The sequence below is a fragment of the Conger conger genome, chromosome 14, assembly GCF_963514075.1.
Source record: "Conger conger chromosome 14, fConCon1.1, whole genome shotgun sequence".
NCBI lineage: Eukaryota > Metazoa > Chordata > Actinopteri > Anguilliformes > Congridae > Conger > Conger conger.
Window position 1 is genome coordinate 15,576,867 of NC_083773.1, and position 57,719 is coordinate 15,634,585.

At 41.5% G+C, this 57,719-nt stretch overlaps 4 protein-coding genes across 5 annotated transcripts; 2 read left to right on the forward strand and 2 right to left on the reverse strand.

Moving 5' to 3' along the window:
* Nucleotides 1-17,928: 17,928 nt before the first annotated feature.
* Nucleotides 17,929-34,417, forward strand: LOC133110013 (protein cereblon-like). The gene is made up of 11 exons (XM_061219827.1): nucleotides 17,929-18,051; nucleotides 18,608-18,711; nucleotides 19,153-19,355; nucleotides 20,145-20,294; nucleotides 26,091-26,253; nucleotides 28,678-28,740; nucleotides 29,549-29,633; nucleotides 29,857-29,972; nucleotides 30,233-30,297; nucleotides 30,959-31,090; nucleotides 31,799-34,417. The coding sequence occupies exons 1-11, from the start codon at nucleotides 17,979-17,981 to the stop codon at nucleotides 31,983-31,985; spliced, it is 1,341 nt and encodes a 446-aa protein (XP_061075811.1). The 5' UTR covers nucleotides 17,929-17,978; the 3' UTR covers nucleotides 31,986-34,417.
* Nucleotides 34,418-46,361: 11,944 nt separating this feature from the next.
* On the reverse strand, nucleotides 46,362-48,073 carry LOC133110032 (vasopressin V2 receptor-like). The gene is made up of 2 exons (XM_061219881.1): nucleotides 47,209-48,073; nucleotides 46,362-46,882 (listed from the first exon to the last, which is right to left on the reverse strand). Exons 1-2 carry the CDS (start codon nucleotides 48,071-48,073, stop codon nucleotides 46,674-46,676), a joined length of 1,074 nt encoding a protein of 357 aa, XP_061075865.1. The 3' UTR covers nucleotides 46,362-46,673.
* Nucleotides 48,074-49,661: 1,588 nt separating this feature from the next.
* Nucleotides 49,662-54,501, reverse strand: trnt1 (tRNA nucleotidyl transferase, CCA-adding, 1). Of its 2 annotated transcripts, none has more exons than XM_061220494.1 (8): nucleotides 54,347-54,501; nucleotides 53,730-53,868; nucleotides 52,852-53,045; nucleotides 52,467-52,605; nucleotides 52,062-52,188; nucleotides 51,475-51,668; nucleotides 50,734-50,987; nucleotides 49,662-50,390 (listed from the first exon to the last, which is right to left on the reverse strand). In XM_061220494.1, exons 2-8 carry the CDS (start codon nucleotides 53,866-53,868, stop codon nucleotides 50,142-50,144), a joined length of 1,296 nt encoding a protein of 431 aa, XP_061076478.1. In that variant the 5' UTR covers nucleotides 54,347-54,501; the 3' UTR covers nucleotides 49,662-50,141. The 2 variants fall into 2 exon arrangements, with proteins under 2 accessions (XP_061076478.1, XP_061076477.1); XM_061220493.1 differs by having other exon boundaries at nucleotides 53,730-53,889; nucleotides 54,347-54,453.
* Nucleotides 54,502-54,592: 91 nt separating this feature from the next.
* On the forward strand, nucleotides 54,593-57,510 carry LOC133110414 (von Hippel-Lindau disease tumor suppressor-like). Its single transcript, XM_061220495.1, has 3 exons — nucleotides 54,593-55,011; nucleotides 55,147-55,269; nucleotides 56,362-57,510. Exons 1-3 carry the CDS (start codon nucleotides 54,813-54,815, stop codon nucleotides 56,553-56,555), a joined length of 516 nt encoding a protein of 171 aa, XP_061076479.1. The 5' UTR covers nucleotides 54,593-54,812; the 3' UTR covers nucleotides 56,556-57,510.
* Nucleotides 57,511-57,719: the final 209 nt, after the last annotated feature.

The window sequence follows — 57,719 nt, forward strand, 5'->3', positions numbered from 1 at the left end:
CAGGGAGGAGAGAGTCAGTGAAATACAGTATGTCACACAGATTTTCCCTCACACAAGCACTGCCACACCCTGCCCCCTTAGAAAAAATCTGATGACACGTGCCAGGACTTGAAGACAGCACTCCTTCTCAATTATTCAGCACACAGAAGAAAAAGCAATTATATAAAGCGCATGATCAATTATTAATAAAGTCATGCATTATTTACGCTGCAAGCAGAACATCATTGGCACTTTGTTGTCGCGGCTTTGTTACAAGATGAGGCTGCAGAGGCGCGGGCCTGGAGATATTGCTCCTATATTTCTCAGCAAGGACAGCAGCTGAGGGGCCATTAGACTGGAAGGGTTTTCGGGTTCAGCGGCACTCAAATGCTGTGCATCAAATCTTGAGTTTGCCCTGAAGGACCACTGAAAGGTTTCTGGTGCAGCCCAGAGGCCAAATCCGACAAACAGCGATGGAGTTTCCCCTGCAGGCCGCCACCTGCTGCGTCCATCTTACTGCGAGCCTCCAGAGAACTGCCTCCTCCTGACGTCTTTAATGCCATTTATTTACATTCAGAACAGGGCTGTACCCACAGACCTCATTCTGACCTCATATCTATATATACGGCGGTCTGCAGCGTAGTGGTGAAGGTAAATGACTGGGACACGCAAGGTTGGTGGTTCTAATCCCAGTGTAGCCACAATAAGATCCGCACAGCTGTTGGGCCCTTGAGCAAGGCCCTTAACCCTGCTCTGCTCCAGGAGAGGATTGTCTCCTGCTTAGTCTAATCAACTGTACGTCGCTCTGGATAAGAGCATCTGCCAAATGCAAATAATGTAATATATCTTCGGTCATGTTGGTGTTCTTCTTAATGCTTCTCCTTACTGGAAACTGAGAGGCCTTTGGGTCCTTGCAGATACACACCTGGGACTTATCATTAACTCAGGAGTTACTCATAGCCTTTGTTAGGTCTATATAGAGACAGCCTGAACAAGCCATTATACTTGTTTTATTACACCATATAACTATATTTTCATTTATGTATATTTATTTAATACTTTTTCAATGCATGCTTTTACTGACTGGCTTTTTTGTTCTTTTGGTTTCTTTCTACATGAACAAAACAAAAATGGTGTAATATATATATATATATATATATATATATATATATATATATATATATATATATAATAACTATTACTATTTGAACCAGTGAGAACAGTGGACAGTCTGCATTGTTCACTGTGATAGACCCATTTTTACTGTGTTTCACATGCTTACCTTCTCTCCCAATACTATTTTGCGAATACCCCCAAAATTGTTCTGGCATCTGATTATAGAAAATGATGGATGACTTTTGCCATTCTCATGCCAGGAGCATTGGGATATGTCATCCATTTACTGCACTCAAGGGTATCCTCAGAACGGCCATCCATCACGGGGACGCTGTAAAACATGCAGCAGCCATATCAAATGTCCAAACGTCAATACACTGCTGCAGGAGGTTCTGCAACCTACACAAGCAGGCCATATTCATAACAGGATGATTAAATTAGCTGGGATGTAGGGGACTAGGGGGGAGGGATAATTTTGCACCTTGTAAATACAAAAGAGATGAATGATAGTTCTAATATAGACCTCAGGGATCCTTCCCCAATGCAATATGATGCAGCTATTATGCAAGGCTTAATGACCCATAGGCAAGTCACTCTGGGTTACAAACCGCAAACCGCATGTGAATTTATTTTTTCCCACAGATACTTTTCTTTTTATACTTCCAGTCATGACCACTCATAATCTCTCTTCCCTCCATTGTCCAACAGCAGGGACAGTCTCTCAAAAGGCCAAAGCAACAGCGATGTATGCACCACCCTGCCAGCCTGCCAGCCTCCCAGCACTGACATGTTCAGGATTTGTGCACAGGACCCTTAATGGTTTTCAATCCACCAGGATCCCATTCCTGACAGCCATGGTGACGTTAAGAAAAAAAAACGACATTCCTTGTCCGTGGAAAGATTCTGAAATGTGCATAGTTTCAATTCTCAGTTTAGAAAAACAATAAACCGGGGGAAAAGTTTATTCAATATTCAATGTATTGTATTGCCAGCAGAATCGTATAATTCCATTTTCCAGGGGCACCGCTTTGTAATAATGCCAGTTGGGTCTCCTTTAATGCAAACTCTAAAACAACTGTTCTGCCCCTTGGGCAGGAGATAAATGAGACATCTATCCCACTGATCCTTATGATACTCTCTGGCCCTGTATTTTCTGTTTGTATTTGTCTTAAACAAATGTAACAATAGGCTTCTTACAATATATTGCACTTGGAAATCACTATCTTATTTTCAGAAAGGACAAATAGAAGAATTGGTCCATTCATCAAAAAACAGAAGACAACCTGGCCTCATACTATGTTTTCACTTGAATATACATAGTACCTACTGTATACACTCAGTGATCAATTTATTAAATTGACCTGTACACCAGCTTGTTAATGCAAATATTTAATCCAGCCAATCATGTGGCAGCAACTAAATGGATAAATGTGATGCGGATGTGGCCAAGAGGTTCAGCTGTTGTTAGACCAAATGTCAGAATGGGGAAGCAATACGATCTAAGTGACTTTGACCATGGAATGATTGTTGTTGTGCGAGACAGGGTGGTTTGAGAAACTGCTGATCTCCTGGGATTTTCACATACAACAGTCTCTAGAGTTTGCAGAGAAAGGTATGAAAAACAAAAAACATCCAGTGAGCAGCAGTTCTGCTGGCAGAAACACGTTGTTAATGAGAGAGGTCTGAGGAGAACCACACATTACAACAATGGTATGCGGAAGAGCATCTCTGAACACACAATGTGTCAAAACTCTAAGTTTTGCTAGATAGGCTAAAGCAGCAGAAGACCAACAAGTCTACAAAATATGTCTAATAAATACCAAATAAAGTGCTCACTGAGTGTTTATCCAAACTCAAGTTATTTCCTTTTCAAGTCTAGAAACTAAACTAACTTCAAGCTCCTGTAGTAAATGTGTGCTTGTACTCATGAAGCTTGAGGAGATACTCACCACCTGCTTGACACATCTATTGCTTATCTCCACTGATAGGCCCATGCATTAGGGCAACTCAGCCTCTGTTAAATAGACACATGTAGCCTACAACATCCAGGCAGTCAGAAAGCCTTCAACATGACTTCACTATCCAGCAGCGGAATTGCTTTGAACGGATTATGGCTGTCATTCTCCCCACAGCTTAAGGAATGAACAGTTTTGTAAGGTTTTCCTGGCTGGGAAAGCTGACTGAAAACACACAGTCATTTCCCCAGCTGCTGTGAGCAATACCCTTTCATGCAAGGCTGTTTCACACAGGCTGATCGTAGAACAGTGACTGTTTGCTTCAGGAAACGGGAGAAATGTGTGTGCATGAGTATACGCATACATGTGTGTGTATGTGTGTGTATGTGTGTGTGTGTGTGTAAGAGATGGTATCTGGTACTATAGTTCCAGTGAAAATAGTTCAAACAGACTACAGACTACCATCTCTTTGAAACAAATTCCTTCCTTGGAGTAAATAATGCCAAGGGGAGTGAGGGTGAAGGAGCTGAAAAAGAGGCATTTATTAGAAATTTCCAGCTTCTTCTAGTTTTAGTTGCCTTAATAAGGGTGGCTTCATTTTCAGCTAGCTTTTCATGACTCTGAAACTGGCTCAGAAAAGCAATGTCTGTATCAGCAATTTAACTGCTGTGAGAGATCAGTTAAATCACAAGAGGTATCAGTTGACGTGCTCTGCACAGACTAACAGTGGAATATGAAAGTGGCAGTAGCAACATATGACTGTACTTCCTGGCATGCAACTGAAAAAATATCTGTGGAGCATGACGGTCAATTACTCATTCATTCATTCATTCATTAATTCATTCATTCATTGATTCATTATCCTAACCTGCTTATCCTGAACAGGGTCACAGGGGGGCTGGAGCCTATCCCAGCATACATTGGGCAAAAGGCAGGAATACACCCTAGACAGGTTGCCAGGCAATCGCAGGGCTCAATTACTCATAGTAACGCCATTTGAAAATTCTGTTATTCATATAATTTAAGTGTTGCTACAAATATTTGAATATTCCTACAAAAAAAGTGTATTTGAAAAAATGTGTTTTGTGTCTAATGTAAGATGACAATAGAATCAGTTTGATCTGAATTTCATCATGTGACCTAAGAGAGACTCTCTCCCTCTTTCCACTGAAACATAAAATGAACTTAATATAGCTGCATCCTTCATGGGCCGTTAAAGTTCTATTGTCATTAATGTTTTTGTTTGCATTTTGTTCTTTCTTCTGTTGTTGTCTGTCTGTGTGCCAGAGGCTCTGACCCTGGCACTAGCCCAATAAAAGTGTGAATAATTGGCTATAACACGATTAGCATGTTGGTGTGTCTGCTGCTGCTGCTGCCACGGTGTCATTAGGAGGGAGCCAGCAATCATTCAGGGGCTTATCTCCCACGTAAAACCTTTCCTGCAGGGGATGCGAAGCCAGTACACAGACACACTGCCGCTGGCTGCAGCTTCTCCAGCATAACAATCTCATAACCATTTCCAGCCTGTCAAGACTATTTTATACCAAGGAGAATGACTGAATTTAATCATTCAGACAATGTCATTACACTGACGCTAAACCAGATCACAGGTAGTTTACGGGATACTTGGTTGGTGTGAGGATGCCAACTAGGTTAGGACCTAGTTGTTTTTTTGGTTTGTTTGTTTTTCTTTGAAGACAACTGATATTCCCGATGGGGATGAGGTCCTCTTTTTCAGACTATTTTAAAGATATTTCAGATATTTTTTTTTTTACAAGAGGCTCAGCATGTGGATAATATTGAACCAACAGCACATTAGAATATAAAACCATGACAACATGCAAAATGTGAATTTTCTGCATGCTAAGAACATTTCCATGGAATAAGATTCAACCTTTCCCATGAAGCCCTAAGGGGCACCTTTCAGCCTACCAGGGGGCCATGGACCACAGCTTGGGAATCTCTGCTCCACACAGGCAGAATTAACATCAATTGGCTGAGCAGCTTGTTCACTTGTATCACACATTATGTAATGATGCTCTCACTGTACTGTATATTATTTCTCATATGAAAGTATGACGTTTATAGATTAATTTTATAGTTTAATTTGTAAATGACATTTATTGTTTCATGTTTTATAGTTATTTTACTCATTTTGGCTGGTGGCCTAACTGAAGCAGCTAGCCTGGAAGTAACATGCAAATTAAGACAGAGTGGGTGTAGGAGGGTGACAGGGGCAGACAGAAGACAGAGGTGATACACTGTTTTCCTTCCTCTTCTTGTTTCTTTTTTCTCACCTAATTTCTTGAAAGCTCTCTCTAGATATTCTCCCCTTTCTGCCGCAGTCCATTGAAATGAGTGAGATGAGAAAGGAGAGTTTTGTCAGCCTTTGAAACCCTTCCCAGTGTCAGAGTTTACAGATCCCATGTTTCTGTAGTAACAGTAAGCCGGTAAATAAGCAGTTCTCTGTTGGTGTAACTCATAAAGCCTGTCTCCACAGATAGATAGCACCTGAGGAAGATTATCAAATCAGCCTCTCCACGATGCCTTCCTGTGTTTCCTTACTTTCCGTAGGCCCCGGAGTCGCTTCCGACAGCACCACAAGATTGGTAATCACCTCAGCTGCGGATCTGGGAAGACAAACATTTTTAACTTCTCAGACATGTAAGTAATATCTGAATCTGGCACACACTGCTGGTGGATTTGTCTTGATTTTAGCTGTGAAGGAGTTAGTAGCACAGGAGGACTCTGTAATTGCTCTTTCCTGAACCCTGCCTGAGCCAAACCCGTAATGGGAGCCAGCGATTCCATTATTTCTCCACAGCATTCTGTCACCGTCAACACCGGGACTGATAATGGCATGCAAATCACAGAGCTCAATGACGTTTTTTTAGTAAGAATGCCCAAAAATGAGCCTCTTTTCTCTCTTTTAAGGAGAGGCAGCCGCACCTTTAGGACATGAAGTAAAGCTGTCCTGCATGATGCATGTCCAGCTGTGCAAATCCAGATGTGTGCCATCATTATTAGCTGCTTATTTGATTTCATACATATTTGCCTATTTATATAGACTTCACTGAGGGGTATTCCTTTCAAACAGTCTAACATAACAACCGCAAAATTAGAATTCCAAAATGTCACTTAAAGTGTAGAAAAACAATAAAAAAAAATTTAAAATTTATTATACCGTATAATAAATTTATACCGCAACTATACCATTTATAATGGATCCTCAGATAGGGAGCATCCCCAAATCCCCACGCAATTACAATAGAAAGGCAGATGCAGATGGATGAGTTACCAAGTGTGACCCAACATGAGCAAACCTGCCACATCATGGCCATTGTAGGGCATTCGCCTATTTTGGATACCAAATGTAATTTTCAACATCACCAACTCATGTAAACCACCTGGGACAAGATGAGCCCAGATGTGTGTGCACTGTGGGGTCTCGGTGAAATATAAAATGAGTAGTCCAAACCGTGCTCTGTGGAAGCCTATCTCACTGTCTGTGCAGCACTGAGAGAAGGAAGCCCCGCCAATCCGAGGTCTTCTTGGTCTGAGCAACAGACAGGGATGAGCCTGGTAAATAATTCAGCCTTTTCCTTCAGTAAGCATATCTGCAGAAGTGTAGCATCTGAAGGAAGTCTGCTGGTTGCCCCCTGCAGCTGTGTATGAGTCATACGGTCATTTCTCTGTTGGTTCAGAACCAGTGAGCTCTGGTGACCTGCTGATGTGCCACTGATTACACTCTAAAAAGGTGAGGTACTTTAATGGTTACTATGGAAACATAATTGGACATTCCCAGCTTTGATTAATCCTAATTCCAGGTGCTTCTGTGGACATAAGAGACTCAGACCAGTTGGAGCAATGGGTCAGAGGTGAGGTTGGCTTTGTGTATATGTCATTTTTCTCCAACAAGCGATTGAATCTTAGAACTACTTCCTATGGTGCATGCATCCTGTATCCATCGTATACCAACATTACTGCTTGTGTCTCAAAGGGACTGAAGAGCTTGTGCTGCTTAAGAAATTACAATAAATACCAGTTTTAAAAGAAATATTAAAACTTTATACATGGTACACATTTTTGTTTATATGTTCACATAAATAAACACACACACACACACACACACACACACACACACACACACACACATTTTACAGAATACAGGTTAAAGATAAGACATTTTTTTCTTATTTGGCTGCATTAAGCAAGTCATATTTTCCAGCTTGCTTGCTTTAGCTGAGAATGGGTCCTGGTTACAGAATTTTGGCTTTGTCTATTATGAATTCTGACGATGATGTCACCACTTTAGTTCCTCCAGTGAGCAGCTGTGCTATGGTGCCTTTGATGATTAAGAGGGATATGCTACTTTGAAAATGTCAAACAATTTGTGGTTAGCAAAAAGCAAATTGAAATATAAATATTTATGCCACCACTTTTACAGTTGGCTAAACACTACCTGTAGAGAAATTTGAATTTGGCCACTACTCTTAACTTTCAGCACATAACTTGGAGTAAATGGTCTGTTCTGCATGGTAAACCAGCAGGAGCAGAAGGCAGCATGTCTAATAACACACTTCAGGCCTACTGTATTTGACTAGTGTTTATGCTCAACCCCCTTAGTGAATTCAGGGCTTTTCCAGAAATGTAATGGAATGTGTCAAAAGTTGCCACAGACATGTCAATGTTTTGCAGTGATTGGCAAGAGACTGGGGCTTAGAATCTTACTGCTGTCACAATCACTATACAAAATGACACATCCTCCTCATCAAAAAATATGCACACACACCACCCATGCACAGACACACACACACACACACACACACACATGTTTGATTTCAGATATAAAGAACTTTTAACAGCAATTTGGTACCTGTTTTTGTTCAAATTTTCTTCTGAAAATAAAACAACAGTTTAAGAATTTACTACGAGCTTAAATTACAGCCACACAAATGTCTCAGGTTTTTGGCTTGTTTTAGCCTTTCAACTATAATTTGTATACAGTGGTCAGCAGACTGAATTATGATGTGAAATTATTTAATAACCTAGTGCATACACACAATATTTTATTCTCATATAAAATTGTTTACTCAGACGCAAACTCTAGAGACTGATTCCAGGAGAGCAGCACTTTCTGAGATACTGGCGTTAGTACATAAATATCCTCATTCATGTATTCAGAGAACTGGTTCCCTTCAGCACAGAGCCCTTCAACATTACTCAGCCTGTTCGTTTGAATACTTTCAGTACCTGGCCACTGGGCTGTGTGGTTAGTTCCCGCAGGTAGCTAAACAAAGGAAACACAGATGCTGAAAGAGATCACATGATTATTCTTCTACTCAGCTACATCATTTTGGATACTCTGTGTTCTAGGTGATTGCTGCTGTAGTCAAATTACTCACTGCTAAGTCATTTTGGCTGCTTTGAAACCATGCATAATTAGGATCTGTATCTATAGCTCACAATGACTTCCATTTCAAATGTGTTTTGATCCGTTCCTTTGAGGAAACTAGAAATTCCATCTTTGGGTAATTGGCTCCATGCAGAAATGTATCTTCATCAGCAGTGCAGTATGAGTGTCTGTTTCTGCACACAGAGAGACAGTATACCCGTTTGATAATGTTTTATGCCTTCTGTCCTGGTTTGGAACATTACGTTTCTGGAGTAAAGCATGTAATGAGAGCATAGAGGTTGGAAAACCATTCAGATTTCCCACAAGCACAGGCTAGACCCCATAACTGTAGTTCAAGTCTGGGCTATGTCACAAGCTGATTAAAGCCAGTCAATTTGTCCTTGTCTTATCTATAGTACAGTGCATCTTCTGCTTACTGCTGCATTAGTACCTCCCAACATTTCACCTGATATCCACAAGCCATTGCTCTTCTTTCTGAGGGAAATGCACTTCTCCTTCAAGAGCGCCACCTACAGTCCTGGGTGGCCTGTGATGCGTGCATTTGTGTTACAATAGAAGCTAATGCAATAGAGTGATTTGTCTGAAGTATGGAGTGAAGGGGTGATTTGCACAGTCGAATGACTTCTGAGGCATAGCTGCTGGTTCAAAATTGGGGAGCGAAGAGGAAATTAGTTTCCAAACAAAATATTAATTATCACTGCATATTTAAGACGATGAGAATGTGTTTTCTGAGCATTTTGGCACTTTTTCAAGTGTTTTTAATGCAGTTAGCATGTGGGTGTGTGTTACTGATGCACTTAGGGATATGGGTTTGTGAATTGTGTGTGTGTGTGTGAGTGTGTGTGTGTGTGTGTGTTTCCCTGTGTGTTCAAATTTAATATTCTTGTCATTCCAGGGGAGTGACAATTTTTGGCAGCTCAGTGTTGAAGACAGGAGAGGTTTGTCATGTAATCCATGGCGTTCACAGGCTCCCCTGATGCCCAAAGGCAGGCCATGGGGCGCAGTGTTCACACGTAGAGGGACACGGGAACCACCACATACGGATGAGGTTAACACCTCCCTGGGGCTCCCCGTGTATAACAAAGACATGCGTACACACATGCATATGCACACACATATATGCACACATGTGCAGGCAGTCAGATACATGTACACTCATACTCAGGCAAATAGCTCAGGACTTCATTTGGAGTGGGCTACTGCTAAGCTAAGTGAATATAATTAACCTATTTCTTTATTGTTTACTGAAAAGACTGACAGCCTTGACAGTCAAATCTATTCTGTAATATGAATAAAGTAGATGCAGTGAGAGTCGGAAAAGGGGCTTTAGCTTTCAGCATTTAGCCAGCAAATGTTCTCAGTCATTGAGAACATTGGAGAATTCACTAATAAATGCATAAATATGTCAGTTATGAAAAACCTTGCCAATGCACAAACAACTGGATAATTTATTTTCAGGACTATTTGTGTTAGTTTGTAAGTGCACGGGGGGGGGGGGAGGCAAGACGTGAACTATTGTTTTCATGGAAACTGACCCACAGATATATTCAATGCATTCAGTGTGAACCTTTCCTTTACTTTATGTACAGCATGTTTCAAGAAAAGGAGGAAATCACATTCAAATATGACCATAATGCTTCTAAAATACATTCCCAAGAAACATGCCATCAAAGGTTTGAACATGTATACTGCCTTTATACAGGAAGCTTGAGCATTTTATTGCCTACATACAAACAAAAGCTGTGTGTGTGCTTTCTCTGGGGAGGACTGAAATCCCTTACAGTTGATTCCACACACTAAGCATTTGCCTTGCCATATTTTGAATAGTTGAAATGGGGAAGTTGTCAAACACTAAGGACAACATTCACTTTTATTTTACATGTGTTCATTCGTGCTCTCAGGTGTGTGTATGACAGGAATGCTCTTTGAATGTCAGCTCCTGTGGTAATGACTCTGGTGGAATGTGTCCTTTATTGGCAGGTGTATGTTTACCATGCAACATCCCCAGTGGTTTATCATACATTTCCCTCCTCTCCTCCGATCATATACAGCTAGAGCAGTGCAACATGAAGAACCATGTCTTCAACCCCCATAGAGACATCCAAAATTATTTCACCACTGACTAATCCATAACAGCCTAAGCCAGTTTATTATAGAGATACAGTGATGGAAGCACTACCGACCAATTTGTAATGGAGCAATTACAAAATAATGTGTTATGGAGCAATGTATATTGTTCCTTTTCCCTCTGTGTGCAGTTGTGGAACAGATCTGAAATTATTAATATTATTAATATTTAAATGTAAATTTTCTTTCTTTTTTTTTTGCATCTGGCACTTCTTCTGTTTTCCATTTTTTGTTTGATGGCACAAGCACAGAATTCAAGAATTCAACTTTCACAACAGAATGCAACCACTTAGCCATCACTGGAGATCCCAGGCCTGGATAAGGGTGACATGAGTCACAGTGGGTCTTCCTGCTGTTATTTATATATACATTGACAAAATGGCTGCTGCAAAGGTGGATGATTTAATGGAATGCCATTTAAAGAGCACTTTCTTGTCAGCAAACGTGCAACGAGGCCAGAGTTGGCTAGCGCAGCTCTTATCCAGAGTCTCCAAATCCCAGGAAAGGGTTTCTGACAGGAAAGCCTCAAGAGCAATTATAGTGTTATTGTTGCAGGTCGTACTCACACATTGCTGCCAAAAGAATTTACCTCTGTAGAATCTGCATGGCAGGCTTTAGACTGCCTTAGTCAGTCAAAGTGAAAGCACCGGGGTACAAAATGTGTCCCATGTACATACCATGGATTTGCTTGTCAATGATATACACTCAGTGACCACTTTATTACGTTGACCTGTACACCAGCTTGTTAATGCAAATATTTAATCAGCCAATAATGTCGCAGCAACTAAATGCATAAAAACGTGAAGACATGGTCAAGAGGTTCAGCTGCTTTTCAGACCAAATGTCAGAAGAAATGGAGAAGAAATGTGATCTAAGAGCCTTTGACAGTGGAATGATTGTTGGTGCCAGACAGGGTGGTTGGAGTATCTCAGAAAGTGCTGGTCTCCTGGAATCAGTCTCTAGAGTTTGCACAGAATGGTAATACACATCTCAATACACATCTCAGTAAAACTCTGTGACCTAGTATCTAACCTTTTTCAGTGATTTATTAATATTGATAGCTGACTGCCTCTGTACTTTAGTACATTTTTATTGTTCAGTGATTCAGGGGAGGGTTAAATAAAACATTTTGCCTTGCCTTCAACCGTGTCCAAATTTCAGCAGCTCTGTTTTTTAATGGTTATATTTAACTGTGATATATAACAGCAACAACAACAACAATAAAAATAATAATAATAATAATAATAATAATAAACATTATTATTATTAATGTTGTTGTTGTTGTTGTTGATTTCGCAAAACCAGCTTTACTATTAGTGATAATGAAAGCTGCATGCTATTCTGTAGTAAAAAAGAGACCGTTATAGACTTTCATCAGCTTTACCCCTAACCCACTACCTCTCCATCTGCACCCAGCCCAGTCCAGTTCTCTCCCATGGGAGGTGCTCCCACGTCCTCATCAGTATTCTGACACCATTAAGCACTATATGGCAAGGCAGAGACTTCATCACACTGGGCTCCACCTCTGTTGTATGGAGACAGAGTGGTTGTGAGCGCCATGCTAATTAGGCCAGGCCCAGAGACCCAAAAACACGCAGCTGCATCGCAGCCCGACTGAGACTCTGCATAATAAAATCTTCAGAGTTTCAGTTTTTTTTTTTTCTCGGTGTGCCACCTCAAATACTGTCGTTTTTGTATTCTGTTTTTGCAGACACGGTTCATGCCACACATGTGGTATGGAGCCAATGCATAAAAGTTAAAACTGAAAATTTCCCAGTAAATGTAATTTTTATTCATTTTTGATGTTAGACACTTACCTTCCAGTCAGGAATTTTAATACCACACAGAACTATTGAAAACAGCCATCAGTAAAGCTTTCAGCCGTGAGTGTTTCTTAGAAATTAAAACAGCTGTCAGTCTCAAAGGTACATCCACAGCTCATCTACAGCAGTTATAAAGATGATAATATCCAGGTACATGCATGGAGACCTGCAGATGTATGGGAGTGAAGCAGCAGAGACTTCAGAGCACTGTGGAGATGAGGGAAGAGGGAAGCAGCTCTCATGGTTATTAATGAGTGTGCACTTCCTGGAGAATTACCTTTATACATGATGCTCCATGTAGGGTTCATTACCATTGGATTGAAGCGAATAATGCCATATGACTGTTCTGCAGGATTAGTAACATTCAGTATTCAGCATAAAAATTCAGCATCCTTCACATTGAAGTTTGTAGTGTAGATTTTACTACTACTATTACTACTACTACTACTACTACTACTACTACTACTACTACTACTAATAATAATAATAATAATAATAATGATGATAATAATAATAATAATAATAATAATAATAATAATAATAATAATAATTGTGTGTGGCCATTTCTCAGTTTTGCCTGTAAACAGGTGTTGGACTACTGAGCATCTCTCATCTGTCAGGGCAGGTATGACACACTGCCAGATAAAAAAGGCAGGGAAGTGAGGGAATCAACAGGAAGGAATCACACCAGCTTGACATAGGATCTCCGGAAGAAAGGGAAACGCATCAGTCCATCAATTTACAAGCAGTGTACATTTGTTTTATTTGCTTTCATGTTTGGAGGATTTTAGATTTTAAATGACATCCCCTCGGACTGTTGACTGTTGCTTCTGTTCTCACTAAATAAGGCTGATTAGAATGTAATGGTAGGTGGGTGAGTTTTTTTTAGCTATACTTTGACCAGGCTATTAAGACTGTAATTTTTGCTTTTGCTAAATTAGCACTTGTAAAATTGCTTGAATGTTAAACTGCCACAGTCCATTACATCTAGTGCTTTCATTCTCAGGGGCTCAGCTGATATGGCCTCTCTTACAGGGATGATGAGAGTGCCAAAAACCACTAACAATGTGCTGTCGTTCTAAATGGGTTTCTGTTCCACCACTGAGACCCAGCCACTGACAGGAGAAATTATGAAACCAGAAGTGTGTGTGTGTGTGTGTATGTGTGTGTGTGTGTGTGTGCGCATGTGAGTGTGTGTGTGTATACGTGTGGGTGGTCAATTGTATGAGACATTGTGAGGAAGCAAGAATGCACTGGTGAGCTCATCAATAGCAAATGACCTCCAGGTAGACCACAGAAAACCACTGTAGTGGATGACAGAAGAATACTTTGAATTGTGAAGGAAAACCTCTTTTCAACTGTTGAACAGGTGAAGAAGTCTCACCAGAATTGAGGCATACATGTGTCAAGGACTACCACACAGACAAGATACCCCAGCATAACCTCAAAGGTTTCACCATAAGATGCAAACCAGTAAGCCTCAAGAACAGAATGGCCAGTTTAGAGCAAGCTAAACATATTTTTGGCCTTTCTTGACTTCCATTGGCATAAGTCTGGTCCTCATGTTGAGAAACGGCTATAACAGTCAAGATGCCTAAAGCATCTTCATTAATTGGATAAGGGTGGTAAATAGAACAAAGACTTGCCAATCAAATAAGCCCATCTTGGCCTGATCCCCTGATGGATCCTGCGGCACTCAGTCCGTCCGTGTTCAGGAAGCCGTTCAGAATAAATCAGTCACAACAAGGTCAAAAATACTTCAAATTCCAACATTACAGGAATCCTTACACAACCAGCTTCAATCACAACTGTCAGAACTAATGTGAGTGTTGAATGTAAAATCAGCATAATCCCATTGTAGAACAAAGACACAATCACTCCGAAAGAACGCACACAAGAAACATACAACCCCACCGGGAAAAGAGTGCTTCAGTCAGATGTTTTTATTCTGTTTTTAAATTTATGATGAAAATCCTCAATTTTTTTCTTGTCCTGTCCCTGAACTCTCTTCCTCTCAAATGTATTTTGCATTCTATGAAACATTTTCTACATTTGCATTTTTACTAAGCAGTGGATAGGACACTACTGACATCTACTGGACAGATTACAACCTGCAATATATCATATCACAGGTGATGTTACAGTAAACCAATTTTATGTAATCCAGTTGTCTGGTATCTAAACATGTAGTTGTCAAGATAGAAGTCTAGGCAATATATGCTAAACATAATTTGCTATGCTATGATTCTGTGTGCTGATATCATAAACTATTTTCCCAAATGTTTACGAAATGTCCAGTGTGTGACATAAAGCCCCCAGATGAGATTTCTCCATAAATGGTTGGCATTTATATAGCGCCTTTATCCAAAGCGCTGTACAATTGATGCTTCTCATTCACCCATTCATACACACACTCACACACCGACGGCGATTGGCTGCCATGCAAGGCACCAACCGGGGGTTAGGTGTCTTGCTTAGAGACTTTCCCAGGGACACTTCGACACAGCCCGGGCGGGGGATTGAACCGGCAACCCTCCGACTGCCAGACGACTGCTCTTACTACCTGAGCCATGTCGCCCCATAAATAAACAATGATGGAAATGAATTAATTTGGTATTTTATGGACTAGACATGGCATTTTTTATGAAATTTGCTAAGAAGGATATTATCAATCCAATTTTATCAGACAATATATACAGTGTATATTAGGTTTTAAATAAAAGCCTAGTGACCTCATGACTTTTTACATTTCCAGACACCGAGAGGCAAAAAACTACTAAGACCGCAAACAACACTTCATAAAAACATAAAGAAATCCCCAATCAAATTCTAATTAACTGAATTCCTTTGTCTCCATTTTACAAATGCAAAAAAAGATGTTCTGTATCACATACAGATGCAATCATTAAATATTGCAATGGAAATGTCAGGTCCCCAAGTGCTGCCGGGAATACTTATGCGCAGAGATCCACTATAAAGAAATATAAACATAATATTCACTAATTAGCCTCTCTCCAACATAATTTAGTATTATTACCATAGCTCATGAATACACCATTCATAATCACTTCATTAAAACAACCCCTCCGGCTCAGGACCAGGCCATAATCAGGGAATTTAATGTGTGCTATCCCACCATGACATTATCCTGGATCATGTTAGAATTGATACAACAGATTTAGCTCCCCATTCACTCTGACAGAGCTGATTACTCCTTTTTACAGATTGAGGGCTGTAATTGTGGTCTCAGAGCAACTAGATTGACTATACTAAGAGGCAATAATGGACACATTACATTGGAGTAGCACATTCTTCTGTAAGAATGCACAATCCTTCCCATTCATTCATTCGCTTGATGTTCATGATGCACGGTGAGCATCGGGGTGCAATTATACAGTAGGTTTCTTCACAATCTCTTGTTGGCACTTGAGTGTGAGGTCTCAGTGTTGTTGCGCTGATGATATCCTTTTCCTAACTTCCACAAGGGGAAGGGGCTCCTTTCAAGCAGTAGCAGCCGAGCAGTGCGTCGCAGATTACGCACCCCTGCTGACAGCACAGACGTCTTTTAGCTGTGTGTCATTACATTACGTGGCATTTAGCAGATGCTCTTATCCAGAGCGACGTACAACAAAGTGCAAATCAATCACAAGAACAAGTGCAAAAGTAGACCTAAGAGGACAGTACAGTTCCGAGTCCTAGTGTAAACATACAGAAATTCAGAGCCATTGAAGAGTACAATCAGCTTTCAAACTAGCATACCACTGTTGGCAGCTAGAATACAACAACAGCCAATAAAAACAACAATACCTATACAAGTAACGATATCTATACATAAGTGCCCTTACGGTCTAAGGCTAATCACAGTGATTGTGAGTTGGGGAGGGAAAGGTGTAGCCTGAAGAGATGGGTCTTCAGTCGGCGCTTGAAGGAGGTCAGAGACTCTGCCGTTCTGACATTCACCGGGAGGTCATTCCACCACCGTGGGAACAGGACAGACAGCAGTCGTGAGCGTGAAGTGCAGGTGTGGCGAGGGGGAGGCGCCAGACGGCACGAAGTGGCAGAACGGAGGGGTCTTGTTGGTGTATAGGTGTCGGTCTGAGCTGGGACAACCAGCAGCGATTGCTGCCACACTGTACATGGAAACATCAGCCTCTGTTGCAGCCTCAACTAAACTAACGCAAATCACTTTGAAAGGCAGCCAACTGAGCTGCAGAAACATGTGGAAGGAGATTTCCCACATTAAGGCAAGACCGATGGAGGTTACCCATCGACTGAGTGATGGTTGATGAGAGTTAATACAACATACCAAAGCATACAGTAAAATTGAAGAACCAGGAAGGGTGGTTGTGTATCATAAAGTGCACTTACTTGCAATCAAAGCATAATGAGACTGCCTCAGCATCAGTCCCTTCCTGTCATCAAAACTTCTGTCACACTCAGGAGCAACACTTGCTTAATGAGCGGACAAGACCGTTACAGTAAATGTAATTACAGCAGTCATTATACTATGATTGCCTTCAAATGAGGCCTCTGAGATATAATTTGTGACAGTCTCTTCATAACAAGAGACAATCTGTTACCTGAAATACTCAATTAGGCTAACTGTTATTATTTTGATTTTTGTCTGTCTTATTTGTCATTTGATTAATTATTTTACCTGACAAGATTTACACTGATTAACAGTATTTTCCTATTAGATCTACACTGTTTGAGACATCCACTGGCTCAGTTTTTCGTTAGACTCTCCTCCCATTTGTTAAACTGATCTTTTGAGGTAAAACATACTGGATGTCATTATAGAGTCTATAGACTAACCAGGTAATTCCTTTAAAAAATGGGATTTCTGTGGTTACATGCTGTAGTCAGATTAATGTTTCCACAGGCTTCAATATTCTACAGCCTAGGTGTTCAATAGGGGGTCAATGGACCCCTTGGGGTCCCTCACCTGATATGCAATAACTACATAGAGATTTGGGAAAATAATTTGAAATATATATTTTTATGATGGGGGTCCCCTGGATGCCTTTGAGCATCGGCGAGCAACGAGCAACGAGAATAAACAATATGCAACTTGCTTTTTGAAATATGAAATATGAAATTAACTCACAGACATAACTATAAAAACTTGTTATGTGTGAACTATTCACATTCAAAGCTGTGCTATTGCACTGTTGGAAGACTTTGTGAAAGGAGCAATAGGTCTACGCCCTCTACACCAATCTTAAAAAAAAAAACATTATATAAAAAACACTTTTACGCATGATAAAAAGGTGTATGCATGTTTTACGCGTTTTTTATTTTATGGATCATGTGTATGCACGATTTCGTAACTGGTCGCACGATATAAAGTAGAAGAAAATCCACGCCAATTCTATGCATGATCTTCTATCGACCTACGGAAATTCTAAAGACAGTCCAATTAAACGCGTTGTCTGCACATTACCACTAGATGACGGTGTTGCGTGGTCTATCATGTACTTTGTAGCGTCCATTTCGCCTTGCTTTCGTCTTGCTCGAGTTGACCCTGGTTGTTGGTTACTGAAAACTAGAACAGAAACAACAATGGCTGACGAGGGGGGCGGAGAAGATAACAATATCAACAATAATATGGGGAATCTGGTGCCGTTTTTACCAGGTATTAAAATCGCTTGTAGTTGTTGTACTAACTTTAGCACTTGAAGCAAATGGAGTGTTATTGTTCCTCTACAGCTAAAATAGTTTTACTTTCCTTTTGCAGCAGGCGATTCTTTTAGCTTGCTAGCTTGTCGGATTTGACAGCCAGCTTGGTTTAGCTATACCCTAGCTAGCTGTCCAGTTAGCTACATGGAATATATATATATATATTTTTATATACCTCCTTTGGTATATGCACTGCAATTTAGTCTTTAGTCGACTGTTTTTTGTATGCATCTGCAAGTAACGACCTCTGCTTACTACCCAGGTTTGTTCTGGGAGAAAAATGCCACTCCTTTGGCATGAAGTTGCTTCTCTTGAGATACATTCAAGTAAACTTAGTGAACTATCGATAAATCTGATGAGCAGCAAATGCAACTAGCTAACATTCCATACGCCCTATGAAATATGGTTATCTAGATTGCAGATCAATGGAATCTGGACGCACAAGCGAGCCAGCTATTCAACGTAGCAAAAAATCCGCAGTGCAGTTGAAGTAACCTCTGTTCTCATTTTAGAAAATGAAGAGGATGAAGACGATATGGAATCGGAAGATCATGACAGCGACACTGCAGAAAAGCCAAACATCAACTTTGATCCTAGTCTCCCAACGTCACATGCTGTAGGCATCAGTAATTATCTTAACATTCTAAATGTAGTCACATTGTTCATAGACACGCTTAGCTGTATTGATATAATTGCAGGGGTTTAGACTCTGAGGATATAGCCCAGTCCTCACTGCTCTGATGTGTTGGTTAGTTTCTATCTCTGGTGTGGTCCTGGAGTTTTTTTTAACATGTCACATCCTGAGAGTTTCCCATTGTGAACCCTGTCATGGGCTGAGTTTACCCTCTCCTGCTTATTTTGAATAGGCAGCTTGTGCATTGTAGGTTAAGGTTGGCGCCATGTCAGCAGTTTTCAGTTTTCCACTATCATAGTAGACATAGTAGAGCAGACATACTGTAGATGCTGTAATGAGCGTTTAGATTCGAGTTTGAGTGTGAAGGCACCAGAGAAGAACCGGGATAGCCTTGATAGAGGCTGTGTTGCCGTCGTCTTGCAGTACCTTGGTGCGGACATGGAGGAGTTTCACGGGCGCACAGTGCACGATGAGGACAGCTGTCAGATGATCCCTGTCCTTCCGCACGTGACGGTGATGCTGATCCCTGGGCAGACTCTGCCCCTGCAGCTCTTTAGACCACAGGAGGTCAGCATGATGCGCAACCTCATCCAGCGAGACCGCACCTTCGCTGTGTTGGCCTACAGGTGAGAACCGCACCTTGGCTGTGCTGGCCTACATGTGAGAACTGCCCCTTCGCTGTTCTGGCCTACAGGTGAGAACTGCACCTTTGCGGTGCTGGCCTACAGGTGGGAACCACACCTGTTCTATCCAGGCCTGTTGGTAGTATCAGCTTGTGCTCTTTATCAGTCCATTCTTTACTGGCCAGCAGGTAAAAACCATACCAGTCCTGGCCTGTCCTACAGGTGAGAATAACACCTGCTCTGTATGCTCTGTATTGGCCTACAGGTGAGGGCTAAACAATCACTGGGCTGGTTTAGACTTCAGACCAGTTTCTTAATGATAGAGATCATTAAGGGCTGTGGTCGGGCAGCACAGTTGACCTTCCTCTGTACTGCAGTTGCTGCTGAAAACCTTGAAGATAACAAACTCTTTTACTGTCAGTGGTCTGCTGTGCTATCTTTGCCTCAGCCAATCAATACATTTAAAATTGTAACCTTTTTATAGGAGATGTATTATTAAAAAGGGGACTTTCTATAGGAGAGTCATTCTGCTATGTAAAAAATAGCCAAAAATACCGTGAAAAGAGGCCACAGTGTTTCCAGGGAAAACCCATTTAATGGAGGGAAAGAACTGTATAAATCCTGTTATTTTATCAGATCGGCATTAACTAATGTGTTATTGCTGTTTTTCGTCATGTCTTTGACAATAATTTATTCTTTTAAATTATTTATTTTTTCTATAAAATTATACCCATATACACATGATTTTACAGTGTGTGAAAGACCTGTAAGGCCGTCTCCCTGGTGTCTCAGTGACTCTCAGGAGCAGCAGGCTGAGTTCGGGACCACGGCTGAGATCTACGCGTACCGCGAGGAGCAGGAGTACGGCATCGAGACGGTCAAGGTGAAGGCCGTGGGCAGGCAGAGGTTCAGGGTTCACGAGCTGCGGACCCAGACAGACGGGTGAGTGTGAACACAACGCAACACAAAGCTGTCTATCTGATGCCAGGTCTATTTCACCCAGGCTTCATCTGCAAAACACACCACCTGCTGTACATTCTGTATTCTGATCTTCATGTACAGTATTTGTTTATGCAGCATGGCAGATCTCCTTGATGCTGAAAAAAGGTTGTATTGAAATTCAATGAATTTGAAGTTGTTATGTTGTATTAATGCAAATTGTACCACAGTTAGAGCAATACCACAGTATTTCAGTAGGTGGCAGACTTTCTCCAGTGTTGCGGTTAGGAGTATGGAGGGACAACAGGAAGAAGCTTTCCGTGGCAGAAGTGGATACTGCATGCTATTTACCCTGTCCTTCCAAAGGCGATAAGATTTCATTTGCATGCATTTATTTTCCAACAGTATTTTTGTTGTCATGGCTTCACTTGAACTAGTAATCAAGTATTTTTACTGTTCATTTCCTTTCAAAAAAGTTGTCCATTTGTGTTTTTTAATGGGGCATTCAAGTGTTTAGAAACATCAGGAAATACAAACATTATTCCATTCAAATTATTATTATTTCCATTCAAAAGGGAAAACAGTAGTGACGTGTGTTTAATGCTTAGAGAAGGACATTGTAATTGCAGATACCACTTTGCAGATACCAATTTGCATTTAAATGCTGGAATGCCTGAGAATGTCTCTGTAGGGCTGTGATAAATTAGATGTTTTCCCTGCTATAGCAGAATATTGACTCCCCCTTGACTCATGGAGGTGGAGACCTGAGGGTTCAAACCTGCTGACTTTCACTGTTTACTGTCAGAAAGATGGAAATGTGTACTGTATGTATTAAGGATGCTGGTATGGTAAATGTGCCCTGATTGCAAATAGCAGTTACATATATACACATGCAAGCTCACACATACACACATACTATGCATACCATTCAGTGCCTTCTGAAATGATTGGTACCCTTGAAAAAGAAGAGCTTTTTGATGAAGGTTTTTTAAACTATTTTATTTCCCAGAGAGATCATTGACACTTTCAGTACTTTGTGTACTGCCTTTCAAGGCACAACAATGATAATATAACTTAATGGTCTGAATTGTCTTATGTTGTGTTTTATTAGATGGGTGAACATATAAGGTAAGGGTCTTGGACCATTATTCTGTACAGAATCTTTCTGGGTCTTTATTTCTCCGTCAGGTTCAAAACTGAGATGGCCATTGAAAAATAGTCATTTCGTGGTCAGGTAATCATGATTGGTTTATTTTGAGTTATGCTTGCTGATTGTCTTGCAGACAGATACAGGTCTGGGAACTTTCTGGTATTGGTGCTCCTGGTGCTCTTGTAAGGGACTTCTGAGCGTAATTTGAGTAATTATGCTAACACTCTTTGGTGTTATTCTCAGTGGAAAGTTGCTCTCTGAGGGGAACCCTTGATGCAGTACATCGTTCCTGCATTCGTTTTTTTATTTGATCTAATAAGAATGCCATTTAACTTTCCAGCTGCATCAAAACAACCACTGCCTTGGTTAAATTGAGCGGCTTGTAGCGTAGTGGTTGAGGTACATGACCGGGACACGCAAGGTCGGTGGTTCGATCCCCGGTGTAGCCACATTAAGATCCACACAGCCGTTGAGCCCTTGAGCAAGGCCCTTAACCCTGCATTGCTCCAGGGGAGGATTGTCTCCTGCTTAGTCTAATCAACTGTACGTTGTTCTGGATAAGAGCATCTGCCAAATGCCATTAATGTATTATAATGTACATACGGTCCTGGTGTCCTGCGTATTCTGAGTTTTATTGCCGTGCTGCTTCTAGGTTCTCTGTTTCTTGTATGATTTCATTCAGCACACCTCTCAGTCATTTCTGCACATTTGCTAATGCTGACTGATGCCTGGAACATTGCTTTAGTTACCTTTACCAGGGACGTGTGTCTGAGCATTAGACAAAAACAGTGCTATCTGCACAGTGACAGCCTTAATGCCACATTAGCATAGCATTGCCTTTGATCAGCAGAGAACCCCCTGCCTTACTGTAATAATAGTGCCTGTAGGCTGAGCGCAGTGATAGAGAGGTTTGCTAAGCACCTCTGAGCTCTTTGTTCAGTAAACAACTCAGTTGTTGCTTGGAGTTTTAAAGTTTTGCTAAGACCACAGTCTTAGCAAAGTACAGTGGCCTTTTTTTTACTTCTTAGTTAGAAGGGGTCTTCTAAAGAACACATTTTGTCCTCCATTCCTTGAAATGGCTGCCTGGAGCTGTTTTTTTATTTTATTTTTTCATTTTAGCCCACTATTATGGGAAAAACCTGTGATGTCCCTGTTTTTGGGTTGATATGAATTGTTGTTTCTTCAAGGGGTATGTTGCATAGGGCTGGGAAAGGGTTTTACTGACCTGTGTTCAAGAAAGTTCTGCTTGTAGTCACAATGTTCCATTTCATGCTGATCCCAATGTATTATTTTCTTTCGTAAGCATTTGTACTAAAATGAGGTTTTAATAACTGAGGTTTATTAAATATTCTGCCTAGTCAAAATAATCAGGATGAAACACTTGAACATTTGAATTGAAGTTGAACATTTAGTTCAAGCAATATTTACAGGTTTGGTCTTCTCTAATCCTTTCGGTTGACTGCATACCATAGTTAAAGGGGGGAACATGTATTATATTTAAATAATAGTAAGAAAACTATACAGTATGAGCAGAAATATATATTTCTCAGTTTATACTGTGTGAAAAACTCTACTGAGTGCAGAGCAAACACAAACTGCCTCAGGCATGTCTGCCTGAGTTTAGTTTGGTTCACTTTCGCCAGACAGTGCAATCCTCTGTCCTTTTTCCCCATTAGAGCAAATCCAATTTTTCATTTGATGCATAGCCCTAGTTGGTAGTTCCAGGAGCTACTTCTGTTTCTACTTCGAACAACAGAGGTGATACCTGTGGACAAATAATTGTTAAAGGTCCCATATTGTGGAAAATGCAGTCTAACTTCATTTTAGTTGAAGGTGCTATAAAAACACTGTGAAAGTATCAAAACGCACAGTCCCCAAATAAATACACACAATCCGTATGAAGAAAATGTGCATTTATACATGTTTTAAAAACATTTAGCCGAGGACTTCTGTGAAGTTGTGACATCGCAACGATACGCTCATTTGGAGATGTTGTAGCCAGAAGAAATCCGAGTGCTCGGCACAGCTGGCTGGTGCTAGCCAGCCACAACAGAGGATCATTGATATTAATGAGACTTAAAGACACCCATTAAAACAGCCTGTTCTTGGTAAAGCTCATGAGAGGCTCTGGAGAATCGATATGTAAAACCGGACAGAGATCGTTTTTGGTCCTTAAAACCACTCGGCATCAGGGCCTGAAATATAACAATGGAAAGGTGTATAATATGGGACCTTTACATCCAGAAAGTAGCAATCTCCATCTTTAGGCAAAATATTTTCCATGTAATGAAACGTAGTCACACCACGTTGGTTTCCATTTGTAACAGGAACTGCTAATAAAACTAGATTTCATCTGTCTGGCCTCAACAGCCTTTATCTATATAGACAATCAATGAATGATTTCAATTGAATGTTACACTCGCTAGAGTTATCATATGCTGTCAATGATTTATTGGTTTTAACAAATTCACATGTTGTTTTTGCTGTGCAGAGAAGAACGTCTGGAGTCACATCAATCATGCAAAGGAATGAACAGGGAAATAGCATAGATGCCATTACCCAGCGCTCTCCAGGCCCTAGCCAGACGCCTGTTCCCCAGGCTGCCTGCAGTGGTGTTCTGAGTGGCCTCACAGTGTCCCCATCTTGCAGTTCAGCCTGGTACAGCAGTGTCCTGCCAGGCCTACGTCAAACACTTCCACCTATTGTACAGTCTGCAATAACCTGTAGAGTTCACAGTGCTCACATTATTCTGCCTTTCACAAATTCCTCTTTTTAAATGTGCTCTTATTAAAATAGAGTTGCTGCATATGATGTGTCCTTAGAGGCTAAATTATGGCTTTGTAATCACAGCACACCCCAACTGAGAAGCCTGATTAGATAATTTGCTACTTTTTCCAGGCTTTTATAATAGCATGGGTTCATTAATATTGCACTTGGTATTTTGTAGATCATTATTGTAATTATTATTATCCGTTATTATATAGTATTTTCAGTAGTTAGAGATTTTAATTTGTGGATAAATTTGTTTTGAAACAAAATACCCTGTTTAAAAACTAGGCTTGCTGTGACTTGAGATGTGGATGTTTTTTTTAAAAGTCATTTTTAAGAGACATTTAATGTAGAACAGGTGATGTGGTGTGATCCCTTATCTTTATATAGAGAGAAACTGAAGATGTAATTATTAATAACAAAGTCTGGCTTGGAATACATACAATTCCCTCCAAAAGTATGTAGAGTGATTTTTGAGCCATGGTTTGGTTTGCACATCTGAAAGCAGTCAAATTTAGCCCATGTATGTGAACGGGGGGTCTCTGTATCTTGCACTAAAGTCACAGAATTTGCAGTACTGAATTAAGTCACTTGGTTTTTGTCTACTGACCCCTATCTGAAGAGACAATTTGATCATAATTGAACTATTTTTTCTCTCTTGGAAATAGTGTTGAACTGCTCTAAATTTCTAAGTAGAACAACATGTAATAGAATAAGGTTACATTGTTAGATAGATGCTTTAATTCTGACAAATGAACTGTATAACAACAGAGCTCAATGACCAGGACTCAGGTGAGCTACTGGTTATTGGGCTATCTGCACGACTTTCAATTTATCTGTAGGGCATACAGAGGACTCATTTGTACTGGTATGTGCTTGGACCTGGACACAAGTGCTTCCTGTTCAGTCATGCTAACGTGGTCATCTAGGTATAGCATTACACTGGTAGAATGTAAAAAATAAATGAATAGACATTGCTAAGTTGTGGTTATGGTTTCAGTACTAATACACCCTTAAAAATGTGGTTCTAGAAGTCCGCTAAATCATCTGCATTTCTGGAAAGCTGAGAGCCTCAGTGTAGGTGAACTTGCTTTACTTTCTTGCAATTTATTCCCTATTTCTTCCAAAATAAAGAAGAATCTTATGTCATGGAAACGAAAAGTGGGCTTTATGGCACCCGTCAAGTTTTTATTTTTTGTGCTATGTTTTCCTTTCTGCCCCCCAACTGGTCCAATATCATTGGCAATATTACTATAGAGGTTTTGATGACCACAGACACATACATACAGCAATTGCCGTCATTCTTTATCGACTTTTGCTAGCAGAACACTTTTATAAAAGCCATTTATAGCTGGGAAACCAGCAGATAGTATTGATTGTCATTGGATGAGTCCTAGCTTTGAACAGCACCGTGTTGTGAAGTGCCATAGTGCCTGTCTCGGGATCACTGGTAGCCGAAGCCAGTCACAGCCGCCCAGTGGGCGCCTATTATTTGACTGAATAAGCAGAGGTGATTCATTCAAGCATGATTGATTTTCCATTTGGCCTGTATGTATTTTTGGATTGGATGGGGGGATTCTTTCTGTTTCAGAAAATTATTAATGTTATTTCTCCTGGGATAATCCTTGAATTGATTGAAGGATTGCTCTGTCTGTTTTATATTTCTGATCTGATTATTCATAATAATAATAATAATTCATTTTATTTAAAGTGGTTCTAAAAACACAGGAATACATTGTACTTCAGAATCCTATTACACAAATTGAAGTAAGAGTCACAACATAAATGTGATTCCAGCAACAACATAAATGTGATTCCAGCAACAACATAAATGTGCCTCTCTCTCCCTCCCTCCCTCCCTCCCTCCCTCTCTCTTGCAGCATTCGGCAGGCGAAGGTGCAGATTCTCCCAGAGCGAGTGCTTCCGGACCCCCTCTCTGCGGTGCAGCTGGCTCCCCTGTGCCGGCTCCAGAGGAGGGCGTCCTGCCGGCCCCCTGCCCTGCAGTGTGAGGAGCTCCAGCGCTGGTGGGAGTCCTACAGGAAGGTGAGGCCACTGGGGCTACTGCAGTACAGTACTGCTGAGTTCATCCCCCAAAGAAAAGATCCATTTCTGTCTGGGCTATCGGGGAGTCTACATCACAGTTTACATTGCATTACATTTCGGCATAAGCTACACCTCATGATATCTCCCCATGCTTCTTTTATGTTCAGTATCCATACTGTATACAACAATGCATATTTGAAGTACATTATTCCGGGGAAAGTTCCTGCCAGTATTTGCTGCTTCACAGTTTTATATTGGTGATATAAATCATATTAACATATCCAAGACATCATCAGGCACAGTATGGTGAGAAGTGGGTTTTTGTTGGGGTTGGGGGAGTACACTTTATGGAGCTGGACCAAAATAAACATTAAAAAAAGCTAATATTGCGTTAATATAATAAGCCCTAGTTTCATTGGTTCCTTGGCAGTCAGATAAAAATAAATATATATAATGTGTTTATTTTCTGGGCAGTGCGGATGGTGCAGTGGGTAGCACTGCCGCCTCACAGCAAGGAGGTCCTGGGTTCGAATCCCGGTCGGCCGGGGCCTCTCTGTGTGGAGTTTGCATGTTCTCCCCGTGTCTGCGTGGGTTTCCTCCGTGTACTCCGGTTTCCTCCCACAGTCCAAAGACAAGCAGGTTAGGCTGATTGGAGAGTCTAAATTGCCCATAGGTATGAGTGTGTGAGTGAATGGTGTGTGTGCCCTGCGATGGACTGGCGACCTGTCCAGGGTGTATTGCTGCCTTTCGCCCAATGTATGCTGGGATAGACTCCAGCCCCCCTGCGACCCTGTTCAGGATAAGCGGGTTAAGATAATGGATGGATGGATGGATGTTTATTTTCTGACCCCTTGCCAATAATACAGTATGTACTGATATCCTGTGCACATCCAAGCACCGGCAGTCACTCGAAGTAGGCACTCATCGTGATTTATCCATACTGATCGTACCTTGCATCTTGTGGGATGGTGTAGGGCTTCTGCTCTGGGGGCTGAAAGGAAAGGAAGACACTTCATCTTTTTAGTGGATTCAGCTCATGCTGCCCTTTCTCTCAGCGGCCATGTTGGGCAAGAATGTTGGGCAGATGGCAGGCTGACTGAAAGCGTCACTTGTGGTTTGAGTGCTTTCTGGCACACTACCCTCACGTGTAAATGTAGGCCACATGAATACATCCTAACTTTAAGGTGGAACACTGGAGCAGGTCCAGGCCAGCACCTGACTCAAAGTGCCTGGAGTTTTGTTTGTTTTCCCATCTATTTCACCAAAGCACACAGATCAGTTAGACCTCATTACTTTTTGCCCCAATTAGTCACCGGCCAGTAGGCCTGCCAGCAGAGTGGGCACCAGCCTGGGCAGAATCCAGTGGACCAGGGCAGGCTGCAGGCCGTGCTGGGGGTGTAAATGTGTGTAAAACAAACAGGAGGCACTTTGCAGGAGTAATATCCTGTGTCGTCTCACTCCACGCCTGCCTTTCATGGATATGGTTGCCACTCCACTGTCGCCCAGAGTCCCCCACCTGCACAAACACATTTATACTTCTCTCAAAGGGGCTTGCCATCAGTTATTTGGGCTGTCCCAAATAACAGGGATCCAGAAAACTGTGTTTTAAAGTCGAATGAAATCGGCTGTTCAGTCGGTGTCCTTTCAAACAGTAGCCTGTCCTTGTTGCTGTCTATCACACAGCATCATATCCAAATTAGAGCCGATGAATGTTTTCAAAAGCAAGAGCTCCTACCAGTATCCACTGTTCACAGTAGGCTACAGTTTTACAGTTCTTTCCATTTGATTTATATTTATACTGTGGTTATCGTATTTCCACCAGCAGTACAGAAGCCCCCTGTTTTGAGATCACATCACACAGGAATGAAAATCCACCAAAATGAACTGTGGAGGGTCAGTCTGTGAATTATGTGCGTGTCTACTCTAAGTCATTCATGCATACTTATCCTGCTATACAGTATTTACTATTGTCCATAGCATTGCCTAATCAGGGAGTATGTTAGTGGGTACAGTCAGGTCAGGTGTGTGTACCAGCAGTATGTTCAGTGTACTGCTTTAACACAAGTACTGCACAAGCTCCGCTGTTGGGCTGTGATGCTGAACTAAGCTAGGGACATGCACTTTGGAGTGCGCTTGTCTGCCCTGTCCTAAACGCACCATGTCCCTACAAGGACGATGAATATGATTGGCCATTCCAAATTATGAAGGAAGATCAATATCTTGGATAAAAATGTGTTTGAAAAAGAGACGCCTGTTTAAGGTTCTTCTATGTCATCCAGCTAACTAATGTGGCTAACTATTGTGGCTCTGACAGTAGCTCACAGTAGCTGTGTGATTATTATGACTGCTGCGTAGGAGGATAGTTTGAGCCAATTAATTCTTGTTCATGGTGAGGGTTATTAATGGGAACACTGTGTTTTCCAGAGAAACTTTCACTGTGCCGGTCTCACTTCGTGGCCTGCCTGGGTCTACACGCTATACGACTCGGTGAGTGCAGAGGATGATGAAGCAATCATGAACAACATGTCACACCAAACAATCACTTTTAGCACTGTAGGATGGATGAAGAAAAATATTGATTGAAACTTTTTACATTTAGGTGCTCATAGTCTGCAGCTGGCAGCTTTAATTTTTGATATGTCTGCCTTTCTCTGTCTCTTTCCACTCTCAATTTCTGTACCTTTCTGTCTCTCTTTTGCTATTCAATACAATTCTACTTAGTTGGCTGTTGGTGTGACAAGGATACAGTTAAATTTCCAACTTATGTTAACACAAAAAACCATAAACTCACCATAAAGTGAGAAATAACTAAATCATAATTAAGAAGAAAGTGAAGACTATACAAGACATAAATAGCTATAAACTATGAATGGTATTATAATTCGAAGGGTTTTTTCACATATTTTTTCTGTAATAATAGAAGAAATGGGGTATCGGTTATAATGCTATTGTCAGTGTATTTTACTGTAGGCTATTTGTTCCTAGCAGCTGGTTACTGCCCTGCTGATTTATTTTTCAATTCAAGCTGATGTTACTGTTGTACAGTTGTGCATGTTATTTTAATTGTGTCCCACTGCTGTTCCATGACCTTTATAAATAAACTTTCTATGATTTTCAACAACTTTTCCGTCACTGCTCCGGGACTTGCAAATGTTTACTGTGGCAAATGACCAGCCTTAGCTGTTATTCATGTTAATCAAATAATTATTTTTTCAACAAAATTTGCTTGAAATACATGGGGTGTTCTGTGCTTTCTGTAAATGATTTAAACCCCATAATTCTGCTCCATTCCCAGGAGATTCTCATGAACCGGGTGAGGAGACAGCTACACGAGTGGGACGAAAACCTGAAGGATGAGTCCCTCCCTACAAATGTTATAGGTATAGCCCAAAACTCCCAGCTGCCACTACCAACCTGTAGTTTACCTATAGGCACACAAACCTCTCCTCTGTGCCTCTCCTGTCTCACCAGTATCACGTGGGAGAGTAACATTAGGAGAGAGAGGTTCAGTAATGTGCGGTTAGTAGTAGCAGAGGACAGCCGTCCATGGTGTTCTGTGGTCATGTGTTCATGCTGGCTGTGGGCATTGTCTTTCCTGGTGAGATTTTTCATACAGGGTGGCAGCCTGCCTTCCCATTGACGACGCCCTGCGCATTCAGCTGCTGAAGATTGGCAGTGCTGTCCAAAGACTACGCTGTGAGCTGAACATCATGGACCGGGTGAGTCTGTCTGTCTCCAAGTCTGTCTGTCTGTATGTATGTCTGTCTGTCTCCAAGTGGTCCTTTTTAGGGTCAGATTTTTTTTGTTGTTGCTGTTTTAGTACTTCTGTGTTATTATAAAAGGTGTAATTCGTTTTCAGAAATGTGGTAAATGTGGGGAGAATGGCTGCAGACACAGTCCTTGACCTCATTGATATTTGATTAAATAAATAAACTAAAATGACATTGTGTAAGGGCATTTATCTGTCTGTCCTTCACAGTGCACCTCACTGTGCTGCAAGCAGTGCCAAGACACAGAGCTCACAACAAAGAACGAAATATTCAGGTGAGACATGGGTCACGTCTACCCCTACAAGCTGCCACATGTCCCTTCACAATGGAATGACATGTAGTCAAACACAGCGACTACAGACTGAATGGTGTTTCATTGACTCAAAGCCCGCTGTGTTTTCCAATGTTTACAGCGTACTGTAATAACATGGTAGGAGAGGAGCGGAGGGCTTGATTTTACAATCACCACTTAGGAAAACCACTTCATCTGTCCGTTTCACATTCAGTTACTCAGATGATGACTCAGAGCTGTATCTGGTATCCTGTTTATTTATTTCCAGTTTGCTCGGTTTGTTTTACTTGTGTGCTGTAATGAACCCACATCATGATAATGAACCCACGTCATGATAATGAACCTAAGTCATGATAATGAACCCAAGTCATGATAATGCTCTTTGTGATTATTGTTCTTTTTGTGTGTGTGTGTGTTTTTTATTGAGGATATGATCTTGGAGACTTTTTAAAGGGGTACTTATAAATGTGCAGCATTCAGTGAATAATTCATGAATAATTCATTATTCTTTCCCTGTGTATGAGGCCTCGGAGCTGTTAGAACTATAGCTCAGACAGCTTGTTAGATTTTTTTTATTAGTGACAATAATAATAATAATAATAATAATAGGAGATTGACCTAGCATTGTTTCTTATTCCTGTAGCCTGTCCCTGTATGGGCCCATGGCTGCCTATGTGAATCCCCACGGATACGTCCACGAAACCCTGACCGTTTATAAGGCCAGCAATCTCAACCTGACCGGCCGGCAGTCCACGATGCACAGCTGGTTTCCCGGGTAACCGCTCGCTTTGTTTGTGTGGTGCTGGTGTGAAATACGTGGCAACCTTTTTTACTGCGTAATCAGTAACCGCCTGAAACAACTTCACCCGAGATGTGAGCCTGTTTTTAAAATGTTTTTGAATTTCACTTCAATTAATATTTCAAGTAATGTTTTTAAACTTCACTTCAATTAATATTTCGGTCAGCAATTCATGATTTGGCTGTGATATCCATGGCCTAAGTATAAGCATATATCCCACATTAAATGGTCCAGTGGATAAACCTCTACTGTACCTTAGTAAAAGAATAGTGGGAGGACTTGCGTTCAAGACAGCGAGGGCTCGTGGTGAACTACTGTTGAACAAATTAAAATTAACATTTTATTTGGTTTTGCCATCAACATATTTTATATACAAATGGATGCGACTTAAGTCTAACAATGCCCGCTAGCTGATTTGTTGCTTACCTGCGATTTATTTTTAAAGGTATGAACTAATATTAAATTGATTGAAGTGTAATATAACAGCCAAATCATTGTCAACTTTTGTCCTCATCAGCAGCCATTTTACATTTGCCACACACTACCTTTTCAAACTGCTAGTTAACGTTAGCTGACATTCATGGCGGTTTGAATATGTTGGCCGACTTTAGCTAAAGTTAGCCGTCTTGAACACAGTCAGGTGTAGCACACCGGTGTCAGCGTGGCTCTGGCTTCCCCACGCAGGTACGCCTGGACCATCGCGCAGTGCCGGACCTGTGGCTCCCACGCCGGCTGGAAGTTCACTGCCACGCAGAAGGACATGTCGCCCCAGCGCTTCTGGGGCCTGACGCGCTCCGCCCTGTTGCCCCGCATCCCCGTGTCAGAGAGAGAGGAGGGGGGCGAGGAGGCCTCCCGCATGCTCTGCCTCTGACAGCCTTATCAACCTGGAGACGCAGGAGAGCTTCAGAGAGCCCCCGGCCACCCCAACCCCCACCTCCCCCCTCAGGGAGCTTCAGCCGACAGTCACGCACATCCGTACCCTTTATTCCGCATCATCTTAATCTCTTTAAGGCTGTGCTTTAGACTCAGAGGGGAAGGGGGTGTCTAACCTGACTCACAGGGGGGCCCGGGGCTGCTAGAAATGCTAAACACTACTGCACTGCTAGGCTAGATATACAGAGAAAGGGGAAGTAAGGGGAGAAGACACAGAAAGAGACAGAGGGAGGATAAGCAAGAGAGCACTCCTTCTGAATGTATCTCTGGTCCCAGCCTATTAGCATGTGAGTCTCTTCAGCCTAGCCCAGTTCACATTGATGGTGTTATACCTGCAGTGTCTGCTGTGTACCTGCAGTGTCTGGTCCAGGGAACACTGGGCGCCTGCTGTGTACATCACTGCTAGCAGCTTGTTTCTTTTCCAATGTGACACAGATACCTAAAGCTCCTGTATGACACTTTATGCATGCAGCCCACTTACAGGTGTACAGTGGCCAGATCCTATTTTTTCTAACTTAAAAGTGATCCTATATTTCACATACAGCCAGTGTCTGATTTGTCTCTTAGCCATGCAGCATCCACATTGAAACAAAGCACCTTTGAGCTGCACCCACTGCGGGTTCAGCTCTTAACGTGTACATATGTGAATGGACAGGTTCTATGTGCCTCTGTGCAGCGTGGGCCTGGTGTGTTTCCTGTGTGACTGTCAATTGTGTGTACTTCTCTCACACGTAAGGGACTCACTGGCCTTCAGCTCTTCACTCCAAATATTGCTGACATTTTGACTGTTTGAAAATAATTTAGACTATTTTTTTTTTTTTTTTTCTGTTTCTTGACATTATGTTCAGACAGCTGTATTTTCGCTAGAGCTCACTGTTTGTTAGTTGTGCTGAGGAAGTGCCATCTCTGGTGTGTTTATGAACCTAGTGTATCTGATTTCACTCCTGTTCAGATAAAGCCATTGGATTGTGTGTGGTTGTGGGTGTGTCCAAGTATGTGTGCATGGTAATTCATACATCATCTTTGGTCCAGCAATCATCATATCTAAAGGATTGAATATCATTTATTTTCAGTAGATGTATTACAATCCTTGCCAAATTTTCAAATACACAAATATAAATGTCTAATTAATTTAATAAAACTCCAAACATATATTTCAATCAGGGGGCAACACATTGCAGGAAATTAAAATCAATCAGTGTGCACAAGGTATATGTACATGTGGGAATCTATGGGAAAGGATTTCACTTAGAGTATTGCCGTGTTTAAATGTTTTCTCCTCTAATTAAAGTGGTAAAACAAATGCAACTTGTATTTCTGTGCCACCTGCCACATCCTTTTTCTATATATATATATATATATATGACAGTATGTGGATTGCTGCTCGATGAGACTTAGCCAGTCCAGACTTGGGAAAAAAACAGTGAATTCTCTGAAGTCTCTGAACTGAGCTTCTTTTTCCAAGATGCGGAATAGGCCAGTTAGCTGATACTGCAGGGATCTGAGTAGGGATTGTCTGAGTAGGAGTGATCCAGGTGGTCAGGCAGGCGAGTTTCTGGCCATACTCAGGCACATTGTAAATTAGATGTCCCTGTTTATCTAAAAGCAATTTACACCAATGCATCACCGTGTATGTATCCATCCTGTCAGGTTCTCCTGTGTTCCACACACATGGCAGCTGTGCTACCCAGAGACAGAGGCAGGGTGAATTATTCTCACCCTATCAGGTGTGCATTTATCCATCTAGAATGAGTGCTTTATACTTGACTAGATGAGTATAATCAGTCCTCAGATAGTGAACGGCATTGGTTCTGTGTTAAAGGCTCTCTAAATGTAGCTGAAGTGGGTGGATTATTGCGCATGTGCAGTAGATAGCTGTGGAAGCCCAGTGTTGAAACGGTACATGGAACCTGATCTTTTACTTAATTGCAGCAGGAAGAAAACGGTATGTGTTACACTGTCCATGTTCATGGTTATGCAACATCTAATCTATCAGCAGGGCATCTATATCTGCGGACTGTGATGTTCTGCTTCAGGTGTGACCAGAACAAATTGTATTTCAGACAAGAGAATATCCTGGACTCCATTGAGGTGTTTTTTGAAAGAAGGTTGAAAGCAGTTTTTTGTCCTGCCTACTGTGCAGCTCTGTCACCCTGTGCTCAGCTTGGCTGCTGAATGAGAGGTAAAGCGGCTGTGTGCCAGTACAGCAGAGACCGTTGCTGGTTTGGCTTCCCTAATTTATGTCATATCCAGTATTTAAGTGAAGTTTAGAGGCATGTCATTTCTGACACAGCCTTCCCTGCCCCTGAAAAAGTTTGATTATCAGTGTGTGTGTTTGGGAGTCATAAATAAAACCATCAGCACATTGTGTATGTCAGTATAAATGCCAAGTGTCCTCTCTTCCAGTCAGCTGCACATGGTTATTACTGACTTCACATGCTAATATCAAGACCTAGATGCATATTTTAACAAAATGAATACTGAATTGATGTCATTTCTTGTCAGTCCATGAAAGGAATAGGGGAAAAACATTTTCACAACCATATCATTGTCAGATAATTTGCATCCACCCAGTACCCTATTTACCAAATTTCAGTCTTGTGTAAAGACCCAGATGATACTCACATGCACCGTGTACTCTTTCAAAGAACATGCAGTTCTGCAGTATTGGACGATGTAAGAGCTTAAATTGTGTCAAGAAATTACACTGGAACAAAGTGGGACTTAAAGTTAAAATTAAAAGTACTTTATGTTGCCAGCCTTGTGAAATAGGGATAATTTGTTCATAAACATCCATTAAAGCTGTCTGTCATATTTTAAAATCAAAAGTTTGAGTTACATTTGTTTCATTTTAATGATGCAAATATACACATCTATACTAAAATTATTATTTCCATATTTCTTATTTCATTGTACTGTTTTGGATTTTAGCTCATGGAAATACATTGACCTTGCTCAGAGGAATAAATACATTTATAACTGTTAGTGAATGACTGTTTTAAGTATGTTTCACAAAATGAATCAACACTCAAACATATATAAAACCCAGCTGAGAGAGAGTGTGTGTCTACTGTTGGCAGTGTTACTATAGTAACTACTGATGGAAGCAAGGGTCTCCTCCAAAAACCGCACCACATTTATTTTAGCATGAATTTATGGAAATGCAGTTACTGTATGAGAGTGATGTTTACATTCATTATTTCTAGCCCCGTGTCTGCTTGACTCTGGGACACATTCTCAAGAAAAGGTTTGTATCTGTCACTGTCCATTCTCTGTCTTTAAGGATATGAAAAACAATAACCACATTAGGATGTTCTGTGCCGCAGGGGGTACTGTGACTGCAGGAGAAAAGAGCTAAACGTGATGCAGTACATTTCTTTTAGCGCCGTGGTCAGCCCTTAACTGCACTGTTATTGCTTTTTCTCTTCACAGCCAACCATGAGCCACAGACAACTTCAGAAGTAAACATTGAATTGTATTACAAGTTTTGAATTATTAATTTAGCTGTCTAGTTAGTGGTCTCAAAGTTCAGCAATAGACATACATTTTATTTTGTTGGGCATAAAATCAGATACTATATTACTCCTTCTAAACACTTGCTGGTGTTGCTGTAGGGTAATTTTTGCCATAATTCGGTACCACGTGGTATATCATGATTTTGTGATATACATTGTGGTAATGTGAGGTTAAGTAAATGCAAAAATGAAAGAAACATAAACATTCCTATTAATCTCTTAATGGTGACGTGTTCATTGCGACGGTGTGTTTTGTTCTTGACGGAGATTTGAATTGCTGCAGGGAGACAGTGGGTGGTCCTTACATTCCCATTCCTGTGTGTTCTGATGGGTGATGAGGAAGAGAATGAGGAAGACTTGACTAGTTCCCTACCAGGGATCCAATTTTTTAATACATATTTTCTACAGTAAAAAAAAACATGTATTCATGTACAATTCTCAATAACAATAGAAAGAGTTCTCTTAAGCTGTTACGCCGTCATGTTCTAATGTATTGCATAATTACATTCGTACCACAGAATTAATACATAAATGAATGAATAAATTGATTAATAAATAAAGAAATGACTGAAACCAACAGTTTCAGCTGGATAAACTAAAAAGCCAAAGAAAAGCTGCTGAAGAGAAACTCACAATTTTATTAGATTTTCCCCATTGGGTTGTTGTGCTTTGTGCCAACAGACAATAATTCTATCTCCTGTTTCTGTTACTACTGTATGATATTCATTGTCAGTTGCCCTCCCTCTAAAATAATGTTCATCTATTCTTTTATTTATAACATCATTTTATTGCTTAGCAGTTATGTGCATCCTCTCCAAGGAATCACCACCTTAACGTGGTGGAGGGGTTTGTGTGTCCCGGTGATCCTGGGAGCTATGTTGTCGGGGGCACTAGCCTTAGCCCCCAGTAGGGTCTCCCAAGGCAAATTGGTCCTGGGGGAGGTGCCAGACTAAGAGCGATTCAAAGACTCCATGACACGGCCTCACAAGCACCAAGATTGGAAAAAGGAAACCGGGGCCCCCTTCTGGAGCCAGACCCGGCTGAGCCCCACTGTGTTGGAGTTCCACCCGGGGAACGAGAGGGTTGCCTCTCTGCGACTAAGTGTTGCTGGGGGGGAAAGCTCTGACTGTCGTTTGTGCTTAGTTCAGAGTATCCGGCCTTCTTGGTGCCTGTCGGGGCGGCAACCTCCCTCACCGCTGGTGGACACCAGCGGTGAGGGAGGCCGTCAAACTGAAGAAGGAGGCCTTTCGGGTTTGGCTGGCCCGGAGGTCCCCTGAAGCAGCAGACGGGTACTGGGTGGTCAGAAGGGCTGCGGCTTCGGCAGTCGCTGAAGCAAAAACCCGGCTATGGGAGGAGTTCGGGGAGGCTATGGAGAAGGACTTTCGGTTGGCCTTGAGGAAGTTCTCGCAAACCATCCAACGACTCAGAAAGGGAAAGCAGGGCTTGTCTCAGGCTGTTTTCAGCAGGGGAGGAGAACTGCTGACCCAGATGTTGTCGGGCGGTGGAAAGAGCACTTCGAGGAGCTCCTCAACCCGAACAACACGTCCTCTGTGGAAGAGGCAGAGCCCGAAGACTCGGGGGAATCTGCACCTATATCCCTGGCGGAAGTTGCTGAGGTAGTCAAAAAGCTCCTTAGCGGCAAGTCGCCGGGTGTGGATGAGATTCGCCCTGAGATGCTGAAGGCTCTGGACATTGTTGGGCTGTCTTGGCTGACACGCCTCTTCAGTGTTGCGTGGAGGTCGGGGACAGTACTTCCAGAGTGGCAGACCGGGGTGGTGGTCCCCATTTTCAAGAAGGGGGACCGGAGGGTGTGCTCCAATTATCAGGGTATCACACTCCCTGGGAAAGCTTACTCTAGGGTGCTGGAAAGGAGGCTCCGACCGACGGTTGAACCTCAGGAGGAGCAATGTGGCTTCCGTCCTGGTCGTGGAACAGTGGACCAGCGGGGTACCTTGGCGGGGTTGCTGGCGGGGTCATGGGAGTTTGCCCATCCAGTCTACATGTGCTTTGTGGACTTAGAGAAGGCTTTCGACCGTGTTTTCTGGGGAGCCCTGTGGGGGGTACTGCGGGAGTATGGGGTACCGGGCCATTGTTACGAGCCATCCGGTCCCTGTATAACCAAAGTGTGAGCTGTGTCCACATCCTCGGCACAAAGTCAAGCACGTTTCCAGTGGGTGTTGGACTCCACCAAGGTTGCCCCTTGTCACCTGTCCTGTTTGTGATAGTCATGGACAGGATCTCATGGCGCAGCTGAGGTGAGGAGAGTGTCCGGTTTGGTGACCTCAGAATTGCGTCTCTGCTTTTTGCGGATGACGTGGTTCTGCTGGCTTCATCGGACCGTGACCTTCAGCATGCACTGGAGCGGTTTGCAGCTGAGTGTGAAGCGGCCGGGATGAGAGTCAGCACCTCCAAGTCCGAGGTTCTCTGCCGGAAAATGGTGGATTGCTCCCTCCAGGTTGGGAACGAGTCATTGCCCCAAGTGAAGGAGTTCAAGTATCTTCGGGTCTTGTTCACGAGTGAGGGTAGAAGGGAGCGTGAGATCGACAGGCAGATCGGTGCAGCGTCAGCAGTAATGCGGCGTTGCACCAGACCGTCGTAGTGAAGAGGGAGCTGAGCCAGAAGGCGAAGCTCTCGATTTAACAGTCGATCTACGTCCAAACCCTCACCTACGGTCACAAGCTTTGGGTAGTGACTGAAAGAACGAGATCGCGTATACAAGTGGCCGAAATTAGCTTCCTCCGTAGGATGGCTGGGCTCAGCCTCAGAGATAGGGTGAGGAGCTCGGACATCCGGAGGGAGCTCGGAGTAGAGCCGCTGCTCCTTCGCATCGAAAGGAGCCAATTGAGGTGGTTCGGGCATCTGATCAGGATGCCTCTCGGGCGCCTCCCTTTGGAGGTTTTCCGGGCTTGTCCAACTGGGCGGAGACCCCAAGGTAGACCCAGAAGCCGCTGGAGAGATTATATATCTTTCCTGGCCTGGGAACACCTCGGGATCGCCCAGGAGGAGCTGCGTTACCTGGGGAGCTGCTGCTGTTTTATGAGGCATATTTCCACCACTGGTACGTGCATATCCTGCTAGATACACTGGAATAACACAGAAAAACAAGTTCTCTTTAGCTCTTTCTGCCCAGCTGTAACATGTCAGGTGCTTTAATACTCTGATAAAGGTGGTGAGATTGCTTTGACAGTCTAACATTACTGGCTGTTTAGCCGAGGGCCCCAGTAGGTGTTCGTCTGTGGCCATGCGATCCAATACACTCCACAGTACGCTCAGAGATCCCCCTGCTGCTAAACCTGCCTACTGCCAGAGCAGGTGTCTCATCATAATAGGCTGATGAAGGGTTCTTATTACCTGGGCTCTGAGAGGGGTGCGTGGGGGTTGGACCCAAAATGCACGACTCAGAAACAATAGTTAAATAAAGTCCCGTTAGGGCTTCATTCGGGACGAGTCCCAGGAGCGTAGTCAACACAAGCAAAGTCCATACACGAAGATCCAGCCAAACAAATATAAAACAAACAAAAAGCACGGTGCCGAGGGAAGAGGCAATCTCGTAGTCGGTAGACGTGCAGGGAGGTCCGGTAGCAGGAGAGCAGTCAGCGGGGCAGATGAACAGGCGGACGGCAGGCAGAGGCGTAGTCGTGGGCGAAGCGGGAGTCGAAACCATGAAACAATCAGCGGGGCAAAAGTACAAAAACGGTAGGCGAGGACGTAGTCAAAAAACAAACAGTGGTCAACAAAACAGAAATCAATGGACGATGGTCGATAACAGGCTTGGATCGTAACGTGTAAACAAACAGTAGTAATGCTCAAGAGTTGCGTAGTTAGACTAGAGGCAGACAATTTCGCAGTGAACAGTAGCGCGACTGGGCTATAAATGCGGGTGTAGACAGGTGCAGACAATTAGTTAGAGCGTAGCAAGGAAATGGAAAACAGGTGCGATGGATGACAAGTTTAACAAGGAGATTAGTAATCGTTAGTAATAAACCTATCCTGCCCTAGCATTAGTAAATTAGTAAATGACATGCACGAGAAACGTAAGGTAACATGAACACATGATTAGTTTGTTAGTCTCTACCCAATCCTGATCTAGCGTTAGTAGTTTTAGTAAATAGACAAATGGAAACACTTAGGGAGTGAATGACAGAAAGAGAGAGAGAGAGAGAGAGAGAGAGAGAGAGAGAGAGAGAGAGAGAGAGAGAGAGAGAGAGAGAAAAGGCGGAACGCAAGGTTTGCGGAAAAACATGTAAAAGTGTATGCATAACAACGACCAGTTAACGTAACAATAAACATGCATCAAAACACAAAGCGAAACTAAGACGATAATCACTCAACATAACCAGGTAATATAATCGTACGAAAACATAACTAGACATGACAAGAAAATAAATCCTAACGAAACATAACTAAACAACATGACGAACCTAGACAACATTATACATGATAAGACACTACGTGACTAAGACAACATAAATAAACATAAATAAACATAAAACATGGCGAGACAGACCTGAAACGTGACAGGCTCAGGAGAGTCCTGTATTTTCCTCTGAGTGAAAGTGAACACCCTCCTCACTAAACCTGAAGGGTTTTCATTCTCACTGCTTCAGAACAGCAGGGCAGACAGATTCATGCAGTTATGTAAACAATTGCTTCTCATTTTCTTGTTTCATTTCAGCATGTCTCCTGTTGAACCGTATGGCTGTACATGTGCATTTGCATACACTTAACGCACATATACTGTACGATTAAAATGTTTCCCTCAGAATCCCATCAGCTATCATTTTAAATCCCCTTCTATTTTTTAGTCTGAACAATGGAATACAAATATAAAGTCAGAATGTGTACACAGAATGATAAGTGCATAATTATCAATCAAAAATATGAGTATTGAGAAGATATTTTGTAGCATCTTTGTACAAACAAAACAAGGATATAGGAAATGCATTTGCTACAAGGACATAAAATAGGTACAGAGTAAGGGTTAAACCATGAGAAAAAATAATGTTAATAGTACATTCTTAATTAGGTTTGTGACAACATTACCTTACATTACATTACATTACATTAATGGCATTTGGCAGACGCTCTAATCCAGAGCGACAAAAATACCCATAACCAGGGATAAGTGCACTGAAAGACCCTAGAGGGAATTACAATTTTAAATGGTTAATGGTAAATGGTTGACATTTATATAGTGCTTTTATCCAAAGGGCTGTACAATTGATGCTTCTCATTCACCCATTCATACATACACTCACACACCGACGGCGATTGGCTGCCATGCAAGGCGCCGACCAGCTCGTCAGGAGCATTTGGGGGTTAGGTGTCTTGCTCAGGGACACTTCGACACAGCCCGGGCAGGGGATCAAACTGGCAACCCTCCGACTGCTAGACAACTGCTCTTACTGCCTGAGCCAAGTCGCCCGCTTTTTTTTTTTTTTTAACTGCTACCAGTACAACAAAGATAAGGACTAGGGTATATTTGATCATCAGAATTTTTATGTTTTCATAATTATTATTATTATTTATGTATTTATTTTATAATACCACGCCACGCAAATATATGAATAAAGCACTTACCTAGCCAAACAAAACTGCCCCTCTTCAAGGCGGGGAGGTGCATCTTCACTGTGCTTGAAGCCACAATAAGGTTTCCACAGCCGTTAGCATAAGTATTCTTATCTCCTTACAGTGTATTTTAAAACAAGTGTCATGTCTCCCTATATAATGAATAAGGAAACATTCACAGGCTTGTGTGTCTGGCGACAAGTGCCCAAGCCAGTCAAGAGACAACAAACAGAAACATTACATTATTACATCAATGGTATTTGGCAGACGCTCTTATCCAGAGTGACGTACAGTTGATTAGACTAAGCAGGAGACAATCCTGGAGCAATGCAGGGTCGAGGGCCTTGCTCAAGGGCCCAATGGCTGTGTGGATATTATTGTGGCCACACCAGGGATCGAACCACCAACCTTGCAGGTCCCAGTCATGTACCTTAACCACTACACTACAGGCCCCCCTACATGTTAAACCGAAGAGAGCTAAGCAGGGCGCAAACTATGCACACTCTCTAAAGAGATGTGTTCGTGTTTGCATCATGTAGCTTCTATAATCTGTGTGGCGATGTTGCTTAAATAATCTATGCAAATTTTCTGTTTTATTATTAAGAACTGAGAACATAACTTGTGTGTTCCGTTGTACGTAGTTGAACTGCACTCTGAGCAGTCAGTGTTTTCAGTGTGTGTCGAGAATTTTATCTTTGGCTAAACATTGAGTTTCTTTGATGCTCCTATTTTCCTTCTGCCTGCCTTGCACCTTGCAAGAAGATATTGGTTACAAAGTGTATTTCTTCTTAATTACCCTGGAGACAAATGAGGGCAAATTAGAGTGTTCAGCATTGTGTTTGAGTGCCCTGTGAGATTCACAGCAAAGCCTCGGCCATTTGTATATATCAATGTGCATTTTCTGTTTTTTTACTTTTTTATTTATGCGTTATTTATTCTTTGTGCTTATTTTGTCAAATAAATAGTGGAGACCGTATCCCATAGGCCGAAGCCACATATGGTTCAGGCATTTTCTATGTATGTTGTTGTATGTAATATTGACACAGTGGCAATTTGGGACATGTTAAACTGTTCAAACAGTTTTTATAAGTAAATATCATTATATATATCATACTTACTGATAATTATGATCATTACTGACATCATTACTATCATCATACTTAAAGTCTAATAGTTAGATCAGTTGTTTGTTCTTTAATTATAGTTTCATAAAATAAATGCACCCAAAAGCAGAAAAAAAAAGAAGTCTAATAAATATCCAATAAAGTGCTCACTGAGTGTACGTGTACATGAGCAATCAAATTTCTACTTTATCAGCACTGGGCCTTTATGGTTTTTCCCTGCATACTACAAAGGCTCTTTAAGATACAAAGTACTGCATTACAATATATATAATCTTTATATAACCCAAAAATATATTACCCTCTTCACACACAGCCTTTTCTTTTCAACAGATAAGGTCTTATACCATTTCTTCTTCTCCTGTTGCCAGATCACACCTTTTGGAAGTTTAGAGTGTGACCCAGATGTGTCAGAGGCATCCTGCCCCCAGCTATGGAGAAACCTATTGAGAGGGTCTGAATTACTGCTTGGCCGTGCTGGGATAAAGAGTTACAATTCAAAGAGCTAGTCACAGCTTCAGACAGATAGTCGCAAGATCACACAGCATATAATGAAAAAGATACAAAGAGGACAAACAGATAGCAGAGTGAGAGAAACTGATAACGTCACTCAAAACCAAATTTGAACTCTCTGGAACCCTCGCTTAGACCCAACCCTATCGTCCTTGTTGGGAGTTAATGTGGCCATCTTTATAATCTATTTTGCTTGCTAGAAAACACTCTAGCTAACCAGTTAGATAGAGCCTTTTCAAAATATACAGCAGTTAAAACAATATACGGTAGGCTAACTTGTGGACTGAGTATGATCCAGAAAAAGGCAATGCATTTCTGCCTAGTTATAATTAGATGATAGAAAGGTAAAGAGTTATAAAGAGCTAAAGCTTTATTTGAAGAAGGTCACAACCCCCTTGTACTTTTCAGTAGTGTGTCTTCCATGATCAATTAAATAACATTTGTTCATAACCTCAACTATTTAGCCATCTAACCAACTTACCTATTTTGGGTCAGAAACATACCCAAGAGTAAGTCACAGGTACTGAAAGAGACAAAACAGTGAATTACAAATATCTATCAATCATTCATTGACAATATAGGTTATTTTCATTTGTGTCCAGTTCTGCAGTACTCTACATGCTACTGCATTTGTACTCTGTTTTTACCAGATTTACTAAAGGATTGTTTGCTTTTCTGAGGCAAAATCAATTGCTACAAGGTTATCAATATCTATGTGATATTTACTAAAAGGGTCACAATGGCTCAATATCACCATTAGCATGTATAGGATTTTGCAGGGATTACATCACTCTTTCTGTGACTTTGCTTTTGATGCATAGCGAAATGTGTTTGCATAGCCTGTACCTGGAATGAATGTTCTAAAACCGGATGGCTATTATGTAAATTAGGTTTAAGTATTCTGTCTACTAAAGCATGCATTCGTTGTGAGAATTAGATGTGAAATCAGGTGGTACAGTAGTTTGCGCCTGATAGCCTATAGCCTGTAGTTCATATACAGGGCACCGGAGAAGGGCAGGCACTCACTGCACCATCCGTGCCGCCCTAATTAATATTAATAATTCATAAAATTAGTCATTCATAAGTATTATTTCCTTAGTTGGAGCACCACCTTTGGCCTCCTTTTTGAGCACTGCCTAACAACATTTTTCAATAAGAAAGCTGTTGTCTTGACCAATGAATAAATAAATAAATAAATAAATAAATAAATAAATAAATAAATAAATAAATAAATAAATAAATAAATAAATAAATAAATAAATAAATAATAGAATGTTTGAATCCCTTTGCTAGGTTTATAAATGTGTCCATCTGGCTAGCTAACAATATCTGTGTAATACACAACTGGTAGCTAGCTAGCAAGTAACTCCAGGCCAGATCAATGCCAAGTCTGGCTCAAAGCCAGCACTGCTGGGCCTGAATGGTGTACTATCTGGGTAGCCTGTTAGCTACAGGCTGTTGGCTACCAAGTTAAATCATTTAATTGCGAAAATAAATACATTTCACATACATTTTGAAATGTATTTCTAATAATAATATGTAAAATATTGGCCATTTCAGGCGGCACGGATGGTGCAGTGGGTAGCACTGCCGCCTCACAGCAAGGAGGTCCTGGGTTCGAATCCCCGTCGGCCGAATCCCCTGTGCGGAGTTTGTTCTCCCCGTGTCTGCGTCGGTTTCCTCCCACAGTCCAAAGACATGCAGGTTAGGCTGATTGGAGAGTCTAAATTGCCCATAGGTATGAGTGTGTGTGTGAGTGAATGGTGTGTGTGCCCTGCGATGGACTGGCCACCTGTCCAGGGTGTATTCCTGCCTTTGGCCCAATGTATGCTGGGATAGGCTCCAGCCCCCCTCCGACCCTGTTCAGGATAAGCGGGTTAAGATAATGGATGGATGGATGGATGGATGGATATTGGCCATTTCATATATCCAGTATTTCCAATGTATGTAAAATGATATATTTTCAATGCATTTATCTAAATAGTATTCCAAATATATTTCAGAATGCAATACAATTTCATTGGAATGTAATATAAAAATACATTGAAATATTGCAAAGCCCAAGTTGCTTGAATTAATGAATGTACAGTGCCCTCCATAATGTTCAGGACAAAGACCCATCATTTATTTATTTGCCTCCTTGTTCTCCATAATTTGAGATTTGTAATAAAGAAACCACACATGTGCACATTGTCAGATTTTAATAACGGGCATTTTTATACATGGTTTCACCATGTAGAAATTACAGCAGTGTTAATACATAGTGCCCTATTTCAGGGCACCATAATGTTTGGGACACAGCAATTCTATGTCCATGAAAGTAGTCATGTTTTATATTTTGCTGTATATCCTTTACATGCTATGATTTGCTGATGTCTGTGACCTATCAACATCATCAGAGTCTGGATATCTTATTTTCAGGTTGGCTTACAAGCAATACTAAAACTCTTTGTATTTGAATGGATCTCTATAGGACTTGGGGGTAGGACGAGATTCAGCGGTAATTATGCTGAAACAGCAGGGGATACATGTGTTGGCTAAATGGCTTTAAGTCATCAAGAGTCCAAGGTATCAAATGAGACTCAAACCACCATGCTGCTGCCAGATATTCAGTAGATGCTGAAAAGAATGGTTTCTCCTGAATAGTTTTTCCACCGAGTTCAACAGGAAAATTTGTCAGTTTGAAACAATTATTTTAGTATCTACTGCTTATCTATACTGCATTTAATAAAATGCCCTGTATTAAAATCTGACAGTGTAGACTTTAACCTTGTGTGTTTTCTTTATTGCAAATCTCAAACTGCAGAGGACAGAGGCAAATAAATAAATAATGGGTCTTTGTCCCAAACATTATGGATTGCAATCTAAGAAAACATTTATTTGATACATGGCTTAATTCTGTCAAACAGTGTTGCTCTGTAATAACCTGTCATAATTTTGGTATTTGAACAAACATTTAATTAAAATGTAATTAATAGTAGACTAAAATAAATAAATAAAATCAGTCAATTGAGAAATGAGCTGTGGGTTGTTTTCTATGTGTTTGATGTAGACTATGCCCCGAGTGGAAATGCTGAGAAAACCGAAATAGAACAAATTATTCAATCTCTTTATTTGGATGTGCTCAGTATGGGGTAGTAGCATAAATTAATTACATGTCTTCTAGATTATGCATTCAATTAATAATGTTTTTTCTTTATATAAATATCATAATTACATTTTACTGGAGACAACACAAATTCAATCTCACACACACACACACACACACACACACACACACACACACATACGCAGAGGGATGAGCGGGAAGTGGGTGTAAAAAAAAGGAATTGCAGTCTAGTTAGAAACATACAAACTAATGTATTTTGCAAACACATCCACATTCAGTTACACCTTTTCAGTAACCCAAGAGTGCATAACTAATTACATTTTCCAATTGATCCACCCTATAGTGGATATGACCATATGTTCACAGATTAATTAAAGCTTTTACGGTACCTCTTCTGAAACATTGGTCTATGAAGAACAATTTAAGACAAATTGAGACACCCTTATAGGCAACAAGCATGTACTTTTAATATAAGCATGTATGCACTTTTAACTTTGTTCCACTGTCAAATTATATTATTATGATACTATATTATCATACACATAGCCCATAGGACATGCAATGTTTTGTACGGAGAACAGCAGGCTATTTACAAATTCGCAAGCAGCTCTAGGTGTCATAGGGTACAGTATATCCTGCGCATGGATCGCAATGACAAAAACTCACGACTCAATATACAAACAGAAAATAGAGAACGCGGCTGGTAGGTAACAGTAGTTATGCGTTGCCGTTTCAAATCATACCCCCAGCTGCTCTTCATGGAAGGAAGCTTGCGAAAGTAGTGTGCCTCGCGGCGCAATTTATCTCGATTCCGAAGGGATCTTGAAGCTTGTGTAGATAGAGCTGATCGTCGTGGCTTCGTCGGGAATGGAATCTTTCAGCTTAGACTGATTCTTGCACAGTAACTTCACCAGTCGCTTTGGCACTTGCCAGCTGAAGACCAGGTAGATGCAGGGGTTCGCGCAACTGTTCAGACTGGCCAAAAGCATCAGGATGGTGAAGATCGCGGCTAAATACAATTTAAGAGATTAGTTATTTCATTAAACAGTTTTGCCCCAAATATTTTCAATTTGCTTATAGTACAAATCCCATCTGCTAATAAACTAGGCTACTAATAAAAGTAGAGTAGCAACTGTAGCCTCTTAAAAAGTAGCCTACATGTTTTCGTTTATTTTTCATAAAATGTCAATGAAATTGTTCACTGGTCGATTAGCCAGTGTTTCATTCCGTAAAATTTATTTGAGTTTTAATTTCACACATTAGGCATATAGAACTACTTTTTCCATGTTGGCGCTTTTTTCGGTGCACAGTAACAGGTAAAACAAATAATCTTACTTTCAATGGGTGCCTTCGTGTCCCAGACAGACCAGAGCTGGACCGTAAAGAAAGGAGCCCAGCAAATTATATACGCCAGTACAATCACCACGGTCATCTTCACTGTCTTTATTCTTGCTTTGGACACCCCCACAACGCTACTAATCCTGGAAGGAAGTGGGTTGGTGACCGCGGATTCCCCTTCTTGGTGTGTCTTTATGTACAGGTTCATCTGTACGGTTCTGCAGATGCGCACCTGGCACACGATCAAAGTGAAAACGGGTAGTACAAAAATTACAAGCGTCGTCCATGTCACGTAGGTTTTTAGTCCCCAAGGTTTAATGAATTCAGCCCAGCAGTCAAACACACCGGGAGCTACTTGAACCCGGGAAAAGATGAAGATCTGAGGAAGGCTCCCGATGAGTGATATAGCCCAAGCTACGCAAACAGGGACATTCCAGCGCGCTCGCCCTCTCTGGAACGTGACCATGGGGTTGCAAATGGCCTGATAGCGGTCAATAGTCATTACCACGATCATGTAGGTGGACGCAAACATGCCAACTATTTGCATGTACTTTACAAACCGGCACAACAGGTCGGGTCCAATGAACCTGTCCGTTATGTCCCATAGCAGCTGAGGGCACACTTGGAAAAACGCGACCACCAAATCCGCCAAGCATAGATGAAAGACGAAGACGTGCATTCTAGAAAGCTTTTCCCGTCTCTTCCACAGCACAAACACAAGCCCGGAGTTAAGGATGCCAGCACTCAGGAAAATAATGCATAGAAGGGCTATTTCAACTTTCGCCAGGCTGTGATCTCGAGGCTGGTCATCGCCCATCTCCAGGGTTAAGTTAGTGATATTCGCATTGAATGAAGTAGCCATTTTTTGACAAATATAGCAGCTTTTCTCGTTTCTCCTTTTTGAAATGTAGAGTACTAACAGGTGGTTTGACCTTCTGAGAGAAAAGTTGGATGAGCTGTATAAATATATTTTAAGACAGCAGGACAATTATTTCCCGTTTACACGTGTGCGCGCGCATTCGAGAAATATGAACAAAGAGTCGAACAGAACTTACTGATTTGCGCATCTGACCACTGTAAAAGAAGGTTGTGCACGAGATAAAGGTTCCTCTGTAGACCTGGGGCAGCGGTTGTATGCTGGGTTATATTTCAGACACACGGGAGCAGGGAGGAGCTATCCTTCAGCACCACACACACAGAGTACGAATTTCTGCGCAAGATCTAACTCTCGTCAAGCGTCTTTCTTTTTCAGATTGGGTAGAGTTTATCAAACCATAAATCAGTCAATAAATTAATCTACTTGTATTCATATGGCACATTTTATACACTGTAATGCAACACAAAGTGCGTCACGGATACTGCATTACATTAAATGAAAAGACAAATTTAAAAGGGATTAGGCAAAAGGATGCTAATACAATAAATGAGATCAATAAAATAAATAAGATCAGTAAACCTAGACCAGTAAGAACACAGGTAAAAGCAATAATGAAAAAGGTATGTCTTGAGTTCCTTCTTAAAACCAGCCAAGGTCTGAGCAGCCATTGTGACACTTTGAAATAGACACTGTAAAGTATAGCAATACATTTATTTTGACAAATAAAGTGGGGATGGGAGTTATAAAACTAGTTGAGAACAAATCAATAACTTTACACAACAGGTCATGTTAAATTATTTAAAAAGAATCTAAGATGCATGGAGAAATAGGGGGCTCAATTACATCAGTCATGGGCAGAGATTCTAATACCATAACAAATATTTTCAACTTTAGCTTTGAAGAAAAAAACAATTTTCTGTGCATTTGGATATGGTAAGCAAATCACTTGTGTAGGTGGTCAAAAAAAGCTTCCTCAGGTGAGAATTTTTCAGCTAATTTCAGAAAAATGTTGCATTGCACATTCAATGGCCTGGTCCTGGAGAGCCACGGGGTGTGCTGGCTTTTGTTTTTACTCAGCACTTACAGGACCACTGTACTAGATTAAAAGCCATGGACTTCAGCAAATCCAATAGTTAGGGAGCCTTAGAATGTGCATCACTGTCCACATGCAAAATAAATTGCCAATGATGATAATTAGTGTAGCAATAGTCTGTGTGGATGAAAATTCACAAAGAACTTGCAGTGTGTTATGGCCCGTTAACAGAGCTTAGTGCTCAACTTTCAAATACAAGAAGCACAGCAGCCTCAACTGGATTGCTTTACTTGAGGCTCATCATGTCTGTGATGGTAGTGACCATCATCATTCATGAAATATTTGTAGTTTTAATAGAGCATTATTTTCATTTATTGGTACGTAAATATCTACCAAGCCCTTATGAAACCACTTGAACGTCATACATTTTATCTTCAAACCACTGAACCAAGTAACTTTAAAGTCATGATCATGATGTTATTACAGTGTATTTTATGATCAACACCAAGTGAACAAGATTATAGGATACAGCAGAAACAATTTCACATTTCACATTTTTATTCTTAGTTTTCCCACAAGCATGAGTGTGGCAAGCCAGCATACTATGCATCTTTTAACAAGTATGTTTTGTTTGCAAAAAAACACCCAAAAAAACGAATGATTGTTGCAAACCGGGAAATCTCACATACGCTTATACCCCACTGAATCAAATATGTTGGCTTGGTGTAGGACTGTCTCTTCCTGTTCAAGCCCCCCTCACTAGACGCCATCTTTGCTTTGCTAAAAGCTAATTTGACTGGAAATGGAAAACGTTCATTGCAGCCACAAGAGCCACCATTAGCTGCCACCATAGAGTACATAATTTGCTTATTGTCTTAGATTGGACAGCTGTGTGAACACTGGCTGCAACACCACAGCCTCAAACTTCCCAAAAGTGGAAAAACTGGGTAAGGGGGTGTGCCCAGGTTTTGGATGACTTTCAGATGCAGGGACGTGCTATGACCCCCTTTGGGTCCCTGGCTATGACCTGACCACATTGTTCAGTAGCTCCTCTTTGTCCATTTGGTAGCGGCTGTCCTTCCAGACGTCCCTTAGGTTCTGCAGTATGAGACCGATCTCCTTGCCGGAGGTGATGCCCATCCTCCTCAGGTCATGGCCGCTGACGGGAAAGCGGGGGATGTCCCAGGTCTGCATCCTCCCCAGCAGCCGCTCCTCACCCTGGTACTTCAGCAACTCACACATCTTACTCTGGGCGTCAGTCTCCCTACACTGTGATGGCAGAAAAGGCATGGCTGCTGTCTTAATAATAATAAGAAGCAGTATGAAATAACTACTGAGAAAACCAAGCCCCCTGCACTTTGGAATTAATAATAATTTTAATAATTCAGCAAATGCAAGGTGGTTGGCTAGCAGGCACACGTGCAGGGCGGGGGAGATGGTTGGCTAGCAGGAACAAGTGTAGGGTGAGGGAGGTGGTTGGCTAGCAGGCACACGTGTAGGGCGGGGGAGGTGGTTGGCTAGCAGGCACACGTGTAGGGCGGGTTAACAGCAAGTGGCTTTGAAGTACGAAAATAAAAAAACGAGAGAGGACGTGAAACATGATGGCACTTACATCGATGATGAAATCGGTGAAGGGCTTGATGCTGTCAGGTTCGTCCTCAGACTTGACAAGCTCCCGCCTGTGCTTCACCAGGAAGAGCCCGAGGTTCTTCTCCTCCCTGGAGATCTTCAGCCGCAGGTCCAGCCGGTCCACCTCGGCCGAGCTCCGAAACAGTGCCGACAGGATCGTCATTGGCTTAGGCGACCAACCATGTGCCTGCTGCCACACCCGCATCAGCTCTGCCACATTCCCCTCCACAGGTAACCCTGAAACAGGTACACTCTGACCACACAGCAGCAGATGGCGGTGGGAGAATAAAAGTGTAACAGGCTGTATTTATTATACATATGAATCATTCTGACTACATATACTATAGTAGATTAAGCCAAGCTTGAATTTTTCCTCATTTTCGATTCTCAACGTTACTCACCATGAAATATTAAAGAGACATCTTTTAGATGCAATCACGTCCTAAGTACTTGAGGGAATTCAATTTAATCAAACGGGGTAAAACTGTGATTGTGTCTGTGATTAATGCTGGTTCTCAAGTGCAGAAAGTATAACCAATGTTAGATCAAGCCAGGACAGTGCCTGGGAGAATATCTGGCAGCAATGGCCCTAATTACATTAATCAACAGCCAGATGCAGATGAAAGTGATCTTTATGCAATTATTCATTTGTTTAAAAAGCTGAAACGAAGCCATGTGGAGGACTGATTGAACAGCGCGACACCGTCTGTCTTGTCTCGCTCACCCATATACTGAGCCATGCCCAGCTCATACATGAGTTCAACCAGATGTGCTGCATGGTTCCCCACCAGCGTCTTCTTCAGCTCCACCCAGATGCGCTCTCCCGAGATGGAGGCCAGCCCCTGGGCGTTCTCCCGAATGGCCTGCAGCGTCTCAAGCTCGTGTTGCCCGGCCTGCCCTGCCACCCTTCCATAAAACCTGTGTGACAATCAGCAAAGGACTGAGAGTGAAGAAAACGAAATCATACAGCCTTCCAAGTAGCGCATCCAGCTAAAGGAATTAGCATACAGCAATATGCCAGATGATGGTTATTATGATTTTATTATTATTATTATAAACATTTATTCATAGCTACATTCATTTCAGTGGGGGTGATGGGAAAGGCCTATGCCTATCAGTGACTGGCCATTCCAAATTAGGATTAAAGTTAAAAAAAAAAGTGTAATAAATTGTTCAAGAATACATTTAAAAAAGAACGTGTCAAAGACCTGAAACAATGAGTGTTGCAGAAACTGGCAATTAAACAGTACCATAATCCCTGCAGTTACACCAATTGCTCTGATCTGGATGGTGTAAATGAAAAATTCTTACCTGAAGTATCTTAGAATTCTCAAGTAGTCCTCCTGAATTCTCGCAACTGGACTACCAACAAACCGGACCTTACAGTTCTTAAGGTCTTCATAGCCATTGAAATAGTCATACAGGGTCCCGTCTAAGCCTAGCAAGGCAACACAATGGCTCGGTCAAACAGAAAAGGCTTTAATTTACCATTGCACAGTGCTTTTCAAATAATTCAAATTAATGTCAATGGCTGACATTGTTAAAGATTTGAATTTGTAAATAATACAATTGACTTATTAACATGTAGTAGATTGTGTTAATGTTATAATGAAATACATCTGAAAATATGGAATGACATATTTTCTGAAAAGTCCAATGTAATCTATTAGTATAAACTGGCTTTCATACATTAGGCATTATGAACAGGTAGAATACCAAAAAACATGGAGTTGATGGTGAGGTCCCTGCGCTCTGCATCTTTCTTCCAGTCAGTGGTGAACTCCACCTCAGCATGCCGTCCATCTGTCTGTATGTCCACTCTCAGAGTGGTCACCTCAAAGTTCTCATTGTGTATCTACGTAGACAAAATGCATGCGGTGAAATGGATAGAGCTGAAACGTGATCTTTGATTATGATCTATTATAATCCATGGCTCTTTTGGAGGGGGAAATGCAATACAAGCAATACTCAATAAAATAACATTTATTGCCAAGAAGCAGCAATAGCTCCATATGAATGTGTCTAAGCTCACAGTAACATTGTGAAAACCTTTAATGTCAGCTGAGAAAGCCGCACTCATTTTGCTACTCATTCTCCTCACCCGAGCAGTGATGGTCCCATGCTTCTCCCCTTTATTATTGATCATCCGGACCCCAGCTGCCTGGAACATGCCCTTCATCTCGTTGGGCGTGGCAGTCGTGGCAAAATCCACATCGTCCGGCCGCTTCCCGGACAGGAGGTCCCGCACAGCGCCTCCTGCTATACGCAGCTCAAAATGGTTCTTCTCGAAAAGCTCTGCGGTATCAGACAGACCAGTCACAACAAAGACACTGAAAGCCGCCGCCTGAATCACAGTCAGCTTCATACGTTATCTGACTGAAAACTGGAACATGGGCTGAAGTAAAAAGAGCAGTTCTGGGTTTTACTTATCCAGCTAACCCCCCTGCTGTGAAAGTGTTGAAGGTGTTTACTACATAGGAGTTGCACAGATGAAAATACCACTCCAAAAGCACTCATCTCATACTTAAAAAGATAACTCCAACATGCTTTATTAAACCTTTATTGGAAGAATGATGCTCTTCAGGTTTGATTGACCAGAGGAACTACTGGAGCAGGTGGGGCTGAGGAATACCTTGCTGGCTGAAACCCTCCTAGCTCCTATAGCCAAATATGTATCATCCAACAGTGCGGTCACATTAATTGTTAGAACTAGATTCCATATCATAGGAATTGTAACTAAACTCAATTGAAAAGCCATTTTTCGACAATTTGTCCCAATAACCAAACATGCATTTCCATCAAGTTGGACTCCGGAAAAGTAGCAGTCATATGTGTTAAAACGTCAGTTTGGTACAGCTTTTCCTGAAGCATTTTTAGTTATTGTGGCCGGCTATGAACTTTTTTCGATTGTATGTGTGGATGACATAATGTTTCCCGTTGGTTTGACATATTGCCTTCATTTGCGGAAAATATCCATACCTGCTATGCTATTCAGCCCATCGGTGAACAATGACTGAAACTCTTTCGTTTTCACCTGCATGGTAAATAATCTTCTGCGATTCCAGAGGAGATGAACTCTGCCAGTCACCAATGGGTTCACAAATACGCGTCCCCACATCTGGGGAAAACCACAATTACACTGCAACAGGACATTTTAATTAGCAGGCTAACGTTATAAAAACAGATAACATAATAATGTAGCATACGTCATTCAACATATAATAAACATAACTGCAATGCGTCGATGCACCAAATCGCCAAAATGCACGTGGAAATGTGTCGGGACCACACTTCCGTGGTCGGAACACCAGAAAAGTACCCGTTGTCAGCGGTGTGTGTTAGGTAGTTGCATATCTAGTAAGGTTGACATGTTAGCTAACCGGACATTTGACTGGACTATCCAATCGCTAAGGTTAATAAGTACTCTTCAGGTTTCCGATTCATTCTCAATTTAAGTTGAAACGTGTCATACTCCAACCAACCGTATTGCAAAGCAGTTTCAAAGGCTTATAGTTTACAATAAATAATCACACTTCATCTCGCATTATTGTATATTTGCGACAAAGGTTTTTGTGGTAAAATTACCACGTACAGACCTGTAACAAAACGGTTTGATTCTGTCTTTAGCTGGACAGCTAGCTACATTTCACATATCTTAACATTGCCCTGGCCGACTGGTGTCAACAGAGGGATTGTGGGATATTTAGTTTTCATTCGTAAAATAGGGAGACTGTTACAAGAGTTACAAGTTAGTTATCCAATGAAATAGCATATTCATATGCATAGGCGGAATCTGGAGATAAGAAGGAAATGACGCAATAATAAATAGCCCAAACAGGAAACAGTCCCAGCCCATGGGCCCAAGGGAAATTTCTCAGGCAAAAAATAAACAAGAGGTAGGGTTTGGAACAGAATATCTTCGTTTGTCATTTCAAGAAAAAAGTACACATAACTCTACGCGTAATTTGTATACAATATACTTGAAGATATCTTGAAATCCATAGTACGTGCAATTTATCTGCGATTTTACTTAGTTTAGATAAGTTAGTGAGTTCAGACGTCATGCCCCAGGACGCCAGGGATCAACCTGGTCAGCTTCTACCTTTGGTTAGATCGCTGATCAGCAGGATACCGTCGCACGTTGCATTTTGCAACAGAAGCCCCAGAGTAATTAATCTGATTTGGATTAATTTCAAAGGGGAGCCGGAGTCCTATGGCACGTTACAGCCCGGCGCTCGACGAAGAATGGCGACTTTTGTGGGTAAGTAAGTATGTTCATGACGAAATACCCGGTTGTCAACGTGCCTTGTGCACGCATACATTGTTGTTAGTTTGCTTTTTCGGTTCACTGTACAAAATCACGAACCACTGATTAATCTCTCCTGTTCTACTTAAGGTCACCCGTGGTTGTTCAGAGATGCAGAGATGGACGAACCTATGTTAGTGAACGGCAGGGAAGTGTTTCTTCCGAAAGCCATGGGAAATGCCCAGGTTGTGCTGGTGAACATCACGTTGCCAGGTAATGTTATCGCTTGTCCGCTTGCTAGACCCATTGTCGCGTTCTACTTGCTACAAATTGAGATTTACATCGAATACGTCCAGAACTACTAATCTTCATCAAATGGCAATTGGGGCAGTGAGCAGGATGCTGTCGAGATTACTTTGACGTCTGCGCAGATGCGATGCAGATCTGTTCTTGAAAAATGTGACCCCGTTGATATCCAATTCCAAAGGGGAAGCCTGTATTCCAGCTTTCTTTGAAGCACGACTTTCATACGAACTGGAAGGGAGAAGTTAACTAGTAATGTTGACCTTTCAATTAACTGTGCGAATAAGGGCCCAGCTTTGTATACAGTACTGTGCAGAAGTCTTAGACATCCTAGACTTTATTATATATATGTTTTGTGTGTGTGTGTGTGTGTGTGTGTGTGTGTGTGTGTGTGTGTGTTAGTATAAAATAACACATTTGAGATTTTTCAAATATTAATTTCCCAAAAGATAAAATTTTACAGCGACATTTTTGTATTCAATTTAAAAAAGTAACATATTTCTGTAAGCAATGTACTACTTTTTACATAAAAACTTGATCAAGGCTGTCTGAGATCAGAAGCAAGGAGCCAACCAAAGTCTGCAGAAGAACTGTGGCAAGTTCTCCAACATGCTTGGAACAACCTCCCTGCTGATTGTCTTGGCCAACGCTGTCCTGCAGTTATATTACTAAATCAAAGATATAGTTGCTCACAGCGGAAGTGGAAAGATTTTTATTTTTAGAATTGCATTATTATGCATTTGGTTTGTGGACTCTTGCCAAAATGCAGAGAAGATGAGGTCCCCCCAAGCTTGTTTTGCCACCCACATGTTAAAAAATACGGAACTTTTGTCGCTAAAGAAATGGCATCTTAAAATGGGTTGTAAAGAACCGTGAGACAAATTACCGTTGTAATTTAAAATCGCACTGTTTAAAACGGAACGAACGCAAAAAAACCGCGGTGATTATTTTACCTAGTATGACTTGTTGTACCTTCAGTTTCCTATCTGTGTAAATTGGCATTGTAATTGTTGGCAAACGTGAGTTCAGTTTCGGGTGCGTGACTGTTTCCCGTGCTCTTAGTGCTCAGCCTGAAGGAGCGGGCGCTGCAGGTGGTGCGGCGCCTGGTGAGTCCAGCAGACTACAGGAAGCTGGAGATTGGGCAGTGTCTCCACGATGACCTGGAGGACCGCCCGAGCGTGCTGAAGGATCTGAGGAGGCTCTCGCGCAGGGTGGAGCAGCGACTTCGGGAGGAGAGGGAGGCACAGCAGACTTAAAGCTCAACCAAACAAGGGAAAATATCCAGATTTTTTTGCAGACCTCCATCACCACTCGAGGTACAGCTGTGGACTATAAACTGCTGTCAGTCCAAAAACTCTCAACGGCCAGCTGCTCAGAAAGAAGTGGTTACTACGGCAGAGGTGTCATGGAAAAATGAACCGGCATGACAAAAACTGAAATGTGCACTTTTTTTTCTTTTTTCAGTTTGCTTCTATACTGGATATAGCTCTCTTTTTTTCTCACTGATTAGTCTGATTTTATAAAGAAAAAAACGTATTATACCAGCCACAGATGGTTTTGATTGTATAATTGCATTGTTTATATTTACAACCATCACCCTTGTGTGGAGATTTTAGGGCAATAAGGTTAGCTGTCTCTTCTCAGGGTTCTCACTCTCCTTGAAAGAATGCACACCATAGCAAGTGATAAACTAATGTGCTTAAGTACTGCTCTCACAAGTGAAATGTTATTCCTACATGAAAGTTTACAGAGCATGACATGTATCCACCTTTCTTGGTTTCAAATCTCACTAATTTGACTAATTTTACACTCTATACATAATCGGTCACACAAGGGTAAAGTTTGTATTTTTGTAATGTAAATTAATGTGTGTCTGGCTTACTGGCTGTCTTGCAAAGTGGGCTTGACTTTTGCTGCAAAATAGTAATATACATCTGCTTTGAGTGGGAACCTTGCTTTCACAACTTAATACAGAAAATCAATCAATGTTGCATAAACTGGATAGGTAATGCGCTAATGGTCATGGGTTAAGTACCCTAAGTTTTATGTATGCACCCGTAATGTGTTTTCCTAAATAAGTTTAGTAATGGTTAATGCTGTTAAGTGCTGTAAATATGTAGATAAAAATTATTGCCCTGCACAGCTTGTATTTTAAGGGAGAGGAATAAAGATGATAAAGTTGCGTAGCATTTAAAATAATGCTGTGAAAAAGTGTCCCATTCCTGATTTCTATATCTCTATGATATTGCATATTTGCCACACTGAATGGTTTCAAAGCTTTAGAAAACATGTAGTACATTACATTACATTAATGGCATTACATCACGCTCTTATCCAGAGTGATGTAATATGCAAAGCGAAACTGAGTAAATACTACACTTTTGTTTTTATTTAATTTATTTACCTTACAATGAAGTAAA

Bases quoted from the DNA above. Each gene is read 5' to 3' on its own strand.
- LOC133110013 (XM_061219827.1), top strand. From the start codon at position 17,979: ATGGCTGACGAGGGGGGCGGAGAAGATAACAATATCAACAATAATATG. The intron at 26,254-28,677 runs GTGAGGCCACTG...TGTGTTTTCCAG, and splicing joins GGTGGGAGTCCTACAGGAAG to AGAAACTTTCACTGTGCCGG. The intron at 28,741-29,548 runs GTGAGTGCAGAG...CTCCATTCCCAG, and splicing joins TCTACACGCTATACGACTCG to GAGATTCTCATGAACCGGGT.
- LOC133110032 (XM_061219881.1), bottom strand. From the start codon at position 48,073: ATGGCTACTTCATTCAATGCGAATATCACTAACTTAACCCTGGAGATG. The intron at 46,883-47,208 runs GTAAGATTATTT...AATTGTATTTAG, and splicing joins CACGAAGGCACCCATTGAAA to CCGCGATCTTCACCATCCTG.
- trnt1 (XM_061220494.1), bottom strand. From the start codon at position 53,868: ATGTGGGGACGCGTATTTGTGAACCCATTGGTGACTGGCAGAGTTCAT. The intron at 52,606-52,851 runs GTGAGGAGAATG...TTGTCTACGTAG, and splicing joins ATGGGACCATCACTGCTCGG to ATACACAATGAGAACTTTGA. The intron at 51,669-52,061 runs GTAAGAATTTTT...ATTGTCACACAG, and splicing joins AGAATTCTAAGATACTTCAG to GTTTTATGGAAGGGTGGCAG.
- LOC133110414 (XM_061220495.1), top strand. From the start codon at position 54,813: ATGCCCCAGGACGCCAGGGATCAACCTGGTCAGCTTCTACCTTTGGTT. The intron at 55,012-55,146 runs GTAAGTAAGTAT...GTTCTACTTAAG, and splicing joins AAGAATGGCGACTTTTGTGG to GTCACCCGTGGTTGTTCAGA. The intron at 55,270-56,361 runs GTAATGTTATCG...CCGTGCTCTTAG, and splicing joins GGTGAACATCACGTTGCCAG to TGCTCAGCCTGAAGGAGCGG.